At 48.3% G+C, this 70,545-nt stretch overlaps 1 protein-coding gene across 1 annotated transcript; it reads left to right on the top strand.

Annotated features, from left to right (window-relative positions):
- The first annotated feature begins 39,344 nt into the window (after positions 1–39,344).
- LOC128799122 (uncharacterized) lies at positions 39,345–68,717 on the top strand. The gene is made up of 26 exons (XM_053963239.1): positions 39,345–39,432; positions 41,240–41,335; positions 41,494–41,543; positions 42,038–42,255; positions 43,738–43,847; positions 45,238–45,384; positions 46,443–46,607; positions 47,191–47,342; positions 48,572–48,740; positions 53,194–53,373; positions 55,831–56,043; positions 56,868–57,013; positions 59,030–59,157; positions 60,182–60,314; positions 60,545–60,677; positions 61,098–61,250; positions 61,599–61,725; positions 61,915–62,126; positions 63,045–63,207; positions 63,322–63,404; positions 64,120–64,280; positions 65,001–65,142; positions 65,974–66,152; positions 66,243–66,321; positions 66,783–66,920; positions 68,692–68,717. The coding sequence occupies exons 1-26, from the start codon at positions 39,345–39,347 to the stop codon at positions 68,715–68,717; spliced, it is 3,591 nt and encodes a 1,196-aa protein (XP_053819214.1).
- The last annotated feature ends 1,828 nt before the right edge of the window (positions 68,718–70,545 follow it).

The raw sequence follows: 70,545 nt of genomic DNA, 5'->3' as shown, positions 1-70,545 counted from the left end.
CAAGCAAACTTCAGGGTTTTTTTGGTTGTTTTTTTTTTTTTTTTTTTTTTTGGTTTGTTTTTTTTTTGTTTGTTTGTTTGTTTCTTGGGGGTTTGTTGGGGTTTTTTTGTTGGGTTTTTTTTTTTTTGTTTTTCGGGTTTTTTTTGTGTATGTGTGTGTGGTTTTTTGTTTGGGATTTTTTTTGTCGGTCTGGTTTTGTTGTTTTTCTTTTGGTTTTGTTTTTTTTTTTTGTTTTGTTTTTCGTTTTTTTTTGTGTATGTGTGTGTGGTTTTTTGTTTGTTTGGGATTTTTTTTGTCGATCTGGTTTTGTTGTTTTTCTTTTGGTTTTGGTTTGTTTGTTTGTTTTTGTTTTATTTGGGGTTTTTGGTTTTGTTTTGTCTTTGTTTTTAATTGTTGCTGAAGCTGCTGCCTTCTCAAAGCTAGACAGCATTAAAGACGTCAGTTTTTAGCTCAATTTGCTCATAAACTGTGGCTGCACAATTTTTTTTTAGGAATTCATTCAGGAGAGAAAACAAATCAGCTTTCACCAAGAAGCTTTAATTTTCTAAATAGAGAAAAAAAAATCATGAAAATATCAGTGTGCTGACAAGAATCCCAAGGTGCTTTTTTCAGTATGAAACAAAGGGGGAAAATTCCTGGAAGTTTCCTCCCCACCCTCCACACTCAGGTTTGGTTCCTTGTGAGGAACTTCTGCTGAAATCCTCATGGTGAAACTCACTTTTAAAATCCAAAGTAATTCATTGGGACAGAGGCATGACAGAGTCTAAATCTGATCATAAGAAACGAAAAAAGGGAGATAATGAATTGTTTGTTCAAATATTTAAGTTCAGCTTTCAGGTGTCTTCCTCTTAGTGAAGAATTTGTCACCTTCCTCTCACAGAATGTGATGTCAGGAGCTTTCTTGAAGAGAGATGGGTAAATTTGCCTTTCCTGTGTGGACTCAACAGCTGAAATAGAGAAGAAAAAGCAGCATTTGGTTGAAATGATGAAATTCTGAAATTACAAAACACACAGCACCTCCTTTATCCCTTGGCTCTTTCCATCTGAAATCTGAGGGTTTCAATTTCCTGGCAAACAAAACAAGACTTTTCCTAAAGCTGAGAAAGGCATGGAAAAGTTTCCTTGCTGCCTGTTCCAGAGGTGAATGGTTTTGTTTGATAAACCATCTGAAACTGGGGTTTCCCCCAGGATTTTGTGCTTAGAAAATTTACTTAGAGATCTTAAGGGAGCAGATTTGAAAGTTTTCTTCATTTTAGCCCTCAACACTTCAGGCTGAGTGTGATAACAGGCATCATGGTGTAATAGTAAGTGGCTGGTTAGCTTGGAATCTTGAATATTTGTTAATTGCACCTTAAATTTATTTGATTTTTTTTTTTTTTCTTTCAGGGGTCTCTTCCCTCTCAGCTGACTGCAGCCTGGACTGCCAGAGCCACTGCCTCATAGACTGCAGGCAGGGCCATTATTACACAGCTGGCAACTGCCTGGAGTGCCCAGCAGGGTTCTAGTAAGTTCCCTGAAAAAAGAGAGTTAAACACTCAGGGCATCTGACATTCTGAATATTCTGAGGGTCAAGAACGCAGGGCTGGAGGTGAGGCACAAAAAAACCCTCCACATAATGTCATTTTTTTATATGTGAATAATCAGCTGAGCAGGGAAACCACTATATTTGGGTTAAAATCCATGATTCTGTGGTCAAAACTTTTTTTTTTTTTTTTTTTTTTTTTTTTTTTTTTAGCAGTGGGCAAAGGGGGATGTTCCTATATTTACACAATGACTGATTGGGGATGGAATTTCAAAGGAATTAAAGAATTTCATTTTATAACTTAAATCTTTTTGAACCAGCTGCCCGGGAGGCCAAGCAGCTCCAAGGAAATGCCCACTGGGAACTGCCAATGAACTGACTGCTCAGGGAAACCTCTCAGCCTGCCAGGTGAGCTGAAGAGAGCAAACAAATAAAGGTCTTTTAGCCTCTACACCCATGAATTTTGAACCACCCAATCTCAGTCTTCTCCCCAGATTTTTGCAGCCTGCTTTGAAGTTTCTCAGGAAATCCCTGCACTTTTGGGCTCAAAGAAAACAAGTTGTCCTTCCAGGTATCCAGCAAGGTCCAGATGGAAAAAGCTTCTGCAGGGAGCTCAGGAGTGGCACAGAGGCTGAGAATGATCCAAGATCCTTCCTGGCACCAGGGATCTCTGGATCTTGCATTATTTGTGTGTCTTGGTTTGAGAAGCCAGGTGTCTGCTAAGAAAGGCCAAAGCCTCCCTTGAAATGGAAAATGTAAAACCCTCCCTCTGAATTATTATATGTTTGAAATTAAGGGGCTCTCAGGCAAAGATCTGGGAATAGGAATAACAGTTCTTTATTAGGGAAAAAAAGTTTAAAATTAAAAAAAAAAAAAAAAAAAAAAACAATAAAAATGCAGTAATACAAACGAGCACTGCCAGAGTGAGAAGAGGCCCTGGCAGGCTGTGGGTCAGGGTGGTGGCAGCAGTGCCATTCCATGGGGGCTCAGCCCTCCTGCAGTGCCACCTGTGCTTCTGCTGGAGCAGGATCCTGGACAAGGCTGGAGTTTTCCTCTGGAGCTCCAGGGCTGCTGTGGATGGGCCTGGGCTCCCTCTGGGAATGCAGTGGGGCAGAAAGCTGCTCCTCTGGGAATGCAGTGGGGCAGAAAGGCTGCTGTGCTGTTCCAAGGTCAGATTGTATCCAGGTAGGAATGCTTGGCTCCTCCCCTGGGCAGAGCCTCTCCCCATGGGATGATGGAATTTTATCAGTGACACTCACTGGCCATGAACAGAAGATAATTAATAACTAATAGCCCATGAACAGAAGAGATCTCCTGGAAGGAAGATTGGTTGTGGGAGAGATAAAGAAAAAACTGCCCCATGAACAGCAGAGAACTGCCCCAGCTCTGACAGATCTTACACTCTGACAAATCTTACACACCCCGACCACATCTTGCAACCTAAAACATTGTGTAAAAAATCAGCGTTCCTGTGGCTGTGCTGTGTCCCTGCAGGTTTGTCCCCAGGGCTACGTCAGCCTGGAGAGCAGGGCTGGCTGCCGGCCGTGTCCCCAGGGCTACTCCTGCGACCCAGGCACGGGCACCCAGAGGAGCTGTGGGCCTGGCCAGCACTCGCCAGAGGGCCAGCTGGGCTGCAGGGAGTGCCCGGAGGGACTCGTCTGCCCCGACGGATGGGGCACACAGGTACAGCAGGACAAACTCCTCCTCCAGGGCACGCTGCCCTGCCTCTGCACACACAGGAAGGCCTTGTCAGGAGAGAGAGTTCCCTGGTTTAACAGGGATGTGGATCTTGATGCATCAAAGAAAAGCATTCAGAGCTCTTTGTGATGGAGATCTAAGACTCAGAGAGTCACAAAATATCCTGAGCTGGAATAGACCCATCAGGATGATCAATTCAACCCTTAGCCCTGCATAGACACCCCAAATCCCACCCTGAGCATCCTTGGAGTGGTGTCCAAACACTCCTGGAGCTCTGGGACCCACAGGGATCATCAATTCAACCCCTGGCCCTGCACTGACACCCCAAATCCCACCCTGAGCATCCCTGGCAGTGCTGTCCAACCCCTCCTGCAGCTCTGGCAGCCTCGGCGCCGTGCCCATCCCCTGGGCAGTGCCCAGCACCCTCTGGGGGAAGAACCTTTCTGTGACACAAATATCCTTCTATTAAAATAAATAAATACTTTTAATCTAAATTCTGGCAATGTTAGAGCTCAGCTTTTCTGCCACCGTGCAAACCCTCGGGTGAGCACTCAAACCTGGAGGCTGAGGTACCATTTTTGCATCTAGAAAATGTCATCAGAAAATAGAGTTGAGGCAGTGCAGGGCAGAGCAGAAAGAGTGCAGTAATGGGGTTTTTCCTGACTCAGACCTCTCTGGGTCACTGCTTTTGGGCCCAAATGAGACCTTTTTCTGCTGTGAATTTGTGTTTTTCCCCTCAGCACTGTTCGGCAGGTCAGCAGCCCAACCCCTCTCGCACCCTCTGTGTGCCCTGCACTCCTGTTTCCCTCCCAGCTGAGGACACCAGGCCCTGCCAGCCCTGCCCAGCAGGTAAATGCATCTCACAGGGTTCTTCGAAACACAGAATTTAAGGAGGCTGGAGTGGCATTTTGTTATAGTAACACTTCTCTGATGTAGTGGAACAGAGAGAGGCTTCTGGTGTTATGGTAAAATGGGAGATTAAAATCACATGATTATTTAAAATAGTATAAAATTATAAAAATTCATAATAATTAAAATAATAAAATAATTTTATTAAATTTAAAATATTATATTAAATAACAAAATCAAATATTAAATCCTGAGACAAAGCAGCTGCTTGCTCCAAAGAGCTCATGAAGGGCAGAAATGAAAGTGAGAGGAGACCAAGGATCACAGCTGGGTTTGAGAGTTTATGGGAGAGGTGCAGCTGAGGCGGCCCCAGGATGGTAACCAGAGTGTGCAAATGTCGCTGAGCAACGAGGGAAGCCTTTGGGTTCTCTTCTCACACAGAAAGCAGAGCTCTCACTCTCTGATTCTTAACTGATCATCTGTAAAATTGATTTACGTACAGTCAGAGCTCCCTCCATTCCAGGCCTTGATTCAGTGGCTAGCACAAGTACCATTTACTGTGAGCATTAGGAACCAAAGAGGGAACACTGATTTCTTACCTAATTTCCCTTTCTGCTTGACACTCTCAAAGGAACCCAAACAAGCCGTGTTTAGGAAATTGCTGTGTGTTGTTGAGGGTGTCACTGAGATGCAGAATGAGGCAGCAGGGAATAGGCTGAGAAGGCAACTCCATTGCCTTTTGAAATTCTGACTCTTCAGCAAGAGGGAGGTAGAAACCATCCAGTACTGAATGGCCATGGGCCATAGTTTCCCTATAAAAAGAGAGTTTTCTGCAGAATTAAAGTCCTGGCATGTCCCAGACAATGAGCATAAGCCCAGAGAGGAATTGGTATTCCAACATGAGCTTACTCTTTGTGCTTGTTTCCTGTGAATTATCCCTCCAAACCCTCCACATAAACCCTGTCCTATCCTTCAATACAGCCCCTGGCAAGGGCAGTTTGGGGCTAAAGGGCTGTTCTGGTTTGAAAGCAAAAGTAGTGAGAGACTCCGAGTCAGAAATACAATTTATTAGGAAAAGGGAAAAAAAAAAAAAAAAAACAAAATCCATGCAATAACACAAAATAAAAAGCCGCGGACAGAGTCAGAATACCCTGACACCGTTTTGGTCAGGGTGTTGGTAGAGTCCAAACTGGAGTGGCTGCATTCCTCCTGGAGGGGCAGATGTGGTTCTGTGGGAGCAGTGATCCTGTGGAAGGGTGCAGTCTTCCTCTGAGGGTCCAGTGGAAAACCCCAGCTGTTCCTCTGGGAACCAGTGGAAAGGCTGAGTCTGGTGTCCCCAAAACCCAGATTCTATCCAGGTAGGAATGCTTGGCTCCTCCCTCTGGGCAGAGCATCCCACAATGGGATGTTACAGTTCTTATCAGTCACCAGTGACATTCAATGGCCCGTTATCAGCAGATGTCTCCCCTGAGGGAGGATTGGTTGTGGAAGAGATAAGGAAAACTGCCCAATTAACAGAAGACAACTGCCGTGCAGATGGGAAATGGATACATCTTGCTTCTCAATCAGGAACAAGGGAGCAGCAGCATCACCAAGCATTCCCTCCACACACCCTCAGCTTCCATCCCCATTTCCCAGCCCACCTGAACCCTCGGGGAAGAGGCCTGGTGGGCAGAGGGGTGCAGCTGTCAGCTTGTAGAGGGATTAGCAGTTGGCAATCCGAGGCCCTTCCTGGTTTTCTCTCTCCTCCAAGCCCTGGCTTGCCACAGGAGATGATTCCATCAGCAGCTCCAGGTGCCTCCTGCAGAGTAACCACGCTCAGTAACTCAATTCTCGTGTCTGTAATTAGAGCCCTCCTATTAAATAATGAATTCCTGTGCTCTGGGTGCCTCCCCTGCTGTCCAGGAGAAGGGTGAATGGGAGAGCTAAAGAGATCAGGATCTCAGTAGTTCAGTTATAAAACATGGGGGAGGGAATAGAAGCAGGATATCTGTTATTTCCAGTGCCTGGGGTTCAGTACAAACACAGACTATCCCATGCTGGAATTCAGTGTTCCTAAATCCAAGCCCCCCAGAACAATCCCAAAGCCCTGAGGTGATAAGGAGTTGGGATTCCATCAGCAGTCTGAGATTCCCATGTTCTTTTCCGTGCTTTGACTGATTTTAATGACACATAATCTGTGTATTTAGTGTTGCTGCATGAGAGAAATGCACAGCAATGGATTTCAGCATCGCAGTGGCTCAATTGATCCTGCTTTCTTTTTCTTTCTGCCCTTCAAGTATCCATCTGGAGTTTAGGAAACCTTTTGACGATCAGGTTCTGCAAAACCTTAATTGGGAAGAGCAATTAATTCTAGGGGGGTGTCAGCTTTTTGTCTCGGTGTACAACTGGCAGCAGGATTTTAAGTGAAAGATCATGTATTGAACTGGGGAGAGGAATGTGGTGCTTGGGAAAATATTAGGAACACCTCAGCTGAACTTTAATCTCCATGATCTTGGAGACACCAGAAGAATTGGAGTAGAAAGAGAGAACAATTAACTCTAACCATGCAAATAAAACTAATTTAGCCAGAAATGTCATTGTATGTTTTGAATTTTAAAATGCCATTTTGTGTTAGATGTTTGAATTCCCTCTGCCAGCTCAGGAAGAAACATTTTTAGGCAGGTGGAGGCAGAGCAGCCCAGAATGTTGAGATTTTTTTAAATTCTCCCCAGGTCACTTCTGTCCTGATGGCCTCGAGGTCCCTCCATGCCCAGCTGGGAGCTTCAAGCCCAAGGAGGGAGTTCTCAGAGCCAGCAGCAGCTCCTTGTACTTGCCAGGTCTGTGTCCTAAAATTTTAATTTTGGGCTTGCTGAGGTCTCCCAGCAGGTCAGTTGTGATGAAAAACTCAGAAAGTTTCTGTTTTTAAACTTATTTAACAGCAGCTTTGCATGGGAGGCACTTTTTTAACACTCTTAGAGAGCTTTTCCAGCACAGCCTCCTCACTCAGACTCCTTTCCAAGCTCTCTCCTCAATGGGATCAGAGGAGGGACACAATGAAAGCTGAGCATCCCCCTTTCCTTTGGGAAAGTTTTTTTTTTAAGTTTGTCTTTGAATACTCACAACAGTCCTCATCCCTTTCTTGCATCCAGGGGAAATTAGCTTACACATCAGGGAAAAATTTATATTGCAACAGCCAAAAAAGCACTGGAATTTTTGCCTTCAGAAGCTGCCCTTAAATTTAAAACTGCCAAGCAGATGAAGGAGTTTGCAATGTTTGTAATGTTCTAAGTGCTGCAAAGCAGCAGCACAAGGCTTTCCCAGATTTCCAGCTGTGCTGCTTCCTTCTAAATATTTTTTGTTTTGCTTTGGTTTTCTAAGCCAGTAGAACTTTGTTTTGTACACACAGCTCTGAGTCATCCTAATGACTGGGAAACGTGGGGAAAGCAATGAGATTTTAGTTTAGTTATGGTGAAATTAAGTTTAAAAGGCAGAATAACAGGTTTGTTAGTCTTTTCTGGTAGCAAATCTTTGCTTAGGCATGGAAAGGGAGATGTGGCTTTATAATCACACGTGGCTGAGGCTCTCTCTGCCTGGGTTTGAGCATTTCAGAGCATCTCAGTGTCTCTCACAAAGGTGAGATAAAAATCCTTTTCTGTCCTTAAAAATGCTGTACAAATAGAAAATAGAGGGAGATTCAGGGAATGAGCTCAATGCACCAAAGTAAACCTTAGCCTAAGCCCAGAATGTTTTATCCAGGGTCACAAATCCCAGCCAGGAGCACAAACCTGGAGTTCAGGTGCTCGGTCTCCCTTTGCATCTCTTGGGTTCTTCCCCTCATGTGCTAAGAAAACAATTATCTCCCTCAGATCAAACCATATCTTTGTCCCTCTGATAATTTCTTTTCCAGAAAATGACTCAGCTGCTAAACTGTCTTGACTGTTGAATGATTTTTCTCTGCTCAAAAAGCAAGTCCAGGAAATTGCTGCCTTCCACCCACTCCTGGAATTAAGACCAGGAGTGCATTTCTGTGGTGCAGCAAGGAGCAAACCTCACATCTCATCAGGACAGCCAAATTCAACAGACAGGGCTGGTGGCAAAAAAAACCATTGTAGGAGCTGCACAGTAAATTAGAGTTTGAAAACTCCTTGGGTTTAATAATGTAAGCTGTTGTGCTGTGCTTTATATAATGATGTTGTCATCTCTCCTCAGGAACACTTGGAAAGGCAGGATAATTCCTGATGGCACAGGACACAGGGATAAACTCTGGGAAGCCTCAGGATATTCCAAATGCACTGCCCTGATGGTCTTGCTGTGCTCACCCCCTGCACTGCTGTGTGTCAAGAGTGACAAACTTGTTTTCCACTTTGAATGTGTCATATCACATTTATTGCACAGTAACAGGTCCAGCCTGGTCCTGCAGAACAGACAACAGCTTAGATAACTGCAGAGATAACAGGCTTAGATTGGCCAGAGGAGCTGGGGCTGCCTGGGAGTGTCCAGGGTCAGGCTGGAGCAGCCTGGGGTGGTGGAAATGTCCCTGCCCATGGCAGGGGTGGGATGGGATGGGCTTTAGGGTCACAGAATCACAGAACCACTGGGTTGGAAGAGACCCTAAAGATCATCAGGTCCATCCCAGCCCCAACACCTCAACTAAACCCTGGCACCCAGAGCCACATCCAGGCTTGTTTTAAACCCACCCAGGGATGGTGAGACTGCACCACCTCCCTGGGCAGGCCTTTTTCCAGAACTTTATCACTTTATTCCAGAACTTTATCACTCTTTCCATAAAAAAATTCTTCCTAAAATCCAACCTGTATTTCCCTTGGTGCAGCTTGGTCCTTTCCAGCCCAAACCATGCTGGGATTCTCTGCTGTAAATCTGCTCCCTCACTGATCTCATGTGAAGTGTCCATGCAGCCACACTGTTCAATCTGTTCTGAATTCCATCATCTCCAGAAAGTCAGGCAAGAATTGGGAATTTTCTGGCCCTATATCCACGAGGTCCTGTAAAATCACTGTCCTGCTGGATTTGCTGGGGGTGCAGATCCACATCAGGAAGCTTTTGTCAGCTTAAGGCTGAGTTTTGAGTGGGTCCCACAGCTCCATGAGTCTGGAGAAATTAGTATTTCATCCTGCTGAGGTTTTCCCACCCGTGTGATGTAAATGTAAGGAGGAAATAATGAGATTTCCCTGAGGGGTGACAGTGATGGGTGGAAAGCAGGGACAGGAGATGACCCCAAAACTCACGTTGCACCCTGAGGAATCCCAGCGTGGCCCTGTGCCTTCAATCTGTGGGGGGAGACGCCTGGATTTTAATGAATCCTGATATTTTTGGGGGGCTGTAAGGCAGCCTGCAGAGGCACACACACATACACCAGGGCATGACTGAGTCTTGACAAACTCAGGTTTGGAGCAGTGTCCACCCTGGCAGTTCTCCATCCTCAGGCAGCATTTTCCCTTCCCTGGAATTGCTTTAGGAAGGCCTGGCTCAGGGGGAGAGCAGCCACTCCTGGGCTCAATTTGTGTTTCTTTTATTTGGGAAGGTTCAGTAATGAAATGCAATTTCTAAACATGCTAACAGCAGCCAGGGATCATTGTTTTATTGCATATTGATCTTGCTTTAGGTTGCATCACGAGCATCTTTTGTTTAACACGCGGGATTTTAGGGATGATCACAGCTCAGGCTGCTTGTCAGCTGAGCAGCTTTGCACCGAGTTTATCTCCAGCCTGCAAAACCCCTTCATCTCCCTGCACTCAGACATGGAATCAGCCCGGTTTTCCTGGAAACCCCAGGCTCTCTCCCAGCTGAGCCCCAGGCACGGTGATTATTATCTGTACCTGCACCAGAGGCTGTGTTCAGGCTGTGGTTTGTGTGTGTTTTAACACCTCTCTTCTTATCACAGCACAGAGCACGGGGGTTTAGTGCTTCCAGGACTAAATTCAGCTAATCCAACACCACCACCTCCTGGCTTTGCAGGAACTTTATTCCTGGTGTGGATCAGCCTCCATCAAATTTCCTTGCTGCGGGTGGAAGCAGAGGTGAAATATTTTGACCTCACCAGGTCATAATCCCTTTCTGCCCTCACATATCTCTCTCTTTAGGAGCTGGCTTGTGTTTGAAGTGCCCTGCTGGGTATTTCTGCCCTGCTGGAGCCAGTTTCCCCGTGCCCTGCCAGCCAGGGACACACAACCCTCTGCCAGGACAGGACGAGGCTGCTGACTGCAGAGCCTGCCCGGCAGGGAGGGCTTGCACCCAGGCTGGCCTGGCCCAGCCTGACACGGAGTGCTCAGCAGGGTAAGCCTGGATTATTTTCTGCCCACTTCATGTCTGTGCAGGCATTTCACCTCCACAGCTTTTGCTTTCAGCAGCTTTTTCTGCTTTTTCCTGCTCGCCTCTCCCTCAGCTCACACAGCACCGAGGTGTTGCTGTCTCTTTGCACCAGGAATATTTTGGCAGCCTTCAGAGCTGTTTTCACTTGGGTGGTGGCCTCCAAAACCTCCTTCAGGCCCTGCTGCTGGGTCTGCTCCCAAAGGGAATCCTTTTGTCCTCCCTGAGCTCCTCCTGACGGGCAGTTCTGTGCTGCTGCTGCCTCCAAGGGCTGTTCTTTCCTGCCAGCAGAGGAGTTCTCAAACCCCCCAGGACAGCCCAGCCCCAGAAGCCACAGCAGCTTCACCCCTCAGCAATCTGGGGGAGATTCCTCCCCGTTCCCAGCTGATGGAATGGAGTGAAGAGAATGAGAATTAGCTGGAAGAGCCCCTGAGAGTGGAGTAGTTGGCACAGATTTAAGGAAGAGCACCCAGAAATCAGCCCTCAGGTGCAGGTGGCTTCATGCCCTGTGCCAAGGCTTCACTGCAGTTTCTGGTCAGTGTGACACAGACTGTGCTGGTGGAAGGTTCCACAAATTAAGTAAAAACAGCCAAGAATTAAGCCAGGCCACACAGCCCATGGCTGAATAACCCACTTTTGGTTTGAAATGTCTCACACATTCACAGAGTGTGGCAGGGACATTCTTCTCTTTCTCAGGATTTTTCATAGAGGAGCACAGAGAGAAGAAAGAGAAAGCAATTTCTATTTCTGCTCCTTTTTTTTTTCCATGTGGAATGTGTTTGGAGAATTGTTTCCCGGGGGTGATTGCTTGGTTGGATTCTGGTGAGGATTGTTTGAGCCTGGTGGCCAATCCAATCCAATCCAATCCAATCCAATCCAACCCAATCCAATCCAATCCAACCCAACCCAATCCAACCCAACCCAATCCAACCCATCCAATCCAACCCAATCCAACCCAACCCAACCCAATCCAATCCAATCCAATCCAACCCAATCCAACCCAACCCAATCCAATCCAACCCAACCCAATCCAATCCAATCCAATCCAATCCAACCCAATCCAATCCAATCCAACCCAATCCAACCCATCCAATCCAATCCAACCCAATCCAACCCAATCCAACCCAATCCAATCCAACCCAACCCAATCCAACCCAACCCAACCCAACCCAATCCAATCCAATCCAATCCAATCCAATCCAATCCAACCCAATCCAATCCAACCCAATCCAATCCAATCCAACCCAACCCAATCCAACCCAACCCAATCCAACCCAACCCAACCCAATCCAATCCAATCCAACCCAATCCAATCCAATCCAATCCAATCCAACCCATCCAATCCAATCCAACCCAATCCAACCCAATCCAACCCAATCCAACCCAACCCAATCCAACCCATCCAATCCAACCCAACCCAATCCAACCAAACCCAACCCAACCCAATCCAATCCAATCCAATCCAATCCAATCCAATCCAATCCAATCCAATCCAACCCAACCCAACCCAATCCAACCCAATCCAACCCAACCCAATCCAACCCAACCCAATCCAACCCAACCAATCCAACCCAATCCAATCCAATCCAACCCAATCCAATCCAATCCAACCCACCTGTGGCTGGACTCTCAGAGAGGGTCACGAGTTGTGAGTTAGATATGACAGTTAGAACAAGTAGGTTTGTAGTTTTAGTATCTCCTTTAAATAATATATTAATGTATTATAGCATAGTTCTAATAAAGAAATCATTCAGCCTCCTGAGCTGGAGTCAGACCTCAGCATTTCCTCCACCGGGTTCGCCTGCATTTACAATAACAGAGTTATTGTAAACAAATATTTTAATAGTTTAATAGTTATTAAATACTTTAGTAATTATTGTAAATAACTCTGTTCCATCGTAACTGTGCATTGTTGCTGCTCTGTCGTGTTGCTGTCAGCCACGTCAGCTCTTCCCCAGCTGCTTCACCCGATATTTCTGTAGGGCACGGGGTGGGGGTGCCTTCCCCTGGCGCCCACACCCCTGTGCCAGGTGCTGTGTGTGTTCCAGGTACGTGTGCCCCACGGGCTCAGCCAGCCCCCATGCCCCCAGCAATGCCTGCCCTCCAGGAACTGTTGGCAACCGCTTGGACCTCTTTGACAAGTCCCAGTGTGAGCCCTGCCCTGCAGGGTTTGTCTGTGCCAGAGGTATGTGGCTGTGAGAAAAACGGTGCTCACTTCCAAGAATTTAAAAGGTTGGTTAAAACCTTATAAAAAATACAACAGAAGACTGAATAGAGAAAATATTACCGTGCTGGGAGCATTTTTCCCACCGTGTGCTCATCCACACAATGGAGGTTTCACCTTTTAACCCTTTAACCCCTCCCAAAGTTCTGTCCATTGACTCCTTCTTTGCTGTCCAGCAAAGAGAGCAAAGATTCCTAAACTGCTCTAGGATCTCAGGGAATGACTGCAGTGATCAATGCTATGATGATTTAATTTATTTCCAAAGGAAAAATGGGTGCCTGCAATTGGAATTTTATGACATCCAGAAGCCAGAAGACTTTGCACTGAAAACCAGTGATAAAACACCAAATGCAAACTACTGGTTTTTAATATCTTCCAGTGATATAATTTCCTGCAAAAAAAGGAGTGGAGTTCACTTCCTTACAGCTTGATTGGAGTCAGGTGCTGCCATAGTGACAATCCCACCCTCCCAAACGTCCCAAACCCAGGGCACCCCTGATAACAACACAAGGGGGGTAAAACAAAACTATAAATCTGTAAAACTTCTCTTAACTTATATCCATGATATTTGCCTCTTAATTGTGAGAGTCAACCCTGGCATCACTCATCTGTCACACGGCTTTAGCACAAAAATGAGCTGAATTCTGCCACAGAGCCCACCAGACCAGTGAGGCATCACAGCGATGGGAAATGGGGGAAAAGTTTCCCTCTGTGCCTGCTGGACAAGGTGATTTTGCCCTGAATTCTCTTTTTGTGTTCTGACTTCCAGACCTCGAGGCAGGCAGTTTTTAGAGCTTTCCAAATTTTTTAGCTTTTTGTGGCTTCTTCAGCTTCATCTCCACGCCAGCTTTGGGCAGGGGCACCATGTAGGACACTGGAGCTGGTGAATAATTGCTTTAATAATTATTCAGCTCTGGGCTAGAGCAGAGGCAGTAATTATTATTTATTCTTATTATTTCTTATTATTTTTATTATTATTCATGATTTTTCATGTATTATATAATTATTATATAATAATATAGTGTATTCTATTATATAGTATATAATTATATAATTACATGATATATAGTTACATAATATATAATTATTATATAATTATATATAATTGTTTTATAATTATATAATTATTATATATACAATAATACAATATATTATATACAATAATTATTATATTATGTGGTATTATGTAGTATTATTATTTATTTATTTTTAGTTCATTTATTATTATTATTATTATTATTATATATACTATATACTATATAATATATATAATATATAATATATATAATATATAATATATAATATATAATATATATATATAATATATTATTATATATTATATATTATATATTATATATTATACATTATACATTATATTATCTATAATATATAATATATAATATATATATTATATATTATATATTATATACAATTATAAGTATTATTATTATTTCATTATTATATTAATTATTATATGATAATATTATTATAACATCATAATATATATATTATATATATTATAATATATATATTATGTATCTTATATATTATTATAATTATTATATTATTATTATAGAATTATTATTATATAATAATGTTATTATTATAGTAATTTAATAATAATAATAATAATAATAATAATAATAATAATAATAATAATAATAATAATAATAATAACCTAAAATAGAGAAAAGGCCCAAAATGAGGGGGAGATTTAACTCAGGGCTGCTCCCAAAGAGCTGAAGCCTCTGAGGACTGTGTGCTGTGAGTGCCCCACGCCGCCCTTTGCTGCTCCTCAACCCCCCTCGGTGTTCCCGCAGGAACTGGGGGCCAGCAGAAGCCGCCCAGCCCGTGCCCAGTCGGTCACTACTGCCCAGCTGGCAGCAGGCCCGCGGGCCAGCTCAGGTGTGCCCCGGGCACGTGGAGCAACAGGAGCAGCCTGGCCGCTGCCCAGGAGTGCTCGCCGTGCCCTGCGGGCTGGTTCTGCCTGGGAGCAGCTCCTGAGCCCACGGGGAGATGCAGCTCCGGGCACTACTGCCCCCGAGGTAAGCGGCTTCTCGCGGCAGCCAGGGAGATTTCAAAATTCTTGGGAGGTTTAGTTAATGTTTGGCTTTGCGAACTCTGATAAAGCCCCACATTTGATTTTTTCAGCGTGTTTTTTACACCATGGGCAGCAGACTGTCCCTTCTGTGTAGTCACTATTTTATTTTTTTTTGAACAGAGCATGTTTGTCCCATTTTTTTCCCCCCATTTATTTGCAAAGAATTAAAATGCCCAATCAAGCACCTGTTACAAGCAACCATTCTAAATTTGAATCTTCCTGCAAAGATTCTGCAACGGCTGCTTAATGCTGATATTTTTTTTTTTGTTGTTATCAGACAAATGAAACAGACAATCAGAAATGCTGATTTTTTTGGTGTTATCAGACAAATGAAACAGACAATCTGAAATGCTGATTTTTTTGGTGTTATCAGACAAATGAAACAGACAATCTGAAATGCTGATTTTTTTTTGTGTTATCAAATGAAACAGACAATCAGAAATGCTGATTTTTTTTTTTTTTGGTGTTATCAGACAAATGAAACAGACAATCAGAAATGCTGAATTTTTTTTTTTTTTGGTGTTATCAGAAAAATGAAACAGAATGTTAATATTTATTTTTTTGGTGTTATCAGACAAATGAAACAAACAATCAGAAATGCTGGTGGCTTTTTTTTTGTTGTTACCACCGCGAGCGGTGATTTTTTAATATGAACTTAAAACCAAAAAAAAAAAAACAAAAAACCAAAAAAAAAAAAAAAAAAAAAAAAAACCCTTCCCGCCTTTCGTGTTTGAAGCTCTGTTAAGATTTGGGGTGGTTCTCTGCTCTCTTTCTCTTGGAAAGGCAGCTGGAGGAGCACGCAGTTCCCCTGCCCTGCAGGAACCTTCAGCACCAGGCTGGGCAGGGGCAGGGTGGAGGATTGCTCTGCCTGCCCTGCCGGAGCCTTCTGCCCCCCTGGCACCTCCAAACCCGTGCTGTGCCCACTGTAAGTGCAGGACAAGGCTGCGGGGCTGAGCAGGTACAAGGGAAAGTGGCTCTTTGTGGCATCTCGTGGCTCTTCTGGGTTTAATTATTATTTTGCTGCTCTTGGAGTGTTAGAGGTGCCTTTCGCCTCGTGTGTTACCGGGTGGTCCAGGCAAGTTTTGTCAGAGTTGGGTGGGTTTTGCTGCAGAAAGAGAACATTTCCTCTAGTCAGAACACCAGGATTTCAGGACAGAGGTGCACTGCTGGTGCCTTAGGATTTCAGCTTTTCTATTTTCCATCTATTTGTAACCTGCAGTTCTTTAGTGTAGAACTCCAAACTCCACACCCAGTGTGAGCTGCTGCTTCCCCATTTGGGGCAGACACAACAATTCCTCTCCAGGCCTGGCAATCAAGGACCCCTCACTGCCTCAGGCCTGAGAGATGGAAACAAAAGTGATTTGGGGGAGCAAACTTGGGGTAAATGACTTCATTAGCTGAAGCTGTAATTGGAAGACCCCCAATAATAATTGTAATTGGAATAACCTCCAATATGCAAATGGACCAAACTTATAAAAGTGTGAAACCCATGACCCATCATCCATTTTTGGGTGTAGCCCCTGGGGGGGCTTTGTCTGCCCTAAAGGTACCTGAAAGCCCTTCAATAAATAGAACTGCTTTTTATTCTCTTCATTTTGTCTGGCAGCCCCAAAAGGCATCAGAGTATTTCCCTTTTTTGCCTGGCTGCTCTCTGGAGTGTCTCTTGTTGTTTTCTCCCCAGGGGATCCTTTCGCTCGGCCCCTGGAGCGGCGGTGGCTGCAGACTGCACCCCCTGTCCTGGGGGCCACCACTGCCCCGAGCTGGGCACGGTCACCCCCCGAGCTTGTGGGGCTGGCAACTTCTCAGTGCGTAGCAACCCTTCTGTCCTGCCTTCCCTTCAGCACAAGGCTGGGGTTTGGCACAAGGGGAGCTCCCAGGGGAGGCTGAGGCTGGGAGTGCCCCGAGGGAGGCGCTGGGATGAGCTCACCTCCTTCCACGACGAGTCTGGGAGTTTGGGGTGGCTGCGTGCAGAGCTTTGAACACCGCTGGCCACCTGTGCTGGCTCTACAAGGGGTTCAACTGCTATTCCAGAGACTGGGAATGTTCCAACAGCAGGTTTGGGGCTGCTCCAGACAGGAAAAGCATCTCCCAGGGGTGCAATGCTGCTCCTCCTGCTGTTCCCAGCGCAGAGGCCATCCCAGTTCACCTGTCCTGTGCCTGCTGGGTGCAAACCTCAGGTTTTTGTGGCACTTCTGGCCCTGGCAGAGAACAGACAGCTCTCTTTCCTTCCTGCTCAAAAGGAGGTGTTGGATGAGCTGGGATTAAACTCTCAGCTGGTTTGGGGAGGGAGAGCAGCAGGGTGGAGTCACAATAGGGGACAGTGATGGCACAACTGTTCCCATAAACAGGTGCTATGGTTTGATTCATATTTATCTGCCCCAAACCTCTAGTTAATTGTTGTACTGATAATTGCCACTGTTGGTGACAAACTCTGTTGAAGGACCCTGGCACCTCTGTCCTGACCAGTTTTCACCCCTGCAAAAATTTGGGAGCTACCACTGGACCTCTCCACTGAGACTGGAGAGGAGATAAATTACAAATGGAGATTTATACGTGGCAAATAGACCCAGCTTACTCCTCGTTTGCACTTGGAGTTGGGTGCAACAAGGAAAGAAGAGGGAATATTTCTGTATTTCCCCTGCTCCTGCTGGCAGAGGTGTCGGACTCCCTGCTCTGAGGGTGTGGATAATGGACAGGGCTGATTTGTGGAGGCTCCTTTTTGCAGGCTGGGGGCTCTGAATTGCACCTGAATGCTGGCAGAGCTTGGGGGCAGGCTGGACATGGAGGGGTTTTGTTGCTGCCGAGCACAGCAGGGAATGTTTGCTCAATCTGGCTGCACTGCCAGCCTTGGCTGGGGGCTCACACAGATCGTCCAGTGCCCCGGCAGTGACACAGGGTCCGTTCTGTCCCAGGAGCCGGGCTCGGCCTCCTGCTCGCCCTGCAGAGCCGGGCACTTCTGTGCGGGGGAGAACACGAGCCTGGAGGTGATGCTGCTGGCCATGGTGTGCCCCGCGGGGCTCCTGTGCCCGCGGGGACAGGCGCGGGCCCCGGATGCCGCTGCCAACGCCTGCCCACAGGGACACTTCTGTCCCCGCGGAGAAGCTGTGAGTGCTCTGCTCCGCGGGCTCGCCGCTCTCTCCCGCTGGGCTCACTGCTGGGGGAAAGCCTTTCCTGATAAGCTTTTGTCACTGATTTCTGCCCTCTTCCTGTGTTCACAGACCTTAGCAGTATTTCCCCACATAAAACTGTTAATAATATAATAATATTAATGAATATGATAATATAATGAAATCTGTATATAATATAATATAATATAATATAATATAATATAATATAATATAATATAATATAATATATATAATATAATATAATATAATATAATATAATATAATATAATATATATATAATATAATATAATATAATATAATATAATATAATATATATGATATGATATAACGATATAATATAATAATTATATTATATGTTATTATATATGACATAATTTAATATGTTAATGATATAATATTAATTAATATAATATAATATAATATAATATAATATAATATAATAATACATCATAATATAATATCTAATATTATTATATAATGTTATATAATAATATAGCTGTTATTATGCTATAATAATAAATTATAATAATAAAAATAATAGAATAGAAATTATTGTATTATATTATATTATATTATATTATATTATATTATATATATATTATATTATATTATATTACATTTTAATAATATTCTAATATAAATATAAAATAATTGGTGTAAGAATACATAATAATATAATATATAATATATAATATTGTTATATAATGGTATATAATAATGTAACTGTTATTATGATATAATAATAAAATAATAATATGGACTGTAAATAGTATGATAATAAATAATAATATTATAATAATTTCAGGATAGCACTTTCTGAGCAGCTGTACACGATAATTCTGAGCTGTTTTCACAGCTTTAGCTGCTGCACGTTGGCCTTGTGGGCTGGAGGATTCATTTTAGGGTGTCCAAAACCCCTTTTTCTGTTTCACTTCCAGGCTCAGCCCTGCCCCAATGGCACCTACGGTGGGCAGAGGGGGCTGGGCAGTGCTGCTGGATGCTCGCCCTGCCCTGCAGGGAAGTTCTGCTACACTGATGGGACTGAGCCTTCAGGAATTCCCCACCCTGTAAGTACAGCCCAGCTCCTCCCAAAGTTTCACCCCAAAATTCTTACCCCAGGCTGCATCTCTTCATGGAGCCAACTCTGTGCTTTGTGCACGTTTTCTGTCTTTATTTTGCCTTCTGCCTGTCAGTGCGGGCTGGGAAAGAGGGTTCAAAGGTGAGGAATTGCTGCTGCTCCTCATCTAATGAGTTTTGGGGTTTTTCTTTTCATTGCTTTGTCTCAGAGAAGAATGAACATGTCAAATATTAATAGCTGTTAAAAAAAAAAAAAATGCAGATGGATTCTCTTCCCCATGGATGAATCCATGGGTTTATTGAAGAGCGAGGTGATAATTCTGTCCCAGCTACAGCTTTTCTCCAGGTGTGGAAGAGCATCTTCCTCACAGCACTACAGGCAGAACCTGCAGGGCTTGTCTCAATGCCAAGATTTTGTCCTAAACCCACCTTGCCTACAGTAATTATCCCACATGGTCAGAGTTTTACTGGCAAGAGTGTCAGTTCCCTTTCTTCCCTTCTTCCCTGCCCCATCTGCTTGCAGTGAAGGAGCCCCAGGTTGTTCAGATCGCCGGTGGAGCTGAGCAGACTCCTCTCCTCTGGACACAAGCGGCCAGGCCTGAGTGTGTGCTTTGTTCCCAGACAGGGCAGTGCCCAGCTGGCTACCTGTGCCCTCCAGGGACTGGATTCCCCTTCTCCTTCCCCTGCATGCCAGGCAGCTTCTGGGACAACTCCAGCACGGAGGGACAAGGGGTTTGCAAGCCAAGCCCAGCCGGGCACTTCTGTGACTCCCCTGCCCTGACAGAGCCCAAGCCCTGCCCAGCAGTGAGTGGTTTTCCTTGCTTTTGAGAGGAATGAGGGATTTTACAAACAAGCTGGTAGATGAAACTGAGAGATTAAAAAAAAAAAAAAACAAAAAAAAAAAAAAAAAAAAAAACCACAAAAAAAAAAACCAAAAAAACAAATAAACAAACAAAAAAAAACAATGGGAAGGATTCCACTGATTGATGAATGGGGAAAGATATTTCCTCTTACAAATAAGCTGTAAGTTTGCTGATAAATGAAATTGAAGGATGAAAGAAACCATGGGGAAAACCCCTAAATTCCATAAGAATTAAAAATTAAAAGGCAGGGTTATACATTAGAGGGGAATCTTCGGTATCAGGTGTTCTGGGAAGTCTGAACCTCTCAAGTACTTCAGCCAGTGGGGAAGAGAGAGGGAAATGTGGTTGGGAAATTGGGATAAAAAGGAGGTTGCCTCCCCTAAAAATTTGAGAGAACCCAGGGGAAATGCCCCATGGCCTCTCCCTTTATTGGAATAAATTTACAGGACTCCTCTGTCTCCTTTTGGACATCAACCTCTGATGTTTGTGGATGAATTTTCCTGACATTTTCACGGAAGAAGCTGCTCTGGGGGGTTTATTTCATAGCAAAACCTTGATGGTAGAAATCTGGCTTTGTTTTGTAGGGTTTTTACTGCGCTGAAGGCAGCTCCAAGCCTGAGCCCTGCCCGGAGGGGACATTTGGTGACAGGCAGGGGCTGTCCGGACCCTCGGGGTGCAGCCCCTGTGCTCGGGGCTCCTACTGTGCTGGCCCAGGGCAGACTGGCCCAAGTGGGCCCTGTGAGGCTGGATTTTACTGCCAGGGCAGGGCTCTGACTCCAGTAAGTCCCACTGATGAGTTTTGCTCCTCTTCTTCTTTTTTGTGTTGTTCTATTTTCCCCACTGTGGTGCCTTTTTTGAGCCCAGTGATTTGGACAGTCACAATTTTGTGCTGCTCACGCTCAAGTTTATGGCACGAGGGCCCTCAAAGGGAGTGTGACCATGTCATATTTTTCCCCTCTCAACACTGACACCCTCTTAACTAAAAGGTCACCAGGTAAAAAGTCCAGTGGGTGTGAATCCGTGTAAAATTTCATCTCTATTTATTCTCTTTGAATTTCCTTCAGTCAGTGTTTTCTATTCTCTCCACAAGAGCATGTCTTTATTTTTTTTTTCTTTATTGTCTACATCAGTTTAATGCTTTAAATATTTTAATCTCATTTTCTCCCTTTTTTTTTAATGTTCCTTTTCCCATTTTCAGTGGCCCACGGACGGTGTGACAGGAGCTGTGTGTCCTGCTGGCTCCTACTGCCCACCTGGCTCTGCCTTCCCCATCCCCTGCCCTCCAGGGACTTTCAGCAACACCAGTGGGCTGAGGAGCCTCCAGGAGTGCTTGGATTGCCCACCTGGGTGAGTGTCCTCCAGCTCTGGAAGCAAACAGGAATCAGGTCTCTAAAATTCCAGGGGCTTTTTTTTTTGTATTGGGATTGAGCTATCCAGGGGGGAAATAAAAAAAAAAAAAAGGCATTATTGCTACCCAAATTTGTTTTTTTCCCAACTTAGCTTGTATTGTGATGGAATAAACAACCAAGCCCCCTCAGGACTTTGTGAGCCTGGTTACTTCTGCACAGGAGGGGCCAAAAGTGCTCTCCAGCACGTGGTGGTGGAGGGACATTATTCCTTAGCAGGAGCTTTCAAACCAGAGCCGTGTCCCCTCGGCACCTTCCAGCCCGTGAGTACCTCGGGGTCCCAGCCTGGGGGGTCAGCAGAGCCCTTGGAAACTGTGAAAATGTGTGAGTAGAAATTCCTCAGGTGTTTGGATGCTGTCAGCTTGAAAAAAAGGTGTTTTGGGGCATTTCTGCTAATTTGGGTAATCACCACCTGCTTTGCTTTTACCCTGCAACAGAAGAAGAACCAGAAGCCTTCGGGTGAAGACACCAGATCCATCAGTCCAGGCCTGTTGCCTACCCCTCATTTGGCACTTTCTGTTAAGTTTTCTCACACAGCACAAATTTGGAAGTGCTGCTGAGTCTTTGGCCTGGCAGGGGTGAATTAACTTGTGCATTTCCCTCACTTCTGTGATGATCAGGGCTCTGCCTGCCACTGCCTTAGTGCTGCAGGCACCCCAGATTTGTTGCTTTTGGACTGCAGGTCATTCCCTTCAGTGTTCATTTGGAGTTGGTAGAACTTGCAAAGTTTATTTCTTCTCGTGGTAACAGCAATACCTCACCCCTGCCAGGCTCTGTGCTCTCTTTCAGGGCCGTGCTCAGTCTCTTTGCAGGGACTGCCCTGAGGGGACTTTCTGCAGTGAGCCAGGCCTGGCTGCCCCCCAGGATTGTCCCAAAGGCCATTTCTGCCTGGCTGGCAGCTCCGTGCCTCTCCCGTGTCCCATGGTAAGAGTCAAACACGGATTTGTTTCCCAAGCAGCGATTTCCAGGAGGGTTCCACCCCTGGGCAGGGCATGCAGTGGCTGTCTCTGTGCAGGGAACTTACTCGGATGTGGAGAGGGCAGGCTCCTGCAAGCCCTGCCCTGCGGGGATGTTCTGCAGCAGGGCTGGGCTGCCTGAGCCAGAGGGGCACTGCCAGCCTGGATATTACTGCACTCAAGGCTCCAGCACCTCCTCACCCGTGAGTGATGAACATTTCACATCGCTCAGGACCTTTACCAAAGCTCTCCTGAACCATAATAAATTGAATTTCAACTCCCTTCAGGTAGGGCTTCCATTTGGAGATCTTTGCCCACGAGGACATTATTGCCCGGCTGGCACCGGGCACCCCAAAGAGATGCCGTGTCCTGCTGGCACCTGGAACGGCCAGAGAGGAGCCCAGGATGTCACTTGGTGCCTGCCCTGTGCCCCTGGGTTTTTCTGCAACGTGTCTGGCCAAGATGCTCCCGGGGGACTTTGTGCACGAGGTGAGACAAAGACAGAATTCACAGAATTCACAGAATTCACAGAATTACTGGGTTGGAAGAGACCCTAAAGATCATCGAGTCCAACCCACCCCAACACCTGAACTCAACCCTGGCACCCAGTGCCACATCCAGGCTTTGTTAAACACACCCAGGGATGGGGACTGCACCACCTCCCCGGGCAGAACATTCCAGAGCTCTATCACCCTTTCTGTAAAAAACCTTTTCCTAATATCCAACCTGTATTTCCCTTGACATAGCTCGAGACTGAGAACTTATAAAGCTTCTTAGAAATGAGTTTTGACTTGGGGGAAGAGCTCCAGTGTTTTCTGTTTTTAGGCTATTACTGCACGGGGAGGACAAAGACTGCAAAGCCAGAGGATGGCATCACTGGAGATCTCTGTCCTCGGGGACATTTCTGCCCTGCAGGCTCAGCAGCACCTTCCCCCTGCCCCAGTGGGGAATACAGCAATGCCACAGGTCAGGAGCTACAGAAATGCAGCAGGTCAGGGGCTGCAGCTTTGCAACAGGTCAGGAACTACAGAAATGTGACAGGTCAGGAGCTGCAGAAATGCAGCAGGTCAGGAACTAAAGAAATGCAGCAGGTGAGGAGCTGCAGTAATGGAATAGGTCAGGAACTACAGAAATGTGACATGTCAGGAGCTGCAGCTTTGCAACAGGAGCTGCAGCAGTGGAACAGATCAGGAACTGCAGAAATGCAGCAGGTCAGGAACTGCAGAAATGCAGCAGGTGAGGCAATGCCACAGGTCAGGAAGTACAGAAATGCAACAGGTCAGGAGCTGCAGCTTTGCAATAGGAGCTGCAGCAGTGGAACAGATCAGGAGCTGCAGCAGTGTCACAGGTCAGGAGCTGCAGCAGTGTCACAGGTCAGGAACTGCAGCAATGCCCCAGGTCAGGAACTGCAGCAATGCCCCAGGTCAGGAACTGCAGCAATGCCCCAGGTCAGGAGCTGCATCTTTGCAACTCCACTGTGACTCAGGGGAGGTGGAAACACTGCTCGTAGCTTTTGTCAGTATCCAAGAAAGTCCTGAGAGCTCCTGGCCGCTGGAAATATTTAATATTTCAGGGGCTGGGGTAGAGCAAGGGGTCGAGCAGGGATGTTTTGTTATTTTTCCCCTGGTGTCACATGAGGAATGTATTCCCCCTGCAGCAGCCCATGTGGTTTTAGGTTTGTGGCAGTGACACTCAGAGCTCCAGGGCTGGCAGCAGTTTCCAGCTTTCCCTCTGTTCCTCCTGCCACCTAATGGGGACGCGTGGAGGTGACTCGGGCTGGTGGAGTGGAGTTTGCTGAACTAAATGCTCTGAGAAGAAATCCATATTTGAGGCCAGTTACTGCGGGAGAGCATAAAAAATGGCTTTATTTCGATTTCTGCTCCTTTAAGTGCACAACCAGGCAGAGGGAAGCTGTGCACGTGGTATTTTCCTTCCACTTCATTCCATGCTTCCTTTTAATTCCTATTTTTCCCTCTCAGGCCAAGACAAATGCCTTCCTTGTCCTGCTGGGTTTCACTGTTCAAAGGGGCTCCGGCGCCGCTGCCCTCCCGGGTTCTACTGCCCTCAGAAAACTGGGATCAGTTTTTATCCTTGTCCTCCTGGGACTTACAACCCCTCCTACGGCCTGAGCCGTGCTGAGAGGTGCCAGCAGTGCCCTGCAGGTGAGGGAATGCTCTCTTGGGACGTGTCTAAGAGGGTGATGATCTCTTGCAGCTCTCTCTTCCCGTTCCTCTGATGCGTTTTGGCCTCCAGGAAATGCAAACATAAAAATCCACAGGCAAAGGAGGGTCCTGGTCCCACTGCTGGTGTCCCCACTGGGTTTTGGAGGCTCTGCAGGAGGGTTTGGTTCACACTCAGGGCTTCCCAGAGGAGCATGAGCTGAATTAGGATGGGGTTCTGTCCCAGTCTTGCTGATGCTGAGGGATTTGATTTCTCAAAGTTTTCCCTTTGCCTTCCAAAAGTACATGCAGCACAGCAGCTCTCCTGGTTTTTTTTTTTTTTTTTTTTTTGGTTTTTATTCTCCCAGTTTGCTGATTCTCTTTTCCCTCTGTGTTCTTCCAGGAATGTTCTGTGGAGAATGGGGATTATCCTCTCCCAGTGGTCCCTGCTGGCCAGGATTCTTCTGCACAGCAGGTACAGAATTTAGGATTCAGAGGGCAGAAAGAGTGAAAAGGTGGGGAGCTGTGGCCCTTACGGTCCTTGCTGTTATTTATTCCATTCCACCACGGATTTCTGCCTTTATTGCCATGAGCTACCACCAGCCCCTCTCTTCTTCCAGCTATAGAAATGATTCTATGGCCCTTATGGTCCTTGCTGTTATTTATTCCATTCCACCATGGATCTCTGCCTTTATTGCCATGAGCTACCACCAGCTCCTCTCTTCTTTCCCTTGTGGAAATGGCTCTTTAGCCATGGGGAGAAAACTTGCCTATGAGAAACAACCCAAATAATTCGGGATACTTTTGCTTTATCTTCCTCGTGCAGGAGCAAGTGTCCCAAACCCCAGTGGAGCCTCAAACACGAGCAGTGGCGGCCCCTGCCCACCTGGACACTTCTGCCCAGCTGGCACCAGTACCCCCCAGCCATGCCCCGTGGGCACTTACTCAGACAGGTGAAGCTCTGTAGACCTGCTGATGCTAATTTTTAATTTATTTTCATTTTTGTTTATCCAGCAGTCCTCTAAGCAATGAAGTGCAGCTCAGTGAGGCTCATTAGACACATCCTTGCATTGCTCAGAAAAGTTTTGTGGTTGCTGGTTTGCCACTCACCAGCTGAAACCCTGCTTCTGTCCCTCTCAGGCTCCACAACGGGCAGGATTCCAGCTGCACAGAGTGCCCACCTGGCCAGTTCTGTGGCTCCCCTGGCCTCACAGCCCCCTCAGGACCCTGCTCACCTGGGTACTTCTGCCAGCCTGGCGCTTCCTCTCCGTCACCACCCGGTGAGCAGCGCTGGGTGAGCCAAGGTTCTGGCAACAGGCAGCTTTAAAAATGCCACCTTTCCTCCCAGTGTCCCACCTTTCCTCCCAGTGTCCCACCTTTCCTCCCAGTGTCCCACCTTTCCTCCCAATGTCCCACCTTTGCTCCCAGTGTCCCACCTTTCCTCCCAATGTCCCACCTTTCCTCCCAATGTCCCACCTTTCCTCCCAGTGTCCCACCTTTCCTCCCAATGTCCCACCTTTCCTCCCAGTGTCCCACCTTTCCTCCCAATGTCCCACCTTTGCTCCCAGTGTCCCACCTTTCCTCCCAATGTCCCACCTTTCCTCCCAGTGTCCCACCTTTCCTCCCAATGTCCCACCTTTGCTCCCAGTGTCCCATCTTTCCTCCCAATGTCCCACCTTTCCTCCCAGTGTCCCACCTTTCCTCCCAGTATTCCTGGCCCTGACTCCTGTCAGTCATCCAGATCCCTGTGTGAATTTTCTTTGAGGGGTTTGTGCCAACTGATGCCTCAGGTTTGAGCTTTTCTATTTTTCACATTCTGTGCTGCTTCAGTGTGTGGGTCTGGGCTTCACAGGAGGGGATGCTGAGCTCTCTGCACAGAGCAGGGAGACAAAACAATTCCTGCTCCAGCTGGGCACCAAGGACAAATGATCCAAACCTCAGGCCCAGGAGCACAAACAGCGTGGGCTGGAGAGAGAAAAACAAGCAGGATGGGAGTGCCTGGGCTAAAGCTGGAATGGGACAATGAAGTGCAAGGTGCAAATGGAGCAGAGCTGATCCCAGTGAGAGCCCCCGGGAGCGCTCGTGCATTTTGGGACCATTTTGGTTCATTTGGGTGCAGCCCTGGCTGGGCTCTGGTGCTGCCCAAGGTGGATCCATGGAGGAGATCCTTTGAATAAATCCCTGCTTTATTCTGTAGCTCTGCCCAGCTCTGCTCTAGGCCAGCCTGCACAAGGCATCTCGGGCATGCCGGTGTTACTGAAGGAAATGCCTGCACTGAGCATGGGGCAGTCATGGGGGTCTGCCTGTAATGGGCACAGCCATTGCCATTTGATTGCCTCAAATAATCATTTCCAGAGGAGATTCCCAACCCCTGCTTCTCCTGTCTGTGTGCCAGGTGTGTGGCAGAAAGGAGGTCCTTGCCCTGAGAGCCACTTCTGCCCAGAAGGGACCAGCTCTCCCTTGCCCTGCCGTGCAGGGACTTACAACAACCTCTCCAGACAAGCTGCCTGCTTCCCCTGTGCTGCAGGCTACTTCTGCCCAGAAAACACCACCAGCTACAGCACAAACCCCTGCCCAGCTGGATTTTACTGCCCCAAAGGTGAGATGGGTCCAGAGAACCCAGCAGTCCTTTGGCCAGGCTGAAACATCCTCCTTAAAGACAAAAAATTATCTTTGTGTATAAAATATTTAAGTGTCAGCCTGGTTCTTCACAGAAAAAAATATGCCCAAAAGTATTTTTTTACATGTTTGAGTGTCTTTTTTTGTTTAAGTGTATTTTTGGACATGTTTAAGTGGTTAAGAAAAAAGAAAAGAAAAAAAAAAAAACCCACAAGATTTTAAGCTGTAGATGTGGCTATTGCTTAACAGCTTCACAAATTGAACAGCACCCAAACACAATTTTGGCCATGAGGAGATAAACAGTGGGATAAACTGGCAAAGAGGACATGAAATGATGCAGCAGAATTCAGATTGTGATTATATTCCATGAAAGACTCCTGCTCTCTTTATCCCACAGGCACCAGGTTTGCCACAGAGTTTCCCTGTCCCAGGGGCTACTACAACCCTGACCCCATGAGCCAGAGCTTGGACAGCTGCCTGCCCTGCCCACCTGGGCACTACTGCGGGCAGGAGGGGCTGCCAGCAGCCTCGGGCAGGTGTGACCCAGGTGGGTGTGGGGCTGCTGGGGTGCCACTGGGGACAGGGTGTTTGGGAGGGTGATGCTTTCACCCTGGAGCCTTCAGCACAGCCCTTGCAGTCTGCTGGGTTCTGTGTGTCGGAGCCCAGCACATCCCTCTGGCTGCCCTGGCTGGCTCCAGACCCTGGCAGGGGCTCAGGGACCTTGGCACGAAGTCAAAAACACCTGTGGCTTCCATTTTAACCCATGGAAAAAACTGCCAACTCTGTGTGAGGAATTACAAGCCACAAGGGTTTGAGTAGTGTGGTAGTTGAGTTAACACAGGGTGAAAAAAGTAGAATTTTGGGGTTTTTAGAATGGGGTTCAAGGGGACAAGATGGAGGGGTTTGGATGTGTCCTGACCTTCTTCTCACCCTCCATGTCTCGCTGTGCTGGTGACACTTTTCTGTTGGTTTAAGGCACAGACACACTGTCCAACACCAATGACAGACACTGGCACGTTATTGTAACCACGGCACACGGAGTTTTTGGTATAAAATGTGAACACTGCCCTGAGGGCAGACAGAATGCCATGGCCGAGCTGCTGGACAGAGCTCAGCAGGGCAGAGAGAGAATGTTCTAGAGAAGGGAAAATGAACAGCCTTGAGAAGCCGACCCTGCACATTCAGACTCCTCCTTTGGCTGCTTGGGTGGGAAATGAGGAATTTTACACTTTGCCTGGTAGCCAGGAGCAGTCTCTGCCCTCTGAGCCTGCTCAGGCAGCTGAGCTGAGCCGTGTGACCATAAAGCAAAAGTACTGAACTTGATGTTGCAAGATCTCTTTGTTAATATGGTATTTATAGTATTAAATTGGAGGTACTGCTGCATGGGAAACTCTGGCCTGCTGGAGTTAAACTTCGGTGGGATGAACCTGTCCCACACCCTGCGCTGTGCCCGCAGCACACCCAAAGCCACCCCAGCTGGATTATTTGTGATGGGTTTTGGGGGCTCTGTCACTGCCAGAGCTCCTCAGTCCCTTTTCCTGTTCCCAGGCTGGTTTTGCGTCTCAGCAGCCTGGACCTCGCAGCCCTTCGACCTGGACAACTACACCAGTGCCAACTGCCTGTGCCCAGCCACTGCCACCGGGGGCAAGTGCACAGCTGGCTTCTATTGCCCCCAGGGAAGCCCAGAGCCTCTTCCTTGTCCCCCGGGGCTCTTCTGCAATGCCTCAGGTCGGTGTGTGTGGGGAGGAGCACTTTGGAGGGGATGCTCCTGGCATTTCCATGGGGATGTAGCAGGGCTTGCCAGATGCCCGTGGTGTCTCCCAGAGGGAGGCTGTGAGCAGTTGCTTTCCCTGCTTTTCCCCCTTGGTCTCAGTGCTCTGAGTGCCACTCATCCTCTCTGTCTTGCAGGGCTGCCTGTCCCCAGTGGGGAATGTGCTGCTGGCTTTTACTGTGCAGGGGGAGCTGCTGGCCCCAAACCCACGGATGGTGTCACCGGGAACATCTGCCCCGTGGGCTCTTACTGCAGTGGGTATCCAGCACTGAAGATTCCATGGCACAGAACTCCTGAAACACTCACAGGGTGTGCCAGCCAACTGCCTGGGGTCTGACCATGGTGCCAAAGCCCCAGATTCTTCCCCTAATTCTTCCCCTTCCTTTCAAAGTTGGGGGGTGACATCTTTGTCTCAATATCTGAACTTTACTTGGCTTCACCTGTGGGTAAAATGAAGCCAATGATTTCTGTCCCACCCCACACAGCATTGTTGGATCTCTGAGTGGAAAAGAAGACTTCCCTGCTGCTGTTTTGTGTTCATCCTACCCCCAAGTGCAGCCATCTCACTCATTCTGTCATTTTTCATTTCTCTCTTGCTTCTCTTGCAGCTGCAGCATCAGCAGCGCCGCAGCTCTGCCCAGCGGGCACCTTCTCCAGCCTGCCAGGGAGGAGAGCACTGTCTGAGTGCCAGCCCTGCCCCTCTGGCTTCTACTGTGAGGAACCTGGCCTCAGTGCCCCCACTGGGGAGTGCTGGGAAGGTGAGTGGGGAATAGAGTGTCCTGCAGGCTGTCACAGTGCCTGGGGACGTGCTCAAAGGACTGTGGGTGACAAATCCAAAATAAATGTCTTTCTGTGAGTCACTGGAGTGGAAAAGCCATTTCCCTGCTGGGAGATCTGACAGAGGTGCTGCACATCCAGAAAACAGGAGTTTGTTTTACAGGATCCAAATGTCGTTCTGTGCTCCCCTCAGACAAGAGATGACAGCTTGTTGTTGTCTTTGGAGCCTTCCCATGATCAGAGATCTGCTGCCCACATGGTTTCTTCTCTGTACCGGAGGAGAACATTTTCTGTCTCTCTGAAAAGCCCATTAGAGGTTAAAGCAGCTCAGATGTGAAAGCACAAGTAGCAACATCTGTGTATTCTGAGCAATTTGAACACTGACAGGGAAAAGCTCTGATGTTCAGAGGGAAAACTTCACTTGAAGTGTTTCAGTGGCTGCAGGGAAACAGAGAGATCAATGTTGGGTCATTAAGTGTTTTCCTGTGTCAGCTGTAAGTCTTGTCCTGGTTTTTGGGGACCACTGGGTGTTAAATTTCATGTTAAGAAAATTAAATTTCCTGTTAAGGGTGCAGTGTGTTTGTGCAGCAGCAGTGGCTCACATCAATAGCTCTTTAAGGCCAGCAGCAGGTTTATCCTGTGAGATGTTTGTGTGCCTGGAGAAGCTGTTCCTCCCTAATGAGCAGCTGCTCTGAGCTAAATTCAGCTCTTCCCTCTGTCCCTGCAGGGTTTTACTGTGACAGCCAGGAAGGGCCACTCATCGATGTCACCCTCTACCCCTGCCCACGGGGCTTTTTCTGCCCGGCAGGGACCAGCAGGAGCTCTCAGCACAGCTGCCCTGCAGGGACCTTCGGAGCCCGGCAGAAACTGACATCTCTCCAGGAATGTCAAAGATGCCCAGCAGGAAAATACTGTGAATTCCCTGGCCTGGCTGCCCCCACAGGTACATCGGTGCTCTTCTGAGCACCCTCCTTCCTGCTGAGATCATCCGTGGCTGATAATGAGAGCAGGCCTTGGAGCTGGGCTCCAGGGCTCTCACCTCAGCTGAGCCAAAGTGTCCCATTTCATTTGTCTAGAACTTCTTGAGGTAGGAAAAAACCCTCATTTTTCTGAGCAAGGAGTGAGAGAAGGACTGCAGAAACCAGAATTCTATGTGGGATACTTCTTTAAAAAAAAAATTCAGTGTGAAATGTTTTTGTGTAAGAATTAGTTTGGGTTTTTAGCCTGGTTGCCAAAGAACTACCCCTTCCATGTAATTGATGTGCACGTGATGAGGTTTAGCAGAGAAACTCAGGGCAAAATACCCAGCAATGGCATCTCTCCATTTTTTTCCAGGATTTTTTTTCCACATGTGATGATTTTTCATTGATCCTTATCCTGAAAGGCCCTGTTTCAGCAAAACACAAAACCGAATTCTTAATATTTCAGTCTCCCCTTACGGATGTGTGGAATATGATTCTGAAGGGGAATGTGTGCTAGAATATTTATTGGAGTGTGAGAATTTTTTTGGAGTCTGGAATATTTATTGGAATATGGGATATTTATTGGAGTGTGGGGTATTTATTGGAATGTGGAGGCAGTGCCCAGGCATTGAAGGGCTTCTCTGTCTCTGTCAGTTCCTGGCAGATGCAGCAGCTCCTCAGGGATTCCTAGGTGGCAAATGGCTGGATCTGAAATCTGCATTTACATTGTTTTATTTCCCCATTATTCTGTTTTTTTCCAGGAGATTGTGCTGAGGGGTTCTGGTGTAAAAGTGGCGCCCGAGTGAGGAACCCCCAGGATGGAGAGTCAGGGCTGCCCTGTCCTGCTGGTCACTACTGTCCTGAAGGTAGGGGAGCTTTGGAGCAGCACTTTGCTCCATTCCTAGAAATCCTGGGAGCCATTTCCTCAGCCTGCCGTGACCTCACCAGGTGCCCCAGTGCCACTGCAGTGCCCTCCTGGCACGTGGTCCGGCCGGGAGGGCAGGAGGAGAGTGCAGGAGTGCCAGCCCTGTCCTGGGGGACACTTCTGCAACGGCTCTGGGCAGAGGGCACCCTCGGGGCAGTGCAGCCCTGGGTGAGTAGCAGAACAACCCCATTCCCGTGGTCCTGAAAAGAATGGATGTGGCACTGGGTGCCATGGTTTGGGTGAGGTGTTGGGTTGGACGCAATGATCTTGAAGGTCTCTTCCAAGCTGGTGATTCTGTGAATTCTGTGAATTCGGTGATTCTGTGGTTCTGTGAATTCTGTGAGCAGGGATGGTCTCCTGGGTATTTTTTTTTTCCCTGGGTGAAACCCAGAGGTGTGTCCTGGCTGCAGGTTCTACTGTGCCAGCGGTGCCCAGACCCCGACACCCAGCGACGGCCTCTCAGGAGCTCCGTGTCCCCTCGGTCACTTCTGTCCCCGCGGCTCCAGGAGCCCAGTGCCGTGCCCCCCTGGCTCCCACGTGCCCCATGCCCAGGGAGAGCAGTGCCAGGCTTGCCCAGAGGGTCAGTTCTGTGTCTCTGGTGAGGAGCCACAGCCGTGTCCCCAGGGTGAGTTAAAGTCACACAGAAACGCCTGCTTTGACTTTGACTCTCCCAGCTCCGCTGATTCCGAGCTGCTCTGTCTTTTGCAGGGTATTTCTGCCCCCAGGGCACAGCTCTTCCCATGGCTTGTCCAGCAGGATCCTATAACCCTTCACTGGGCCAAAGCAGCTGCCTGCCCTGTCCTGAAGGGTGAGACACAGGGAGCTCAGAAATGCTGGAAATAATTGTTTATCCAGGCATCCTGGAGCAGTGTGTGTGGGGAAAATGAGATTTTTTACCACTGGAAAGCGCTTGAGGAAGTGCTGTGAGGCAGCAGAGCAGCTGCTGAGCTGTTTCACACCACCACAGTGATTATGGGACCAGGAAAAGCCCCAGCCCCACACACAGCCCCACTGGAAGGGAATTTAGGCTGTTCAGAGCACAGAAACCACTGGCACCATCAGTTTATTCCATGTCTGCAGTAAAAGCTGGTTCCCTTGGCAACAGGCTGGCACCAGCCTGCTGAAGTGGAAGAGGATCTTGAAAATCACCTGATGCTGAGCCTGGCTTTTCCTTGGGGGATTTATCTCCAATTACTGCCTGGGTTTGAACTTGATTAACTTTTACAAGTTGATGAATCACAGCTTGGATGTGTTGTGATTCAAGTTAAGAAAATTATGTCTCTGTGGCTTTTGCAATTATGCCATCAATTTGGCATTTGAGGAATCAACTCAGAGTGCAGTGAAATGCACTTTTAAGGTCCCTTCTCTGCTCAACCCAGCACAGGAGCCAAAATCCTCATTTTTTTTTTTAATCCTCTTTTTTTGCCCAGGTTCTTCTGCCCCAAGAATTCCTCTTCCATTTTGGAGAAGGAATGTCCCCCTGGCCACTACTGCCCTGCAGGCACGGCCTCTGCAGCTCAGTTCCCATGTCCTAAAGGGACTTACAACCCCCGGCCTGGCAGCAGCCTGAGGTCCCACTGCAGCCCCTGTGAGCCAGGTGAGGCACAGGAGCCTCTCTCAGCACGGTGACAGCAGGGACAGAGTGTCCTTGATCTTCAGAGGGTGTTTTGATCCCTGAAATGTCTCCTCTGCTGCAAAGCAGGTTGGGGGGGAAGCACTGACAGGAGCTGCTTTGCAGGAGAGTTTTGTGTATCCCTGATTTCCCAATCCCAGCCCCATTTCCCCCCATTCCAGCCCCATTTTCCCAAATTTTCCCCCATTCTGACCCATTTTCCCCACATTTTCCCCCTCTCAGCCCCCTTCTCTCCCATTTTTCCCAATCCCATCCCATTTTCCCCCATCCCAGCCCTGTTTTTCCCCATTTTCCCCAGTTTTTCACCCCTTTTTATCCCATTTTCCCCCATTCCAGCCCTGTTTTCCCCCATTTCCCCAGTTTTACATCCCTTTTTATCCCGTTTTCCCCCATTCCAGATGTTTTCCCCCATTTTTCCCAGTTTTTCACCCCTTTTTTCCCATTTTCTGCATTCCAGCCCTATTTTCTCTATTCCAGCCCTGTTTTCCCCATTCCAGCCCTGTTTTTTGCCCGTGCTGATGGCATTGTTTGCTCTCTCAGGGCACTTCTGTGCTCTGCCTGGGCAGTCCCAGGTGACAGGACCCTGCCTGGCCGGGTTTTACTGCTCTGGAGGAGCTGCCAGCCCAACCCCCAGCGATGCTGTGGTGGGGAACACGTGTCCCCAGGGCTCCTACTGCCCTCCGGGCTCTGCCTCCCCACTGCCCTGCCCTCCTGGCCACTACAGCAGCTCATCTGGGAACACTGGGATCCAGGACTGCCTCCCGTGTGACGCAGGTAAAGCACTGAAAAATCCTGACTGCTGAGATTTCAGCCATTCCCGGGGCTCCTGTGGCTCTGGAGCAGGAAATCCTGAGCAACTGCTGCCCTGCAGAGAGGTGTCAGGCAGGGCTTTCCTGAACAGAGGTGCTGGGCAGAGGAGAGAGACTAAATCTGCCACTTTTCCACCTCAGAGGATGCTCCCAATAAAGTGTAGATGTTCCCTTTCCACCCTCTCTCTGGATGTTCTCTCATTCAGAGGTGACACAAGTGCTGTTTGTTCCCTGCAGCTGTAGCTGAATCAAACAGGATGAATATTTCCCCATGCCAAATTTGCTGTTGTCTGTCTGGAGCGACCAACATCATTCTCTTCATTTAATTTAATTTCAGGGTATTTCTGCAATGGGACTGGACTCGTGTCCCCCACTGGAGTGTGTGAGGCTGGCTTCTACTGCACTGGAGGAAGCCTTTCCCCCAGACCTCCCAGGGTAAGCTGAGGTGTGGTGGGAACAGTGGAAAATAGATAAATTATCTGTTTTATCTGTTTTTGATTGTGGAACTGAGAGTCACAAGGTCACCTGAGTTCTCCTGCCCTGGATTAAGCTCTCAACATTTCCTCCTTTGTCAGGTGCATCTGGTTGATTGATAGTGACAGGGGAACAGAGATAACAAAACACATCTGGCTTTGCTTGAGCTTTACATTTAAAATCGAAGCAAAAGTAGCTCTGTCTTTGCATGTTGATGCTGCAAAGCAGCGTGGAATGCCACATCACATTAAAATTCCAGAGGTTAATAGTTCATGAGTTTGATTAGAATGCTGCATCTGCCAGCCCTCCTCTGAGGCAAAGTTCAGCAGGAATTTTTAAAGATGATGACAAGAGCCAGCCCTGGCTTTGTGCAGCCTTTGGGAGCGAGGGGTGAGAGCAGGATTTCACAGTGAATGCCTGCTTCTCTTCACCTTCACCCTCTGACTCGGATCTTTTTGCACACGAGGAGTTTTTGGGCTGTAACTGTGGTGTTTTCCTTCCAAGCCGAGTGCCAGTGGAGGTCCCTGCCCGCCTGGGCACTTCTGTGAGGAGGGGAGCAGCAGAGCCCAGCCGTGCCCTGCAGGGACCTACGGCCCATCCTGGAGTGGGAGCCGGTGCCTGGAGTGCCCAGAGGGCTTTTACTGCACCTCTGCCTCCACCAACTACACAGATTGTCCTCAAGGTGGGTCTGGCTGCCCCACCCCGGGGCATTGGGCACACCTGATGGGATGTACCTGTCAGAGCAGTGACAAATTGCAGGATGGGCCCGCACTCACGCCTTGGGATCAGTCCTTCTGATGCCATAGGATTTCAGATTTTATTTTTTCCATTTGTAACCTGCAGTTCTTTAGTGTAGAACTCCAAACCCCACACACAGTGTGAGCTGCTGCTTCCCCATTTGGGGCAGACACAACAATTCCTCTCCAGGCCTGGCAATCAAGGACCCCTCACTGCCTCAGGCCTGAGAGATGGAAACAAAAGTGAGTTGGGGGAGCAAACTTGGGGTAAATGACTTCATTAGCTGCAGCTGTAATTGGCAGATTCACCCCCAATATGCAAATGGACCAAACTTATAAAAGTGTGAAACCCATGAGTCCATTTTTGGGTGGGTTTTGTCTGCCCTAAATGTACCTGAAGGCCCTTTAATAAATAGAACTGCTTTTTATTCTCTTAATTTAGCCTGGCCTCTGTTTTTAGGTAGCCCAGAAAAGGCATCACTTCCCACAAAGAGATGAAGGGAATGCCTCATGTGCAGGCTGGGAATCCTTCCTAGGCTGTTCCCAGCCTGTCCCATCCATTATGAAACCCTTTCTCTCTAGGTCACTACTGCCCCAGGAGCACAGAATTTGCCACGCAGCATCCTTGTCCCCCGGGAACCTACAGCCAAGCCCTGAATCTCTGGGATGTGTCCAGGTGCCAGCTGTGTCCTCCTGGAAGGGTCTGTTCCAGGCCAGGCCTGGCGGGGCCAGATGGACTCTGCACGCCTGGCTGGTTTTGTCCACCTGGATCCACATCAAGCAAACCAATGTTTCCTGGAAATTTCTCTGGTAGGGAGGAGAACAGCAAAGAGTGGTTATTGAGGGGTATTGGGGTCACCTAAAGGATATTAGGGTCATCAGCCAGGTTGAGGATTGCTTTCTTTCCCTTTTCTCCCCTTAATTCAGTGCTCTAGCTCTCTTCCTCCTGAGCTGTTCCAATAAAAGAGTGTTTGTTTGCAATTCTGGTGTTTCAACTCACTCTGTGTCTTTCCTATTCACAGGAAAGGCAGCTCCAGCTCCAGGATCTGTTGGGCTGTGCCAAGCAGGAACCTTTTGTCCTGCTGGGTCATCCCTTCCCCTTCCCTGCCCTCCAGGTAGGAGCTGAGTCTTCCTTCCAGCACACATTTTTTGGGTTCGATTTTTGGTGCTGCATCCCCTTTCCCCTCCTGCCAAGACCTGCAGGTGATCCCAGCCTCGTGCTGGGGCTGCTCCAGCTGTCTCCAAAAGCTGCTCCCGGTTCTGCCCCGTGCTCCAGGTTGGTTCTGTGCCAGCCCAGAGCTGGCAGCTCCATCTGGGCCCTGCGAGGCCGGGTTCTACTGCACGGGAGGCTCCACAGCCCCGAAGCCCAGGGATGGAGCAGGGGGAGACATCTGTCCCCAAGGCCACTTCTGTCCTGCAGGGAGCTACTCCCCATCTCCGTGTCCCCCAGGTAGGTTTGGTGGCAGCTGGTCCCACTGGCATTTCCCTCCCCAGAGCCCAGCTGAGGCCCTGCAGCCCCTTCTCGACCTGTGCAAAGCTTTCCTGTTCCCCAGGGAAAAGCTGCTCCCAGCACGGGAATTCAGCCCCTAACCCAGTGCTGCTGCAGTGGGACATCAGCCCTCAATCAGACAGGAGTGGCTGCACTGCCCTGGAGCTGCTGAGGGGGAGGGAGGGTCCTGCTGAACCCTCCTGAAGGACAGGTCACCCCCCTGCACAGGGAGACATCGTTAGCAGCATCACTAATGAGACAAAGGGTTCATTAAATACGAGGCTGCGGAACATTAAATCTATATTTGTATTACCAAGGGATTGCATTGCTCAGTCCAGAAATAAAAAGGAATTCACCTCAGCAGTCAGGAGCAGGCAGCACCCTCTGATAGGAAGCTCTCATCCCAGGGAGTGCTGGGATTTTGGGAATTCCTTCCTAAACCAGCATCCTTCTGCATCTCCTGGGCCAAGCGCAGCCAGAAAGTTCCTGCTGCTTTGAGACCAGATAATTCCCCCACAGCCACTTCCAGCAGGGTGTGTGAGGGTGCAATCATGTGATTTCGGTGGTTTTTTCCTTATCAGGCTCCTTCTTGCCTCATCCTGGCGGCCGCTCAGCACAGGACTGCCAGCCCTGCTCCCCGGGCTGGTTCTGCCCCCAGCAGGGCCGGAGCTCCCCGCAGGGGCTGTGTGAGGAAGGATGGTTTTGCCCTGCAGGCTCTGTGTCAGACCAGCACTCAGGTAGGAATTCTTTGGGGTCATTCTTTGTCTGAGCCCAGCACATCCCTCTGGCTGCCCTGGCTGGCTCCAGACCCTGGAGGGGGCTTGGAGACCTTGGCATGAAGTCAAAAACACCTGTGGCTTTGATTTTAGCCCGTGGAAAAAGCTGCCAACTTTGTGTGAGGAATTACAAACCACAAGGGTTTGAGTAGTGTGGTAGCTGAGTTAACACAGGGTGAAAAAGTAGAATTTGGGGAATTTTAGAATGGGGATCAGGGGGACAAGATGGAGGGATTTGGGTGTGTCCTGACCTTCTTCTCCTTCTCCTTGCCCTCCATGTCTTGCTGTGATGGTGACACTTTTCTGTTGGTTTAGGGTAGAGATTCACAGTCTAACAGAGGTGATAGGAATTGGTAATAAATTGTAAACATAGCACACGTAGTTTTGAGTATATAAGGTGGGTGTAAGTATATAAGAATGCTATGGTGGACTTGCTAGGCAGAGCTCAGCAGGTCAGAGAAAGAATGTTATAGATAAGAAAAATTAAACAACCTTGAAAACGCAAATGGAAGCGTTCCAGTCTCCTCTTTTGGCTGCAACGGGCTAGGGAAAGGACTTTCACAATCTTGGGGTCACTCCAACAGACAAGCAGACCCCGACAATTCTTCATCTAGAGGAGTTTCAGCAGCAAGATCAGTTTAAAATCTGACCTTAGTTATGGTTTAGAAATGAGGACTGAGGTGAGAAACATGTTCCAAAAATTATTCCAAGTAACACAAAAAATTAAATTATTACATTATTGGGTAATAGTAGGAAGTATGAAAAATAGGGGATCTTATCAAGCAAGCAAAAAAAAAAAAAAAAAAAAAAAAAGCCGAAAAAATAAAAATATTTTCACCACAGGGGTATTTCTTGTTTTGCTCCCAGATTATTTGTGTCCTGTGGGTCACTACTGCCCCCCTGGCAGCCCAGAGCCTGTGCCCTGTCCCCCTGGAGAATACCAGCAGCAGGCTGGGAAAGGCCAGTGTGAAACATGCCCAGCAGGAATGTGAGTGACCTGGATTTGCTCCTTCCTCTTGATGCTTTCTTAGGAATTATCAGGAGTGTTTCCCTCTGCCTCAGGCTGCTCTGTGTTTGATACACAAGACACACTTTGATATACAAGAACGGTTCTGCTGTTTCTGTTTTCACATCACCTTTCCCTTTCACAGATCATTTTCTGTGCCACAAAATAATGACAGGGAATCCCTCCTGGCAGTTCTGCCTGCTGGGATGGGCAGGGTGATCCTGGCAGGTCACACCTGAGCTCTCTGCTGGTTTTTCCAAGGAATTTCCTCCCCTTTCATTGTGTGGTCACTGCTGTGCACCAAGTTTTCATCTCTGGCAGAAGAGAGGGAGAGCACAAGCGCTGGGGTTTTTTGGCAGGTTCTGTGCCCCACAAGACCACCCAGGTGATGTCCAGCAGAACATCCGTGGCGTGGCCAAAGCCCTGGAATGCCCAGCAGGACATTACTGCCCGCCAGGAACAAGGGCTGCCAACCAGTACCCGTGTCCAGAGGGCACCTACAGCCACCAGCCCGGCCTGGCAAACGCCAGGGACTGCAGGCCTTGTCCTGGGGGCACATTCTGTGCCAGGGCAGGTGGGAATTGCATGTGGGCTACACCAAATCCTCGTCTGCTTTGGGTCTGGGGGTGAGGGAAGTGTTGTGTGCAGTTCATCCAAATGTTATGGAGCATTTGCAGTGATTTCTGGGACCCTTTGAACAGATTTTAAAGGGTTTTTTGCAAACCATCTTTTGATACTTAAATTAGAGGCAGATCAAGATGGTTTTGTTCTAGCAGAGGTTATGAAACCAGAAATCAAGAAGCTTGGGGGCTTTCATTTGGGTTTGTCTCCCAGTGGAAAGACTCATAATGATCAGCCTCCTCTAAAATGGTGATTTAGGAAACAGTTTGGGCTTGTATGTGTCTGCTCATCAGTTGTGTGAGTAAATATTGAGAGTACAGATTGAGCTTTTAACTAACAGAGCTCCTGACTGGCCAGGAGGCTCGGGATCCTCGTGGTGACCAAGCTTGTCTGGTTGCTTTAGTCCCAAAATTCTAGGGTGATTTCTAGGGTGCCTCTGGCTCATCTGACGTGATGCTCGTGTCCTTTAGGACTCTCAGCCCCGAGCGGCCTGTGCTGGCCCGGGCATTTCTGCACTGCCCGGGCGCGTGTGCCCGCCCCTGTGGGCGATGGGACAGGGGGCCTGTGCCCAGCAGGGCATTTCTGCCCCGCAGGGAGCCCCGAGCCCCAGCCCTGTCCCGGTGGCACCTTCCTGCCCCAGTCTGGGATGGCTTCCCGAAACTCCTGCCTGCCCTGCCCTGCTGGGAAGTTCTGCCAAGGAGAAGGTCTGGCTGCTGTTTCTGGTGTGTATTGCACACGTCCAATATCCTTTTTCTCTCCTGGTGTGGATATTTTTTATATTTTCTGGTTTCAAACCTAACGCTGAAGCTTTTCTCTCTTGCAGGACTGTGTTATGCTGGGTATTTCTGTGATCCTGGCTCCACGCAGCCAGACCACAGGCACTGCCCTGCTGGCTTCTACTGCCCTGAAGGCTCTGAATTCCCAATTCCCTGCAGCCCTGGAAGCTTCAGCCCTGTCAGTGGGAAAGGGCAGGCAGCAGACTGTCAGCTCTGCCCGGCTGGGCACTCCTGCAGCGGTGAGGATGTGCAGGGGTTACAGAGTGAGGAAAGAAAATCACCCACCACAGCCTCATTTCTGACAGCTTTGGGTACAGCGGGAACAAACCGAGTGCCCCACGTCACTTTTAGTCAGTGATGGTTTCTAGCACCAAGCAGAAACGCCCCAAATCATTTTAATTCCAGAACTCCTGTTGGGTTCTCGGGAGCAGCCTCGGGTCACGCAGAGCTCCTTGTTTGCTGCTAAACCTCCTCTGCACCTCCTGTGCATGGCTGACGTGGCTCTGGCCTCGCAGGGAAACAAATATTCCTGCCAGGGAGCTCTTGGTCTGGCCACGAGCCAGAGCTGCTCCTGCTCAGAGCTTCGCACCATCTGCCAGCCCAAGATTTATCTGCTGCCCCCAGCACTGAGATCTTTGTGGTCACTGTGACAGTGACAAATTCTCCCATCACCTTCCTGGGGACAAAGAGGCTTTTCCTTTCTCAGGTGAGCAGCTGTAGAACAGGGAAGGAATTGCTTGACTGAGCTAACGTGAGTTTTAGCAGAGCTAGAACCACAACTGAGAGCCTCAGAAGCCCAGCTGAGGTTTTTAATGGGAAGCCTTTTTTTTTCCCCAGGCATTTAATTCAGGACTGACTCAGCTGTGTGGTAAAATGCTCCTTTTCTGAGGCTGAACTTCAGAGAATTGGTACTTTGTGATGCTTGGTAGAGGGATGTGAGGAAGGAGATCATTATTTTGGATTTCCATTGTCTCTGATCTGCACAAGAGCAGTTCTGAAGGACCATGTCCTGTCTCATCACCTGCCAGACCCCACTGCAATCCACAGGGATCCTCCTGCCCCATGGGATCTGCTGTGCCTATGCCTGGGTCTGCCTGCACAAACAGGGGAGGGAGGCTGGTTCTGTGTCACACTGCGACACAAAATAACTCACAGAAGCAGGCTAGATGTAAAAGGAAAGAAAAAGAACTCAAAAAAGCAAACTTTATTTTCTGACTCCAGTATATATACAATAGTAAAAGTGACAGTGGATTGGAGGGTGAAACTGCCACCTCTCCAACCACACTGGGCAAACCAACAGTCCATCAATTCTCTCCACCCACGAAGAAGAATGCAAAATAATCATTATTTACATAAACATGTGTGAGAAAACTCAATTAAAAATGTAAATATCAGAAGGCATAAGAACTCTAGAAGAACTTTAAAACTCTCAAAAAAACAGAGCAACAGTCCTGCTGATGGAGAATGTCATTACCTGTCACAATCCCTCCTGAGCAAGCTTCTTCCCTCATGTCCTAGGTCCTGGAGCACAAACTCCTGAGCTGTGCCCTGCTGGCCACTTCTGTCTGCCAGGGACCACCTTCAGCACGGAGCATCCCTGTCCCAAGGGCACCTTTGGCCCCAGGCCTGGTGCCACCAGTGAGTCTGACTGCGAGCCCTGCCCAGCAGGTGAGAGGGGACTGGGCACAGGAAATGTGCAAATGGTTTCTTGAAAAGAGACCACGTGCTGTTCTGTGCAGCCTCTCCCCTGCCACGTTCTCTGTCTGTTTCAGGGATGTATTGCTCAGCTCCAGGGCTATCCCAGCCCTCTGGATTTTGTTACCCAGGTTATCACTGTGCCAGGGGAGCCGTCAGCCCAGCCCCCTTCAAGCACAGGGTGAGTGCCAGGCAGCAGCACAGTGATCTGGGCACCTGGGCACCAGCACTGGCCTGTCACACCTCCAGGCTGCTGGTGGCACCAGGTCTAGCCTGTGACACCTCCAGGCTGCTGGTGGGATGCTTTCCAAGCATTTCTGCTCCCTCAGCTGCAGGGATGTGCTGCTCCTGATGCCTGCTGGAATACCTGGCTGCCCAAGGATAAATTCTGGCCAGGCTTTAATTTCTACATTGCACTGGAGCACGGGCTCTGACATCTCCTCCAAGATATGCACTTGGGCCCTGTGTTTTGAAGTAAAAACATTTTTATATTTTCATATTTCCAGTGACAGGGTAACCCCCCTTCAGGAGCCAGGACCCTTTTCATGCCAGTGCTCTTTGTTTAGTTTCAAATCTGCAGGACTCAGCCCCTGTGTGCCCTGCCCAGCACCTCTCTCTGTGCCCACTGTGCCAGATCTCCTCCTGATGATACTTTTCCCACTTTTCCTCACCCAGGTGGAATCCTCCAGCCCTGCCCTGCCTGGCAATGACATCTGCCCCGTGGGCCACTTCTGTCCCCGTGGCAGCGGGCACCCCGTGCCGTGTCCCCCCGGGTCCCTGTCCAGCGCCCTGGGCCTGGGGGCAGAGGAGCAGTGCCAGCCCTGCCCGGCTGGGAGGGTCTGCAGTGGCCCAGGGCTGGCTGAGCTGGCCCAGACGGCGCTGTGTGACCCAGGGTGAGTGGCACTGTCACCGGGCGGTGACCAAACGCAGCCTTGCTGTGTGTTGTAATCAAGGGGCACCCACATTTCCAGCTCCTGGGCTTGCTCTCAGCCCTTTGGTTGGGATGTGGCATCTCCTTGTCGGTGTTTCAGAGCCATTCCTGTTCCCTTCACATTTGCCTGATGTTCTTATAAATATTTTTTCTCTCTTTTCAGTGAAAAAAGAAATCATTATTATAAATAAATTGCTGCTGCAAATCCCTTATTCAGCCCCATAATCACACTTGCTGGGAATTTAATGTTGTGGGTTTTTTTTCCCTTCTGAGTCCTCTTCTCCCACAAGGTGGTGCAAGAACCAGGGACAAGGCACCATTCCAGCCTGGGCACAGTGCCCTGAGCAGTGTCTGTCCATCTCATGAGCCTCAGAGCAAGAAGCTACAGAAATTTCATTTATTTTATAAGTGTAAGAGAGTCTTAGAAGTGATTTCAGTGCAGTGTAATGAGATTTCATGAGATTTCCGACAGCAGCTGGCTCTCGAATGGAGCAGAGAAAATCACAATGAAATTTGTTTAGAAGTTGAAGCTAAGCTGGGAATACAATGAGGGCTACACTGAGAAGGACAGGAAATAAATATTCTTGAGAATATGAGGGATATGAACTGTCCTAGTTGAATTTTCCCAACATTTCCTTTAACCCTAAAAGTTAAGACTTCCCCAAAGTTCCTTTAACCCTAGAAGTTATTACAGCCTAGCTGTAACAGTAATGATCAAGATTTTCTGAGCTGGATGGTAATGAAATGGAAATTATAAATCATAAATGATCCTTGACTTCCAAAATCCGTGTCCCTCAGCAGGGAGCAGTTTGGTGCTTTTCAGCACCTTTATCACACAGCATCCATCGCTCCTCAGAACCTGCTGCTCAGTGGAATTGGTCTTGTTTCCAGGCAAAAAAGAAAAAGCCACTTTTCTGGTTTTCATCCAGTGCTGTTCCTTTCACACTCAGTCGTTTGCCTTAAGAAGTGGGAATTTTTTCTTCTCCAGAAACTCCATTGCTTGAATCCTTGTCGGTGATGGGATCACAGCTCTCCTTTCCTTGTTGCTCAGCTCTTAGAACCATCATGGTTTCTGAATTCCTTAATCTCTGCTCGTTGTGAGGGGCTGGAAGTGGTGGAGGGAAGAGAGCACTGGGGATAAAAAAAGCCACCAGGGACTGAACCTGGGCCCTGTCTTTTGAAGTAAAAATATTTTCATTTTCAAAGGTTTTTTTTTTGTTTGTTTTTTTTTTTTTTTTTTTTTTTTTTTTTTTTTCCAGAATGAGAACACTTTACCAGGCAGCCTGGTGTAAAAAAGCTTTTCCCAGGGCATGGAGTTGGGGGAAGCTGCTGGCACAGCTGAACCAAGCTGCATTTTCCAGGGCTGGCTCTTGTGTGCCTCCCCAGCATCACCCGTGAGCAGGGCTCCTTGTTCCAGCTGCATTTTCTCTCTCTCTCTCTCCAGCTACGTGTGCCTGGAAGGAAACTCTGCTCCCTGCCCTTCGGATGGCATCCATGGATACAGATGTCCCAGCGGCTCCTACTGCCCGGCGGGCTCGGCGCTGGAGCTGCCCTGTGAGCCTGGCACCTTCAGCCCCGTGCCCGGGGCCAGCGCCTGCCTGCCCTGCCCGGCCGGGATGTCCTGTGGCAGTGCTGGCACCGTGCAGCCCCTCACCTGCCCCAGAGGTGAGCACGGCTGTGGCAGGGGACTGGGGGATTCCTCTCTCCGCTCAGGGAATGGGGGGTTTGCTGCTGGTTGGAGCTGCCCAGCATTTCCCTTCTCCCCTGGTTGTCTCCTTGTTGCTGTCAGGATGGACAAGATGCTTATTTCTTCATGCACAAGAGCCCCCTTTTATTTTTCACAGCTCGTGTTTCTATGGTTTTCGAAAGGCATCGTGTTTAATTGGTTAGTAACTTACTGCAGCTCAGTTCATTGGTTAGTAGCTGCTAGAGTACATCTGTCAAAAACTTTCCTCTCTAACCACGTTTACATTCTTGTCTGCTAAACAGATGATGTTTCACATGGGTAGATGTCTTTCTTGACACAGGTGTAGATTCTTTTTTTACAAGAACTTACGGCAGGCCTGAGCCATGATTTAATGGTTGGATGGATGGGCAGAGTCCAATAAGATGGAGTTTAATGAATCCAAGTGCCCAGTCCTTCATTTTGGCCACAATAGCCCCCTGCAGTGCTCTAGGCTGGGGATGCTGTGGTTGGACAGTGCCCAGGCAGAAAGGGACCTGGGGGCACTGACAGCCGGCTGAACGTGAGCCAGCAGTGTGCCTGGTGGCCAAAAGGCCAATGGCTCCTGGCCTGGGTCAGGAGTGGTGTGGCCAGCAGGAGCAGGGAGCTCATTCTGCCCCAGTGCTGGGCACTGCTGAGGGCACACCTCGAGTGCCGTGCCCAGCTCTGGCCCCTCAGTTTGGGAAGGACCTTGGGACACTCGAGAACATCCAGAGGAGGCAACGAGGCTGGAGAGGGGCTGGGAGCACAAACCCTGTGAGGAACGGCTGAGGGAGCTGGGGGTGCTCAGCCTGGAGAAAAGGAGACTCAGGGCTGACCTCAGCACTCTCTAAACTCCCTGAAAGGTGGCTGTGCTCAGCTGGGGTTGGGCTCTTTCTCCAGGAACTGACAGAACCAGAGGATACAGCCTTAAGCTGTACCAAGGGAAATACAGGTTGGATATCAAGAAAAGGTTTTTTACAGAAAGGGTGATAAAGTTCTGGAATGGCTGCCCGGGGAGGTGGTGCAGTCACCATCCCTGGGTGTGTTTAACAAAGCCTGGATGTGGCATTGGGTGCCAGGGTTGAGTTGAGGTGTTTGGGCTGGGATGGACTCGGTGATCTTTAGGGTCTCTTCCAACCTGGGGATTCTGTGAATTCTGTGTGATTTCACAAGGGAAACAAGGCTGTTATTTTATAAGGCTGTACCTAAATGCGACATCTCCTGCCCTCTCCATCACAGGGTACTTCTGTCCGGGCCGCACTGCTGTCCCTGTGCCCTGTCCCGAGGGGACACTCAGCCCCTTGGAGGGGGCACTGGCGCCCACGGCCTGCAGGCAGTGCCCCGTGGGCAGGTACTGCAGGGGGGAGGCCAACTGGGAGCCTGATGGTGAGTCTGGGTGACACCAGAGCTGCCCCAGCCTGGGGGGGAGACTGGGGCTGGAGGATGTGGAAATGGGAAACATCTCCGTGAACAGGGTAAAGGCTATTGCAGGACACCCTGCGGCTGTGCTTATCAGCCTCTTCTTTTTCTCTGTTTCATTCTCCTCACTGAGCATTTAGTTTGGTTTTACTCTTATTTTATTGCTATTATTTATTGTTATTGAATTATAATATTTATAATTATATTATTTATTATGATATAATCATATTTTAGCATTTTGTTGTTTTATTATTGTATGTTATTACTTACTATTTTATTTTGGGTTTATTACTATTATAAAATTATATATTATAATAATTATCTTATATATTTTAATAATTATTATATTTATATATTATATATACATGATATATAATGATTATTATATTTTAATAGTCATATATATGTTTGTTATTATTATAACAATAACTATATATGATATATATAGTTATTATTATTACTATTATTATTATTCTACAATTATTTAGTTTTATTATTATTTTTATTTAACAGTTATTTCTGTTACTGCATCACTTTTCTTTCTCTCCCTTAGTTTTTTTTCTGCTTTCTCTTCCTTTGCTTTAACATTTTTTCTAACTAACTCCCTTAGTCTTTTTTTCCTGCTTTCTCTTCCTTTGCTTTAACATTTTTTCTATGCTCTTTCTGTCCTCCAAAATCCTTCTCCTCCTATTTACGCACAGAGTAATTGTCCCTGGGCCAAAACTCCAGGCTGGACACCTGGACAGAAGAGAGGCAGGATTCTTCCCAGAGGAAACAGAGTGTAGGGAAGCAGTTAGAGAGGAGATAAATGAGCAAACACCAGGTGAGGTCAGTGCCAGCCAAGAAAGGGATGGAGGCCAAGGGTTGGTGGAAGGAGCAAAGGCAAGGAAAGGTGACCAGCACGGGTTATCAGCAGAGATAACCCGGGACGAGGATGGGCTCTGGCTTCTCGCGGGAGCTCTCTGCTGTTGGGGAGGTGTGAGGAGCTGCTGGGGGTGGTGGCTGCCTCCCTCTGTGCCACTCAGGGCTGTGCTCGGCCGGGTACTTCTGTCACGGAGGAGCCACCGACGCCACCCCGCGTGGGACAGCCGGCTTCCCTCTCAGCGGGCCCTGCCCTCTGGGGCACTACTGCCCACAGGGAACTCCTTTCCCACTTCCTTGCCCACCTGGGACCCTCAACAACGCCACTGGTGAGTGTGACCTCCCCTACGGGTTTGTCCTCTGGGGACTTCAGTGGTGACCACAGTGGCAAGTGTGACTTCCCCTGGGTTTGTCTTGTGGGGACTTCAGTGGTGACCACAGTGGTGAGGGTGACCTCTCCTATGGGTTTGTCCTCTGGGGACTTCAGTGGTGGCCACAGTGGTGAGGGTGACCTCTCCTATGGGTTTGTCCTCTGGGGACTTCAGTGGTGACCACAGTGGTGAGGGTGACTTCTCCTATGGGTTTGTCCTCTGGGGACTTCAGTGGTGACCACAGTGGTGAGGGTGACTTCTCCTATGGGTTTGTCCTCTGGGGACTTCAGTGGTGGCCACAGTGGTGAGGGTGACCTCCCTTACGGGTTTGTCCTGTGGGGATTTCAGTGGTGACCACAGTGGTGACTGTGACTTCCCCCACGGCTTTGTCTTCTGGGGACTTCAGTGGTGACCAGCTGTCCCTGAGGTCAGTGGCCACGTGTTACCAGTGATGGTGGCCACGTTACCAGTTCAAACAAGTGCTGCTGGCGCTGGGAGTGCACCGGGTGTTGTCCCAGCTGCCGTGTTCGTGTCCCCTCAGGAGGTGGCTCCCAGGACAGCTGTGTGCCCTGCTACCCCGGGGCTTTCTGTGCCAGCGCGGGGCTGAGCTCTCCCACAGGACCTTGTTCCGAGGGCTTTTACTGCCCAGCAAACTTCAGCTCCGTCAGCCCCACGGCGTTCCTGTGCCCCAAGGTACTGCTCAGGGCTGGCACGGGGACTTGGCAGCTCTGGGTAGGGCTTGTTGGAAACCGAAATGCAGGGAATTCTCAGAACTTTGGGCCCAGAAGCCAAAGCTTAGAGTTAAACACAGGATTTGATCTGAAACCTTGGAAAAGGCTTCCAAACTGAGGTGATAAAAGTGAGAATGTGGATTTATAGTTTAAAGCAGAGACATGTTAAACTAACTAAAAGTAAACAAGGAGCTTAGAATGCAGTGCTGTAGGTTTGGGTATCATGATTGGCTAAGAAAGCTTACACTGTAGCATGAGTCCATAAGAAAAAATATTTAAGGATTGGGTCAAAAACATAAATATCCTTGTTGGCAGTGTTTAATTGGTCAATAAATCCTTAATAGGTCTTGTAACTGGGGTCTTGTGACCTTCACAACCATGCAGTGAAGATGTGAGCCGAACTCACCCTTCCTGCCTGTATAAAAGATAAAAAAAAAAAAAAAAAAATCACATCATCTAAAAACTCAGAGGTCCCAGCTCTAACTCATTCAAAATTCCTTCAAAAATCCCCATACTCTGCATGTCCCACAGTGGCAAAGGGTCACCTACAGCTGACTGAAACATTGATCACATCCACACAGAGGTTTGGGTGATTCTGGGATTTATACAGCCCCTAACTTTGGCAGGTATTTACTGTTGTTAGATACTTAGTGCTGTTAGATACTATTAGTAGATACCTCAAATAGAGACTCAACAAGGAAGAGCCCTTGTCCGGGGGAATGATGTCTTAGGATTTCAGATTTTCTATTTTCCATCTATTTGTAACCCTGCAGTTCTTTAGTGTAGAACTCCAAACTCCACACCCAGTGTGAGCTGCTGCTTCCCCATTTGGGGCAGACACAACAATTCCTCTCCAGGCCTGGCAATCAAGGACCCCTCACTGCCTCAGGCCTGAGAGATGGAAACAAAAGTGAGTTGGGGGAGCAAACTTGGGGTAAATGACTTCATTAGCTGAAGCTGTAATTGGCAGATTCACCCCCAATATGCAAATGGACCAAACTTACAGAAGTGTGAAACCCGTGAACAGTTATTCATTTTTGGGTGGGTTTTGTCTGCCCTAAATGTACCTGAAGGCCCTTCAGTAAGTAGAACTGCTTTTTATTATCTGCATTTAGCCTGGCCTCTGTTTTAGGTAGCCCGAGAAGGCATCACCCTCTCCATGAAATGCTCTCCCTTCTCTGTCCTGGCCAGGGTCACTTCTGTGGCTCAGGGACAGCCCTCCCGAGGCCGTGCCCTGCCGGGCAGTACCAGCCAGCCACGGGCTCTGCCTCCTGCATCCCGTGCCAGAGAGGATTCTACTGCCAGGAGCTGGTGGCAGGGGACCCCAGGCGCTGCCCACCTCATTCCTACTGTCCCCCAGGTACTCTGGCACTTGCCAAGGCCTCAGGTGTTCTGTGCTTGCTTGTGACCCCAAAGATGTGCAATCCTGAGTGTCTCCCCCAGGCCAGGTGATGAGGAGGTGGCAATGAGCCAGTGTGGCACAGTGGCCACCTGAGAGTCACTTGTTACAGCTTGAGATCCTTGTCACACCTCAACACTCTTAATGAGGTTTATTTTTGTGTCTGTGCTCTCCCTTTTAGGGACACGAGTTCCTCTCACCTGTCCTGAGGGCACCTTCACTCCTGGAAACATGACTGGCCTCTGGAATGAGAAGGAATGCCTGCCTTGCCTCCCTGGCCACTACTGCAGGTTTGGATTCAGTTCACCCTGGCATTTTTTCCCTTCCTCTGGAGCAGTTTGACATCCTTGTTTTGTGCTGGGAAAGTTCTTCCCAGCTCCCCTCCTGCATTTCTCTCACTCAAAGAAAAGAAATATAAGCTTAGCCACAGAGTTGGGTACAGAGGCATTGGATCTGGGAATTCTGGGAGGCAAAAGCAGTCTGGCATCATTGTTGTGGTCCAAAGAAGCACCCGAAAGAGGTGTGGGTGGCATTTATTATCTCGATTTTATCTGTTTTCAAATGTATGAAATCGTGGGAGTAATGCAGAAAGTCCAGCCCAGTGGAAAATCACCCACAATTCCATCTGCAGCAATGTGCCATGTTCATGGAATTTGAACTTTAGTCATCTGTTGGAACCCTAGTTATTTAGAATATTGAGAATTTTGTGCTAAGTAACACTAAGCCTCAAGAGAACCCTACATTTAACCTGAAGATTCCAAATTTGAATAATAGAAGATTATGAGTGTATAGCTTGAATGGAAGTATGTAATATCACATAGTAGAAAACTTAGAATTTAAAGTTTTAGAATATAGTCATATATATAAAGCAAAATAGATGCTTTAAAGCAGAAGCTAGTCCATTTACATGGTTTTTAAGTAGGAAAATGTGTCTATTTTGTCTCTCATACCAGAAGTTATTTTTCATTGCAAGCCTCACAGAGTTCCCAGTCAATACTCTGCTTTTGCACCAAACCAGCAGCAGCAGCTCAGAATACCCAAATTATTGTTCTCCTCTCTGCTCCAGGCACGGAAAGCTGGAAGGGAAATGTGCTGCAGGATATTTCTGCCTGGCTGGGAGCTCTCAGGCTGCTCCCCAAGGCCTCCCCTTCTCCTGGCGCTTCCTGGCCGGGTGCCGCTGGGGCCAGGTGTGCGCAGGGCTGTGTCCTGCAGGTAGGTGTGTGTCTTGGTTTGAAAAGCCAGGTGTCTGCTCAGGAAGGCAGGAGCCTCCCCTGAAATGGAAAATGTAAACTCCTCCCTCCAAATTATTACAACTTTGAAATTAAGGGGCTCTCAGACAAAGATATGGAAGCAGGAATAAGAGTTCTTTATTAGGAAAATTAACAATAAAAATGCAGTAATACAAAGCAACACTGGCAGACTCAGAGCAGGCCCTGGCAGGCTGTGGGTCAGGGTGGTGGCAGCAGTGCCATTCCATGGGGGCTCAGCCCTCCTGCAGTGCCAGCTGTGCTTCTGCTGGAGCAGGATCCTGGACAAGGCTGGAGTTTTCCTCTGAAGCTCCAGGGCTGCTGGAGATGGGCCTGGGCTTCCTCTGGGAATGCAGTGGGGCAGAAAGCTGCTCCTCTGGGAATGCAGTGGGGCAGAAAGCTGCTCCTCTGGGAATGCAGTGGGGCAGAAAGCTGCTCCTCTGGGAATGCAGTGGGGCAGAAAGCTGCTCCTCTGGGAATGCAGTGGGGCAGAAAGCTGCTCCTCTGGGAATGCAGTGGGCAAAGGCTGCTGTGGTGTCCCAAAGCCTCAGATTGTATCCAGGTAGGAATGCTTGGCTCCTCCCCTGGGCACAGCCTCTCCCCATGGGATGATGGAATTTTCTCAGCCATGCAGGGACACTCACTGGCCATGAACAGGAGATAATTAATAATTAATGGCCCATGAACAGAAGAGATCTCCTGGAGGGAGGATTGGTTGTGGGAGAGATAAAGAAAAAACTGCCCAATGAACAGCAGAGAACTGCCCCAGCTCTGACAGACGGGCACAGAATGCACAGCCCCATTTCCAAGCTAAGCCTGTGAGGATCTCAGTCATGTCTCATTTCAGAATATTGCTGCTAACCAAGTGAATTATTGTTGGAACCCTGCTTACTGAAAATTTGAAACTTTCTGTGCTATTAAGCACTAACCCGCAAAAACCCACTACGTTTAACCTAAAACCATAAAGAAAACTTCCAAAATTAAAGAATAAAATTAAAATTATAAGTATATTGTTTAAATAAAATTATATGCTATATCACATAATGAAACTATAAAACTATATCACCTAATAAAATAATAAATATAATAAAAATGACTATAATTATAATAGTAAATAGTTATAATAATTATTCTTATTTATTATAATAATGAATATTATAATAAATATAATAAATCAAATGAATAAATTAATAAATAATAATAAAATAATAGAAATATATGACATATTAACAAACCTTAAAATTTAAAGTTTTAAAATATAATAATAGATATAAAACAAAATAAAAGTTGTAAAAGAAAATCTAATCCTTCTTCTTCGCATTCTTCTTCATAAGTTTAAGTAATATTATATAATTGAATTAAAAAATCCACATTGCAAAACAGAAGTAATTAATTATTGAGTTAAAAATGAAAAAAAAACGTATCATTTATTAATTAAACAATTTATCCTTAAAAACCTTATAAAGAGAAAAATACAACTCCATTTCTAACTTGTTAGGGAGAAGTACTCAGTAGAACTCAGTTTAAGAAACTATGATATAAATAAAAACAAATAAACCTCAAAATCCAAATACCATCTCACAATTTAATCCCAACCTTGACAAAAAAACCCCACAGAATATATAATAGATTGCATAATATCTTGCATTATATCTAGTTAAAATTATCATTGCTCATCCATTTCCTCGGTTTTGCGCTTTTTGAACCAAAGTGCGCCAAACCAAAAAGGCCACCTGGAATCTGCTGCCAATCCAGAAGAGTTTGAAGGCTCCTGGCTTCCCGACAGCTGTAAAAATTCATTCCACTGCAGCAGCAGACCCTGGCTCGCTCGTTTTTGCCGCTGGAGGATTTGCGTGTTTTACTTTTCTCTCTTTCCCACCCATGTTTAGGTCACTACTGCCTGGAGGGCTCTGAGGTGCCCGCCCCGTGCCCTGCCAACACCCTGAGGGCTCTGCCTGGCGCTGGCAGGAGGGAGGATTGCCTGCCCTGCCCTCCGGGCCGATGGTGCCAAGCAGGTTTGGGTGATGGCAGCAGCTTTTCAAGACACTTCTGTGTATCCCTGATTTCCCAGCCCCATTTTCCACCATGCTGAAACCTCAGGTTTTAGGTTTTATATTTTCACATTCTGTGCTGCTTCAGTGTGTGGGTCTGGGCTTCACATGAGGGGATGCTGAGCTCTGTGCACAGAGCAGGGAGACAAAACAATTCCTGCTCCAGCTGGGCACCAAGGACAAATGATCCAAAGCTCAGGCCCAGGAGCACAAACAGCGTGGGCTGGAGAGAGAAAAACAAGCAGGATGGGAGTGCCTGGGCTAAAGCTGGAATGGGACAATGAACTGCAAGGTGCAAATGGAGCAGAGCTGATCCCAGTGAGAGCCCCCGGGAGCGCTCGTGCATTTTGGGACCATTTTGGTTCATTTGGGTTCATTTTGGGACCATTTTGGTTCCTCTTGGCTGCAGCCCTGGCTGGGCTCTGGTGCTGCCCAAGGTGGATCCATGGAGGAGATCCTTTGAATAAATCCCTGCTTTATTCTGTAGCTCTGCCCAGCTCTGCTCTAGGCCAGCCTGCACAAGGAATCAATTCCAGTCCATTTTTTCCCCATTTTCCCAGTTTTCACTCATCCCAGACCCTTTTTATCCCATTTCTCCTGATCCCATCCCATTCCCCTCAATTCCAGCCCTATTTTCCCAAATATTTCCCCCATCCCCTTTTTTTCTAATTTTTCCCAATCCCATTCTGTTTCCCGTATTCCAGGTCCATTTCCCCCCATTTTTCCTCCCATCCCATCCCATCCCATCCCATCCCATCCCATCCCATCCCATCCCATCCCATCCCATCCCATCCCCTTTTTCTCCCATTTTTCCCAATCCTATTCAATTTTCCCCCATTCCAGATCCATTTTCCCCACATTCTCCCCATCTCAGTGCCTTTTCCCTGCATTTTACCTAATCCCATCCCATTTTCCACCATTCCCACCCCATTTCCCCCCCATCCCAGAGCACGGCTTGGATGTCAGATGTGGAATTGTGAGAGAAAAGAGGCAGTGACCTGTTGATCCAGTGACATCCCTGGGTGCCACCTGGCAGAGGAGGGGCTGGGAGGACACTGAGCAGTGCTCCAATGGCACTGGGGATGCTCCTAAAATCCTCTTTTTCTGTTTTTTTAGGGGATTCTGAGGCCCACCCGTGCCCTTTGGGACACTACTGCCTCGGGAGCAATGGCAGTGCCCAGAGCAGTGTCCTGGCCCCTCAGGAGTGCCCTCCACAGACCTTCCGTGGGCACCTGGGAGCACGGAGCCTGGCGGAGTGCCAGCCCTGCCCGCCGGGGTACCACTGTCCCCTGCCAGGTGAGTGTCCCCTGGGTACCACTGTCCCCTGCCAGGTGAGTGTCCCCTGGGTACCACTGTCCCCTGCCAGGTGAGTGTCCCCTGGGTACCACTGTCCCCTGCCAGGTGAGTGTCCCCTGGGTACCACTGTCCCCTGCCAGGTGAGTGTCCCCTGGGTACCACTGTCCCCTGCCAGGTGAGTGTCCCCTGGGTACCACTGTCCCTGCCAGGTGAGTGTCCCCTGGGTACCACTGTCACTTGTCAGGTGAGTGTGGGGCAAAGCCAGCCCTTTTCCCTCCTCTGGGGGAAAAAATTCCATCCTTTCCCACCTCTGGGTGACAAAATTCCCCACAATGAGCTAGGGAAAGGGAGGGAGAATTCCTGCTCACAGCCACCTAAGAGCCTTTCTCCAAATTCTCCCCTGGCCACCCAGCTTCCTTTCCCTTTCCCTTTCCCTTTCCCTTTCCCTTTCCCTTTCCCTTTCCCTTTCCCTTTCCCTTTCCCTTTCCCTTTCCCTTTCCCTTTCCCTTTCCCTTTCCCTTCTCTCCTCACTCCCTTCTCTTCCCCACAGGTCTGACCAGCTTTGAGGATTATCCCTGTCCCCCTGGGTACTGGTGCCCTGGCAAAGGGGACACTTTCCTGTGCCCAGCTGGCACTTCCAGGATGCAGCCTGGTGCCAAATCCTTGGAAGAGTGTAATCCCTGCTCGCCTGGATATCACTGCCCGGACCCAGCCCAGACAGGGCTCCCCAACACCCAGGGAATACCCTGCAAACCTGGCTACGAGTGCCCAGCAGGTGACACCACCTTTGTTCTCCTTATTTCCAGCCATTTCTGAGCCTAGATGATGGATCAGCAGGGATTTAGAGTGACTCTTATCCCATTCTCCCAGGCCGTGATCCCTCCCAGCCCTCCCTGCTTTTGTTTAGCTGAGGTTGCCAAGGAAGTGGCCTGGGCTTGGAAAAGGAGATGTTTTCATGCAGGGCTGGGCACTGAGGTGTCAGCATGCCATGCTAAATAATAAACTGGTGTTGTTATTGGACACGGAGTAAGCACACAAACGCCCGGCAAGTTCAAAGGCTAAAAAAGAGAGCGTTTCATTTGAGCATCTGATATTTATAGGATTCCAGAGATGACAGTGGATTGGAGCATGGAATTACCAGCCACACTGGTCCAACCGACAGTCTATCAATTCTCTCTTCCTACAAAGAAGAATGTAAAACAATAATTATTTACATGAACAGTGTGTGACAACTCTAGCAGAAGTATGTAAACAGATCAGAAGGCTGAAGAAGTTTTATGAGAACTTTAAGACTTTCAAAAGAACTATAAAAGAAAACTTAACACTTATAAAAATCAGGGTAACAAACCGGTTCCCAACAGTTCTGTGCCCTTTTGGGAGCTGTAGAAAACACAGGGAGTTTATGGAAAAGCCTCCTTGCCTCCCAAACACAGATGCTCCTGTTCTGGGAATGTCACCCCAACGCTGTTCCCCCGTTTCTCCCCCAGGGTCAGTAAATCCCAATCCCTGCAGGCCTGGCTCTTACTGTGGTGCTGTGACAGGAGAGCCTCCCCTGTGTCCTGCTGGCTACCACTGTCCTGAGGGATCCTGGACTTACAGCAGCCCCGAGCAGCTGTGAGTACCTGGGGGTTGGGGCAGTCAGCCTCCAGCTCCTGAAAACCCCAATCCTGGGAATTGTGCCTGGGATCCAACCTGCACCACGGCCTTTGTGCATGCTGCAAAAGCAAAGGGATCTCTGTGGCTGCAGTCACGGGTTTGGGTGACTGAACAGGAAGGGGGATTTATAGTTCTGCTCAGCTTGGAATCAGATGAGAACTGCTTTTTGCCCTGTGTTTTCACTGATCACTGAATCCAGAAATCATTTTCAGAGGTTTTCTTCCCTCTCGCTGCCCTGTTTTGACTCCCAGGTGTGTGTTCCCATACTACTGCCCCCCGGGCAGTGCCCACCCAGTGCCCTGTGAAGGAGGGCACATGGCCCTCAGCCTGCCTGGCCTGAGGGGCTCAGCCGAGAGATTCTGCAGAGTTTGTGCTGCAGGGACCTTCCTCAGTGACCCCCTGATCTCAGAGCCCTGCCAGCCCTGCCCAGCTGGCTTCACCTGCCCACCAGGTAAATTCAGGGGAGTGGGGCAAGAAATAGCAGCTTAAATTGGGAGCAGAGAGTTTTGAGTTCTGTGTGGGCAAAGCTCTCAATCCTCTGCAGTTATAAAAGCCTGGTGTGGGCTGTCACGTGGGTCTGCCACTGGATTTAGCCAGTGGAAGAGCTGGGGGAAAGAAAAACTGAGATTTATATTTAAATATGAATTAGACTGAAAAAAGCTGATCTGCACATGTGTGTATTTCTATAGACTCGTGTCTATATATAGAGAGACGTGTGTAGATGGATCACTGGGACAAGCAAGTGCTCTCTGCCTCTCTCCCAGCACTTGCTGGGGTCCCTAATGCCACCCCTTTCTCCAGGCAGTGACAGCTACGACCAGCAGCCTTGTCCCCGTGGCCACTACTGCCCTGCCCTGTCCCCTGCCCCGCTGCCCTGTCCCCCGGGCACCCATGGGAGCAGCCACTTTGCCAAGCACCCAGGGGACTGCCAGGCCTGTCCTGCTGGCACCTTCAACCACCTCCCTGCCCAGGCTGCCTGCTTCCCCTGTGGCAGCTCTTCTTCCTCTCAGCCGGGTGAGTTTTTGTGTGGGAGCGGAGTTTTCCCCTCTGGTGTTTCCTGATGTTCCACAAGCCCTGGGATCCTCCTGGAGCTGGGGGTGCTGCCCATGCCCAGCTGCTCTTCCCCTGTCCCACCCAGGAGGAGGATTCCAATTCCAAAGCTGTCGTTTTCCCACTCTTAGACTCTTACCCAAAGGGATTTGATCTCCTTAAAGGAAAGGAGAGCTGAGCAGCTCTACTAATTCTTGCTCTATCATTGCTTTGAAAGAGGTGGCGTTTCACCAAGATCACTTTAGCCAGGATTTTGGGGGGATTGTATTAAATCTAGGGGTGCTTTTGAGCCAAAATTGGGCACTGAGGGCATGATAAAGTGGGATAAGGCTGGATGGAAACTGGAAAAGTAAGGTGTGCTTATTCCTCACTTAGTGTATGTGCAGCACTGCCCCAGTGTTTAAATCAGGTGGATTTGAGGCTGTTGGGGCACGAGAGAGGGGCTTGGCAGCCCTGCCTGGCTGCTCCTTACCCCATCCAGGGCCTTCATCTACAAATCAATGGAGGGCTTGTAAAAGCCCTGCTGCCAACGAGCAGCTGGGCCTTTCTGCATCTCTGGCTAAATGGGTGCTGCAGGAGATGCTCTCACGCTGTGCTGGTGCAGGCTGGCCCCAGCTGGCTGTCCTGTGGCTCAGCTGTGCCCTGGAAGAGGGGCACAGACCCGAGCAGTGTCACTGAAATGAGCGGTGGGATTTGATAAAGAGCTCTGAGCACAGGAGCTGCTCCCTTCCAGCCAGCACGGTTGTTCCAGGCTGTATTCCCTCTCTAAATCCAAGCTCTTCTCCCAGGTGCCACCAGCTGTACCTGCCACGGGCTGAACAGGGCTTTCCAGCAGTCAGATGGCTCCTGCATCTGCCAGGCAGGTTATGTTTATTATGATGAGAGAGGCAAGAAAGACTCTGACAGCAACAGCGATCAGGACTGCCGACCTCAGGTAAAATCGGGCTCCAAACCAAAATTGTTGTGTGATGTGCAGTGTTCAGGCCTTAAGCTAAGCCAAACAAATCTTTGAGATGTTTTATTGGCCTTTTGTTGTAGGAGGTTTTCTTTACCAACATCTTGTGAGGTTAAATTTAAATTCACAAGGGATGGAAGTAAAGGATCCTTCCATGGCAGGCAGTGGGAGGAGCACAGTGTCTCACAAGAATATGTCTCCTGACAGATTCAGGAATTTAAACCTCCTCTAATATGAAATTCTTCTTTAGAGCTGCCATGGGAGGGGAGACACTAAAACCAGTTTTTGTTTGTATATTGCATGATGTCACTTTTTTCCTCTTTTTGAATGAAGTTCAGTAGTCCAAAACCCCCTCCTGGCCTGCGTTCCACAGCAATCCAGAGTGTTTAAAATTATACCCTGGTTCTTTCAAATATTTTCTTACAGCTGAAGGAAATTAGAACCTCATGAGGGGTTGGGAGGTGAAATTGTTGTGTGCTATTGGAATCCGAAATGCAGAGAATTCTCAGAACTTTGGGCCTGGAAGCCAAAGCTTAGAGTTAAACACAGGATTTGATCTGAGACCTTGGAAAAGGCTTCTAAACTGAGGTGATAAAAGTGAGAATGTGGATTCATAGTTTAAAGCAGAGACACGTGAAGTTAAGAAGAAGAAAGTTGAGAGTTTTAGAGTTTAAGATATAGAAGAAATAAAAGTAGCTACAGAGGTAAAGAAGAAGTTTAGAATGCAGAGCTGTAGGTTTGTGTGTCATAGCAGGATTGGCTAAGAAATCTTACACTGTAGCATGAGTGCATAAGATGAAATATTTAAGGATTGGGTGCAAAACATAAATATCCTTGTTGGCAGTGTTTTATTGGTCAGTAAATCCTTAAAAAGTCTTGTAACTGGGGTCCCGTGACCTTCAGAACCATGCAGTGAGGATGTGAGCTGAACTCACCCTTCCTGCCTGTGTAGAAGATAAGAAAAATAAATCACATCATCTAAAAACTCAGAGGTCCCAGCTCTAACTCATTCAAAACTCCTTCCAAAATCCCCATAGTGTGTTTTCTCAGTGCTTTCCTTGTTGGATTGCCTTTATGAGGAATGTTGGATGGTCTTTATGAGGAATGTTGGATTGTCTTTATGTGGAATGTTGGATTGCCTTTATGTGGAATGTTGGATTGTCTTCATGAGGAATGTTGGATGGTCTTTATGAGGAATGTTGGATTGTCTTTATGAGGAATGTTGGATGGTCTTTATGAGGAATGTTGGATTGTCTTTATGAGGAATGTTGGATGGTCTTTATGAGGAATGTTGGATGGTCTTTATGAGGAATGTTGGATTGTCTTCATGAGGAATGTTGGATTGTCTTTATGAGGAATGTTGGATTGTCTTTATGAGGAATGTTGGATGGTCTTTATGAGGAATGTTGGATTGTCTTTATGAGGAATGTTGGATGGTCTTTATGAGGAATGTTGGATTGTCTTTATGAGGAATGTTGGATTGTCTTTATGAGGAATGTTGGATGGTCTTTATGAGGAATGTTGGATTGTCTTTATGTGTAATGTTGGATTGTCTTTATGTGGAATGTTGGATTGTCTTTATGTGGAATGTTGGATTGTCTTTATGAGGAATGTTGGATTGTCTTTATGAGGAATGTTGGATTGTCTTTATGAGGAATGTTGGATTGTCTTTATGAGGAATGTTGGATGGTCTTTATGAGGAATGTTGGATGGTCTTTATGTGTAATGTTGGATTGTCTTTATGTGGAATGTTGGATTGTCTTTATGTGGAATGTTGGATTGTCTTTATGTGGAATGTTGGATTGTCTTTATGAGGAATGTTGGATTGTCTTTATGAGGAATGTTGGATTGTCTTTATGTGTAATGTTGGATTGTCTTTATGTGGAACGTCTGAAGCACAGCAGTGGGAACGGAGGAGAACTTTAGGGATGCTGCAGCTCAGCTGAAGCCTGGAAGCTGAAGCTCTGGAGCCTGTCTGGGTGGGTTTTCCTGCAGGTGGACGAGTTGTGTGCCCCTGGCGAGGTCCGGCTGGCGTCCACGCGCCGCTGCGCCGCCCCCGAGCGCCACGACTGCGCTCCCGCCTGCGGGCCGGCCGGAGGGGAGCTCCACGCACAGCTGGGCATGTGAGTCACGCAGTCATCACAGAACCACCGGGCTGGAAGGGACCTGCAAGATCATCGAGTCCAACCCAGCACTGTGTCTTGGTTTAGGGCAAATTTGGGAGAAAACTTTTAAAGTTTTTTTTTTTTTTTTTCCTAGAAAGCAAATGCAAGAAAAGGGAAAGCCACAGTCTAGGGAATTTCTCTGCTTGAGCTAGCTAAAAACTAACTAAAAGCAAAAGAGAGCTCTTTCCTGCTGTCTGTCCGTCTGCAGACAACACAGTCCAGGAGCAGGAATGTGGAGGAGTGAGTGCAGTTTCTGAAAACAAACTGTGCGCTGCTTCTTCCCCCCTTCTCTCTCAGAACCAGTCTTAGAGGTTAAAAACTTATTTCTGGGCTAAGCAGACAAATGGGGATATGAGCATCATAAAGTCACCTCAGGACACCCCAACACCTCAACTCAACCCTGGCACCCAGTGCCACATCCAGGCTTTGTTAAACACACCCAGGGATGGTGACTGCACCACCTCCCCGGGCAGCCATTCCAGAACTTTATCACCCTTTCTGTAAAAAACCTTTTCCTAATATCTGGCCTGTATTTCCCTTGGCTTGAGGCTGTGTCCTCTGGTTCTGTCAGTGCTGCCTGGAGAAAGAGCCCAGCCCCAGCTGAGCACAGCCACCTCTCAGGGAGTTTAGAGAGTGCTGAGGTCACCCCCGAGTCTCCTTTTCTCCAGGCTAAATCTGGTGTGCCAAAATCATACTCTGATTCTTTCAACCATTTTCCTGGAGCTGAGCTTTGGGGAGGGGTGTGGTGCTCTGTCACAGGACTGAAGGTGGTCTCTGCTAACCAAGCACTGCTCGTGGGGTGTCACATTTTGGCTCTGAAGAGCAGGCACGGTGCTGGTGAGATGGACAGCGAGTTTGCTCCATCCTTTTTCCCGTGGATACAGAATAGAATCATCCACCCTGTGGGCTGTGGGAGACTGGGGCTCTGTTGGAGCTGTTTGCTGAGGGATCAGGACTGACCAAGGATTTGTCCCTTTTTCAGATGCCACTGCAAGCAGTACATCTCTGCTGAGGAGCTCTGTGACCAGCTGTGCCTGCTGAGAGCCCCACGGATCTCCCTGGGCTTTGGCACCCACAGAGAGCTGCTGCTGAGGATGAGCGAGGGCCAAGTGAGGGTAGGTGTGGAGGGAGGGATTGCTGTCCAAATGTGCAGGTCTGGGAGAGCCCAGAAATCACAGCAGGGTGAAGGAACTCCTTCAGGGGAGGTTAAGGGTTGCTGCATTACAGAGAAACAACAATTCCTGATTTAGAGGGGGAAAACTCCTAGAGCAGCCTTTTACAGCTGCACTGAAGGTTGACCACAAACCAGGGCTGATTGAATCAGAGTTCCCTCTGCTTCCCACAGGAAGTGTCAAATGTTCTGGGCCCTGATGAGCACGTGCAGAGCAGCCAGAGGGTGCATTTGGTTCTGTTCAGTCCCCAGGGAGTGCTGGGTTTCATTGTCTCCAGCACAGAAGTTCTGGATGCATTTCTCAAGGGTAAGGCTTGAGAGGGAACCCCAATTCCAGCCACACCAAGCCATCCGTTTCCTCCCGTGTTGGCACAACCACTGGACAGCAAGTTGGCACAGAGGGAATTCATTATTAGATGCTCCAAACTATTTAGAAAGCAGGGAAATTCTTGCTCTGCCTGGAAGTAAATAGTGGGGAATTCACTGGCTGCATGGGTAACTCCCTGGGAAGGGGTCAGATAGAGATTGCAGGATTTGGGATTTCCAAGGAACTAGAAGGAAACTCCATTTGGAGGCAAATCTGTTGGCAGGTGCGCGGATTTGGCTTTGTGAGCTGTATTTGCCCACAGATAGAAAATAAATAATTCTTCCTTGCCAAGGGTCGGGTGTTGTCACATGCTGCTCGCTTTGCAGGGCTCATTCTGGTTTCTTCTCTTGCCTGTGGCAGGAGATTTTTCCTCAGATCAGCTGCTGCAGAAAGGGCACAGAGCCCAGAGGAGCTCCCCCAGGGACAGCCAGGCCTTGCCCCTCATCCCTAACCCAGTGGTGTGTCTGGAAGCAGGGGACACGATCCTTTTCCAGCTCAGCATCAATTCCCAGGGTGAGTGTGGCTGGGGCTGAGCACATTTGTGTGTCCAGAGCAGTGGCTCCATGCTGGGCACCCTGCATGGATGCATCCCTTCACCTCCTGGCTCCCAGAACTGCAGCCTGGACTCTGCCAGGGGCTTACCTGCAGGTTTTCACTTTTTGATTGGATTTCTGTAGAGTGGGATAAAATTGGTGCTGTGTTAGACAGCATAAATCTCTGGGGGGCACTAGTTAAACTCAGTTAAATGAGCTGACACTGCATGGTGCTATAAAAGCAGTGCCACAGCTCTTTGCCAGCCCAGTGCCAGCTTTCCCAGCTGAGGTGGCTCAGAGCTGCTGACCCTGTGCTGCCCCACCCCAGAGCGTGCCTCCAGCCATTACCCCGTGTACCAGAAGCAGCATCTCTACAACAACAACCCAGGCTGGGATTTCGGACCCTTCCGAAGGCTGGACCACCTGATCCAGGAGACTCAGCTCAACATCTCCTGGTAATACCTGCTGTGGGCAGCAGTGCTGTGGGCAGGACCTGAGAGCGAGTTTTTGACAGAATCTGCAGGTCCTTGGTGGTGAAAATGCCAGATTTTGCTGTGTTCAAGTCCCTGTGTTCAACCATCCTCGCAGATGGAGCCTGAAGGAAGCTTGGATCAGCTGGCACCTTCCTCACTTCTCTCTTCCAGGTTTGCCCATGTTTTCCTGGAGCCTGGGACATTTGTTTTCAGGGACAGCTCCGTTCAGGAGCGCTTCCTGATTGTGACAGTGAACGAAGCCAACGTGAGCTGTGACGCTGGGGAAGGGTCCTTCCAGCCCTCCTCCCTGTTCCAGCTGGCCAGACATGGCATTTTGAAGCAGCAGAATCTGAACTTGGCTCCCAACTGGGCTGCTATCACAGGTACAGCCAAAGCTCTGAGATACCCACCTTCAACCTCCATTCTTACCCATGACCTTTCTTGTGCTCTTTAAGGGTGTTTAAAACAAGCATTTTATTTGGAAATGCCACCAAAGCACTGCTTTGTCAGCTTTAATTCCTTGCTGCTGTGGAGCTTCCCAAATTCCACTGCTGTCTGGCCTGTGCCTGTGCAGGAGCTGAGGTGGTGAGAGAGGGAAGGAGCAGTCGTGCTTCTCCCCACACCCTGTTTGAAGAGTTCAGTGGGCTTTGTTCTCCTTGGCTGGAAAGCAGAAAATGACAGCGTATTTCCATGATAAACTGAGCTGAAATTAAATCCATCATTCCCAAGTTGACTAAAAGCTAAACACAAGGTCAGGTAAGGTCTCTGCTCCAAAGCAGGTGTGGGTGTGAGAGCTGTGCACACGCCAGTCCTTCAGTGGGAGGCCAGAATACAACAGAAAAGGAAGTGTGGTGTGCAAGCATGATCCTGACTCTATAAAATGTATACAATATATATTTATATTTATATGTGTATATTTATAAATTTTATGTTTATAGTTTATATGTTTATATGTATATTTATATGTCTATTTATATTTATATTTGTAATATGTTTGCATATCATATGTAATAGAAGTATACATTATATATTATATGTATAATATATATTGCATTATATATGATATATTGTAGATTATTTTATATCTATTTTATATATTTATATGTATTTTATATACAATATAATAATATATATTTTATTATAAAATTGATAAACTGGATCCTTCAGTCCTGGAAACACTTTGCTCCTCACCCACCTGCCCCAGCTTCTCCCAGAAGAAGCAGAAGTGAAGTGAGCAGGAAAGGTGCTGAATGGTTTTTTTTGTGTTTCTCACTTCTCTCCCTCCCTCCTGTCTTCCCCAGCGATCCTCTTCGTCCTGGGCTTCCTCGTGCTGCTGCTGACCACCCTGGCCATCGTGTTCCAGCCTGCTGGCCCCAAAATCAGCCCCCTGAAGAGCTGGAAGCCACGATGGAGGAGCCTGGGGGAGCCCCACATCCCACCAGAGTACATCCTCCTTAAGGACAGGTAAGGACCAGCCTCTCCTACAGAAAATCTACCCAAGAAATCCATCCTTGAGCTGGGCTCTGATCTTCCTGAGAAAAATGAGGTGCTCTTCACCCTCTTTGCCATTCTCTCCAGCCTCAAGTTCTACCAGATGCTTGGTGCTCGTGGATCTGGAGAAGACGCTGGCTCTGGGGAGAAAGGAGCAGTGCCTGGTGCAGGTGAAGTTCTGGGCCAGCCCCAGGTGTTCTCCCGTTGGTTTTTTCCCACACTTCCTCCCCATTTTCTTCTCTCAGGTGCAATATTTTCACACCTGCTCACCCAGAATTTCCTGCACTCTCAGGAGGCCACACAGGCACTTTGCTGTGTGCATTTCCACAGGCACACATTCTTCCACCCTGGGTTTATCCCAGGGAATTTAACCCCCTGTCATTGGGATAGGTTGGAGATTTTTCCCTGAGGAATTGACAGAGGGAATTCCCAGCCTTGACAAGCCCTTAAAACAGCAGCGAGTTCAGGTGCCAGGTGAAGAAAATAAAGATTTTGAAATGTTTTCCTTGGCTTCGTCTGCTGGTTATTCTGTTCCCTGAAGGCACGGGACTCCTCGTTTGCTCTCTGGGAATGAGCTCGGCTCGGGAATTTCGGGATGCTCACAGGGACAGAGCCCGAGCCCAGCAGATGGCAGCAGGTGGCGATGCTGGGAATAGCTCAGGAACAGCTCTGGCAGATTTCTGGACAATTTAAGAGCTGATAGTAACGCTCTGTCATCCTCCCCCTCGCTAGGGAACGAGACCTTCTCTCACATCTCCTGCCTCATCCGTTTTTCCTTCCTCACAGAACACAAAATTCCTCTGGCCAGGCAGCGTCTTGTGAGGAAATAAACTCAAATAACCTCGTGTCCAGTGTTTGAGTGTGAGCCTTCCCCTGGTGTTTCAGAAAACAGCTTCACACCCAGGCTCCTGGAGGATTTCAGTGTCCGCACCCTCTATGACAAGCTGGAGGATCAGAATTTGCACTTGGCCTCTCAGCTGGCAAAGCACAGGATGGACGTGCTGGTGTTCCACAATGGGATCAGCCAGAGGATCCAGAGCCTCATGGTCAGTGGGGAGAGGCATTGGAGGGAAGGGAGCCTTGGAACCATGAAAATCTTAAGATAAATGGTTGCCCTGAAGGGAAAGTTCATCACAGGATGGGTATTACTCCTTTCAGTAGTTTATTTTGGCATAAAATAATTTTTATATGGTTTTATTGATGCCTCAGGTTTTAGGTTTTCTATTTTTCAGATTCTGTGCTGTTTAGTGTGCAGTTTTGAGCTTCATATAGGAGATGATGCCTGCACAGAGCAGGGAGACAAAACAATTCCTGCTCCAGCTGGGGACCAAGGACAGATGATCCAAAGCTCAGGCCCAAGAGCACAAACAGCGTGGGCTGGAGAGAGAAAAACAAGCAGGATGGGATTTCATAACCTAAAGCTGGAATTGGACAATGAACTCCAATATCCAATATCCAATATCAGTTCTTGGAGCAGAGCTGATCCCAGTGAGAGCCCCCGGGAGCGCTCGTGCATTTTGGGACCATTTTGGTTCATTTGGGTTCATTTTGGGACCATTTTGGTTCCTCTTGGCTGCAGCCCTGGCTGGGCTCTGGTGCTGCCCAAGGTGGATCCATGGAGGAGATCCTTTGAATAAATCCCTGCTTTATTCTGTAGCTCTGCCCAGCTCTGCTCTAGGCCAGCCTGCACAAGGCATCATTATATGAGGGGCTGAATGTGGATCCTGGGGTTTGCAAAATATAACACTGCTGCTTTCTGTGAACAGGACACAGTGCAAGCTCTGGACTGGGAAGCCCTGAAAACCTTTTCCAGGCAAGGGATTTGTGGGCAGGAAGCTGCAGAGCAGAGCTGGGCAGCAGCGGGTGCTGAGCTGAGCCAGGGACACTGGAACAACAACTTCCAGCCAGGTGAGAGGAGCAGGGTGCAGAGCCAGGGACAGGTACAGCGTGAGGGCAGCAGCAGCACGGAGGAGGCTAAAAAAAGACCTGACTCATCCACATGAGAGAGCCCAAAAATCGTTCTGTAAGAGCTGACAGCCTGTCTGCACCTGAGCTCAGTGAGAGGAGAGGTCTGGCAGCTCAGGGAGGGGTGTGACGCCTCAGGTTTTAGGTGTTATATTTTTCACATTCTGTGCTGCTTTAGTGTGTGGGTCTGGGCTTCACAGGAGGGGATGCTGAGCTCTGTGCACAGAGCAGGGAGACAAAACAATTCCTGCTCCAGCTGGGCACCAAGGACAAATGATCCAAACCTCAGCCCAGGAGCACAAACAGCGTGGGCTGGAGAGAGAAAAACAAGCAGGATGGGAGTGCCTGGGCTAAAGCTGGAATGGGACAATGAACTGCAAGGTGCAAATGGAGCAGAGCTGATCCCAGTGAGAGCCCCCGGGAGCGCTCGTGCATTTTGGGACCATTTTGGTTCATCTTGGGTTCATTTTGGGACCATTTTGGTTCATTTGGGTGCAGCCCTGGCTGGGCTCTGGTGCTGCCCAAGGTGGATCCATGGAGGAGATCCTTTGAATAAATCCCTGCTTTATTCTGTAGCTCTGCCCAGCTCTGCTCTAGGCCAGCCTGCACAAGGCATTAGGTGAGCACAGAGTTATTTGGAAATGTTGTATGAAATGAGGCATCCTGAGAAATTTCCAAAGAAAGGCTCCTGCTCTCAGTGCTGTTCTGGATTTAATCGTGGTTTTCCAAGCGGTTCTGGGGAATCCCATTGAAATTTCTTGTTGGGCTCCTCAGGTGCCCCGTGGCAAGAGGTGACAGAGTTAATGAGAGCTCTGGAAGCGCTGCTTGGGAACACTCCTGAGAGGAGCAGAGCTGCAAATCCAGAGGTGGAGCTCAAGATCCAAGCACAGGCTGCAGTGGGAGCTGTGCCCTCCCTGCACAGCCTGGCCAGTGAGAAGAAATCAGAAGGGCAGGTGAGCTGCAGGTGTCTGGTTTTGGGCCATCTCTCACCTTTCTGGGAGTTTTTCCATTTCTTTAACTTCTGAGCCCTTTTTATCCCACAGGATCCTGAGCTGCCTCAGCTCTGGGAGCTGTTCAGCAGGAAAGATGCTTTTTCCAGCCTGCCAGGGCATGAAGAGCATGGTAAGGGTAGTGCCCCAGTGTGAGGTGCTTTCAGGAGGCTGATTCTGTGCTAGGAGGATAAAAGGGGGTGTCTGTGTTTGCTACCACAGCAAATGCAGAATTACTTTTCCCCATTTATTCTATTTTTTACTTTCTTTCTCTTTTTTTTTTTTTTTTGCCTCCTTTATCCCCTGTAGAGAGAGGTCAAGGAGTTTCCATCCCTTTACATCCTTCTCTGCAGGAGAGAACTCAAGGAATTTCCATCCCTACAGACCCTTCACACTTTTAAATTACGTGACCACCTGTAGGGAAGAGTCAGGATGTCATTATAATAATTAAATGCTAATTTGGGAAGGCCAGGCAGATTGTACACCATCATTCTGTGATCCTCACAGCATTCCCTCTGCCCAGGACATCATTTCCTTCTTGCAGCCATGAGGAGCCTCTTCCTTTCGGCTTAAAAATGCCCCAATTTGTTCCAGGTTTAGATCTCCAGCTGGCTTATCTGACTGAGCTGGAGGTAGAGGGTCTGGTGGCAGCTTCCCCCCTTGCCAAGACCCTGTGTGAGATCAAGGAAGCTTTGGTGAATCTGCAGCAACCCTCAGCCCATGGCAATTCAGGTAATTCAGCTGGTTTTATTAATATGTGCTGGTTTAGGGCAGTGAATAAAGCAGGAGTTAAAATAAGCAGGATTTCTTCTGAGCTGAACATTTTCCTCCAGCAGCTGCTGAATTTTTTAGGCCGTGATGCTCAGAGTTTGGAATTAATAACGGTGTGGGGTTGGTGTAATTACGGGAGGATCATTTGCATCATTTTGAAATTCAGATGCAGCGGGTTTGCAAAGGCCTGAAGCTGCCTGGATCCTGCAGCTCCTGCCCTGGGTTATTCCCCTTGGCTTTGGCTGCACTGGTGGCTCTGGGTTCCACTGAATTTCTCTGCTGGATCAGTCCGTGTCTCACAAACGGGACAGACCCTGGCTGGCTGCAGATTTAGGATTTATTATCTGTCTGTATCATACAAGCAAAAAGCAAGAGACACAGTGAAATAACAACATCCATGCAAACACAGATCAGAGATGGATGGCAGCCCATGCAAAGCCTTTTTCTAAATATTCTATGAACCAACAGCGTAAAAGAAAAGGTGTAAAGTCATTAAACTCTAACCAATAGGAAAAGGACCCACGTGAGTTTAACATTAACAAAAGAACTTCTGTGAACCTCAAACAATACCCAATAATTCATTATTTAAGATGGAAACTTTTTCTATCTTTGCAAAGCATATATCTAGGACTTTTCACATCTTGAACGATCAATAAATTCTTGTTCTTTCTTGTTCCTTATGATAAATATAAATGCATTCACTTGGTTCTTAACTTCCTAGCTTCCCATGAGAAGGTTTTGAAATTTCCCTGCCTTTCTCAGCTTTATGTCTAATTTCTGGGGCCTTTTTGCACTTTCTAAAGTCTTTTACCTTTTTATATTCCTACAAATTTCCACGGTGTTTTTATTCTGAACTTCTCTATCAGCCAGCAAACATCAAGCCAGCCTGGGCAGCTCAGGCCTCTTCTGACTGCTGGATTCCTGGGATGAAGCCTGCAGCTGGAGTAAAGAGGAGCTGCATTCTCAGAGCATTGAAGGGACAGGAGCAGGAATATTTCAAGCTCTGCACAGTAAAAGAGTCACCAACTCCTTTCCTGGAGGAGCTGAGCTTATCCTGGGCAATGGATGAGGTTGCACTGGGGAGGGAGGGGGTGTCTGGGACAGAGCAGCTTTACCTCAAGTGTCAGAACAGACACAAATTTAATTAAGGATGTATTTGGTCAAATATGTGATGAGGAATCCATATTCTTTTTGCTTAACCTTGAAATATTTTCACATTTGCTGTGGATTATCAATAATTTGTAGGCTGGAGAAGGAGGCTGAAGTCCTTGGTGCTGCTGATTTTGTGGTTTTTGTTGTTAAGTCAATAAAGCAATAAACAGAAGACCACATGTGGCATCAGAACCTCATTTTACCAATGTGCTCCGTGCAGCCTTTCTGATCCCTGATGTGAAGGATGTTTGTGAGTTTTTCAAGCATTTTAACATCCTTTTAAGCCTTGCCCAGCACCCCTACATGGCCTGTGTGTGTTTTAAATACACTCAGTAAGTTCTGCTGGCAGAGACCTCAAAGGTCTCTACAAATGTGATTTTTCTGAGCCAAGATACACTGAAACAATTCCTGCAGGGAGAGCTGCTGCTGCCCAGTGCTCTGTGAGCCTGGTTTTAATATTTTAATATCCCTCCTACCATTGTGCTTCTCTTGCCCTGTCTGTGTGAGAGCAGGGCTGTGAGGAGGGAATTGTTCCGTGGCCCAGGAGCAGAATCCCCTGCTCCTCATCCCTGATCCCCAGGTGAAGGGCAGCAACACCAGATTTGAGCCAGGACAGTCCCTTGGGATCCCCCAGGGAGGCTGCAGCCAGCAGCAAAGCCAGCTCTCCTCTCAGGGCAGTATTTTCAGGTCTGTTTGTGTGTGAGGGGCTGGCTGAGCCCACTCCTTGCTGGTTCCTCGGCACAAAGCTGTGTTTGCTCTTTCATAACCCCAGAGGGGGTCACAGAGTGACATTTGGGTGCCCAGGAGCCAGGACGGAAGCTCTCAGCTTTGCTTCCACTGCTGGATCAGAGGAACTCCAGGATTTTGCCACTCTTGTTGGTGGTTCCACGTTTTCCAAGCTTGCTCCCAAAAAACACAAGGTTTGTCCAACTTCCTTTGCAGTTTCACCCTGTGAGAATTTTGGGGCTTCCTGGCAGCTCAAAGGGACTTTTTGGGAATTGGAACAGGCAGGAAAACACTGCAAAATCCCTGCAGGTCACTGTGGTTGCCTGTGGGGGGATGTGGCAGTGAAAAAAGCCCATCCTTGCTTTGTTTTTTAGGTTTTCAGCAGATATGTCCATAACAGTCCTCCGTGGAGGTAAGAATCTCTCTGATACCCAAGGGAAACCTGGTCCCCAAGAGGTGACAAAGTTATCTCTGTGCCTTGTGGCTCCAGATCCTATTTGTAAAAGGCAGGGTGGAAGGCAGCTGTAAATAAAATATGTCAATTTTTTGTATTGTAGCAATATTTCAATGAGTAAATTGGTTTGGTTTAAACCAAACCAAAGATACCCATGTGGAATTTTGCTCTAAGATTTTTCCCCCATTCTTGTTTTCTTAACTTTAGTTGTAATTAAAAAAAAAAAAAAAAAAAAAAAAAATCAGAGTTTCAAAATATTTTGGGTCTTTTTTTCCCCCCCACAAATCCAAAGGATATCAATGCAAAGACCAGAGTTTCTCTTAACAGTTCCTTGGAAAGATCTAATAAAATGAGGAGTGGTGCAACCACAGGGTTTATTGCACTTGTGAAGTATTTGCTGCTGACTGCTCGTTTTCCAGGGTGCTGTGGAAGCTGCTGAAAGCCCAGCACAGTCTGGAGTAGCAGTGAAGTTCCCTCATATCAGGAGAGCTCCCTGGGACTGCTGATAACAGATGGAGTGCAGGGTCAGTTCATTTGGCATTTGGAGAGAGGTCACGGGTTTGCCTTGGCCTTCTTTGAGTTGTGCTCCCTTGGCAGAGAATGAAAAGGCTCTTTTCAACATCCTCTGCAAAGCTCAGCCTCTCCTGGAGAGCATCAGGGGCTGCTGTGGGTTCCCTGGGGTGTGAAATGAGCTGCTGCTGGTTTTATCCTTCAGGCTGAAGCTCTGCCACCTGCCAGAGTGCCACCTGTGCCACAGAGTGCTCCTGGCACAGAGTGCCACCTGTGCCACAGAGTGCTCCTGGCACAGAGTGCCACCTGTGCCACAGAGTGCTCCTACCACAGAGTGCCACCTGTGCCACAGAGTGCCACCTGTGCCACAGAGTGCTCCTGGCACAGAGCGCTCCTGGCACAGAGTGCCACCTGTGCCACAGAGTGCTCCTACCACAGAGTGCCACCTGTGCCACAGAGTGCTCCTGGCACAGAGTGCTCCTGGCACAGAGTGCTCCTGGCACAGAGTGCCACCTGTGCCACAGAGTGCCACCTGTGCCACAGAGTGCTCCTACCACAGAGTGCTCCTGGCACAGAGTGCCACCTGTGCCACAGAGTGCCACCTGTGCCACAGAGTGCTCCTGGCGCGGCTTGTGGCACTTAGACTGCCCCTGGCTATTCCACAAAAAGAGTTTTAAATGCTGTGAGGAGAAGAAAAAGCTTGGAGCTGACCCTGGAGCCTGTTGGTTCAGTCCGTGGTGATAC

This window comes from Vidua chalybeata, chromosome 23 (genome assembly GCF_026979565.1).
Source record: "Vidua chalybeata isolate OUT-0048 chromosome 23, bVidCha1 merged haplotype, whole genome shotgun sequence".
NCBI lineage: Eukaryota > Metazoa > Chordata > Aves > Passeriformes > Viduidae > Vidua > Vidua chalybeata.
The sequence above is the reverse complement of the archived record's forward strand: the minus strand, read 5'-3'. Positions and strand labels throughout refer to the sequence as shown.

Bases quoted from the DNA above. Each gene is read 5' to 3' on its own strand.
- LOC128799122 (XM_053963239.1), top strand. From the start codon at position 39,345: ATGCTCGTGTCCTTTAGGACTCTCAGCCCCGAGCGGCCTGTGCTGGCC. The intron at 43,848-45,237 runs GTGAGCCTGGCA...TCTCCATCACAG, and splicing joins CTCGGCGCTGGAGCTGCCCT to GGTACTTCTGTCCGGGCCGC. The intron at 63,208-63,321 runs GTAAGGACCAGC...CATTCTCTCCAG, and splicing joins TACATCCTCCTTAAGGACAG to CCTCAAGTTCTACCAGATGC.